This window comes from Pithys albifrons, chromosome 4, assembly GCF_047495875.1.
Source record: "Pithys albifrons albifrons isolate INPA30051 chromosome 4, PitAlb_v1, whole genome shotgun sequence".
Classification (NCBI taxonomy): domain Eukaryota; kingdom Metazoa; phylum Chordata; class Aves; order Passeriformes; family Thamnophilidae; genus Pithys; species Pithys albifrons.
The window spans coordinates 25,056,183-25,127,676 of NC_092461.1; the positions used below are offsets into that span (position 1 = coordinate 25,056,183).

Genomic DNA, 71,494 nt, shown 5'->3' on the forward strand with positions numbered 1-71,494 from the left:
TAAAAGCAAACTCTGGAAAGGAGGAACACCAAGTGTCCTGATTTCACCAAAACAATGAAGAAATAGGTAAGAATGGAAGGGTAAAAACATTGCAGTTGAATTTGTTATCTGGAATTTAACAAAATGTCAGTGAAATGGTGGTTAGAAAATCCATCTTAAGAAAAAAAGTTAAAGGAACTAAACAAAAGCTGTACATGTGTGAAACTATGTAAAGATTTCTATAGAGTTTTCTGGTAGCTGATCAGAGTTTATCATCCATACATTTCATGGAATAATCTTAAATTGAGGTAACAGGTTTTGCTTTCACAAATGAATTTTTTTCAGATACCAATGTTTTTACTGAACTTGAAAATTTGTCTGGTAATGCATTTCTTACCCCTTGAGTACTCAACCCTTTAACTTAGTTACAATGGTCATTTAAAAATTGTAAAATAAGTCATATTTTAAAACCTGTCACAACCTGAATATTAGTTTTCAGAGTTTCAGTTGATGTCAGCAGAAGCTGGGGTACTTTCATCCCCTCAAAGCAGTTCAAATATATCTCTCAGTAAAAGGAGAGGAGTACTTCCAGCTTCTCTAAGTCCATGACAAAGCATATAGTTCATGGTGGTATGTGACATTAAACAAAGTACAACATTTAACATATATCATAATCAAGGTAGAAAGACACCAGTGTCCCAGAGATCTCCTGTTTTTGAATCTGTGTATCACAGACTGCACAGTCCCCACATATTCCTCCTGTTGGTAACAGTGTGGTATTAAAGAGAAGGCAGCAGAAACTTAGAAGCAGGTTTTAAAATTACCAAAGAGACTTCCTCAGAGGAAACTGACAGAACTCACACAACAAACATATTGCAAACCAACTGTTCCCAAAGAAATACCTGTAATTCATGTTGGATATGTGCTATCCAGACTTTTTACAGCAGTCAGAAGGCACCGTGAAGGGTTTACAGCTTCTGTAAAATCCCCTTTGATGCTTACAACTACTGAAGAGGATACTTAACCTTCAATAGCCCTTTGTGTTCCCCACTGTTTTGTGCAAGTACTTCTAGAGTTTACAGTGTCCAAAGAACTGTCAACTGTCCTGACAGAAGTCCAAGTGAAAAAATTTATGAATGCATAAAACAAACTTGAGATTTTTATAGATCTATTTCTAAGTCAAGTTTTGAAAAAATAAAAGACAAAAAATAAGTAAATAGTTAAATATTTGCCCTTCCCATAGCTGAAATTTCAGCCTTTAAAGAATAATCAGCTTAAGAACTTCAGTATAATTTTATCCATACTTACATAACTAAATTCAAGACACGTGAATAGTAATGATGGTTTTTTAAATTAATAACTCCCTACTCTTTTCCCAGACTACAAATTGCCAGACACAGCACTATCTCAGTTATGATCTGAATACTTTTAATGGCTTTTTTTAAGAGCATTCACCTGTCAGAGGTAACATAAAGTAAAAGTTTATCTTCAATTTTTAAAATAAACACAAAGTCAATATTCATACACAATATTGGCAAACTGTTGAGTTCAGATAATGACCTCTATTCACTTTTCCAATAACCTCTCACAGTTATCTCTTTACATATATGCATTTTTCCACTCAAAGATTAAGCATGCTTCAAATTTTCTGATGATTGCATGAAAGTATAGAACATAATGTAGATACAACTGTCTTACACCTATTTTTCTGGAAACAGAAAGTATCTCTCACTGGCTGAGCTCATATCTCCAAAACAGTACTAGAAACTTTAATTTCTGGTTCTATCAAAGATTATCCTCAAGTATATTAAGAAAACAGCAGCTGCTCTTATAAAATTTGCATTCTTTAGAAGATACCATTATAAGCTTCCACCATGTCAGGGAAAAATCCTTAAAGTTCTTATTTTTCCCCTCATAGCAATGGCATCCATATTTTCTGCAGTTACTGTCTGTTCACTTTTTTAGGACTGAACATATTTCTTGAAAAAGTAGAAAATGTAACAACAAAAATTCAAAGAAATCTCATGTGGAAGCTGATACTTAAACTTCACCTCTTTGTAAGTTGCATCCATTGATTTTTCAGCAATATAAAAATCAGCAGCTCTCTCCAGTTGTTGTGCTTACATGACAATGTTAGACAGCAAAATCACCTTGCTGATATTGCTCTTAAGAAATAAAAATGTTTTATTTCCCTGTACCAAGACTGAAACATGAGAAGATAGACTGCAGGAATACTACTGATTTTAGAAATACATTTCCACTTACTGATTTCCTATACAAAGAAAAACTATCCAAAAAGAGTAACTTTTTGAAAACCTTCCAATAAAGACATTTATCAGTAGTTACAGGAAAAATATGAATCTGTAAACAAATCATCATTGTTTTTTCATGATGTTCAAACGCTCAGTGAGAAAGTCTTTGTCAGGATGAGCAAATTACATGAAAATAGATATGCTACAAACAGATTTATGTAGAACACTTAGTAACAAAAAGCAAGCACTACAGCACACAAGAACTGAGCTGCAAGATTTTCTTTCAAATTGTAACATTCTTGGTGTTATTCCATTTTTGTTTCCTTACCATCTCACTTGATGTGCACTCTGAAATTCTGTTGATTTACAAAGATACTTCATTGCTGCAATAACTGCAATTTGAAATCTGAATGCACTTTCCATTCTTTCAATTTTTACCTAAAACTCTTTTCTCTTTAGCATCTGGATTTATTAATTTTCAAATAACATCCCTCTTCACAAAGTAGCATGCTTTTGAGTATCATTCAATCATGGATTTTGAATTCAATTTGTGGGTAGGAATTGATGACTGATTGTTGAAAGTTTTCAAGTAAATTACATCAAATATGAAATACCTTGTTCACCTTCATCTGAACATAAGATACAAACTTGTGTAAATAACAAAAGAGGCACAATAGTTCCATCTACTGTCCAAGCATTCTTAAGTAAAATATATCACTTGTCTTAAAAAAGACTAGTTAGATATTTGTTAATATCTCAGTTTTGAAGGTGGACTAACAAAGATTTTTGCTTAATTACCACAAATTTTGTTTTCAGCTCTAAAACTGTAGTAGTTGAAGGTTTGTCAGGTTTTAGTTTGTCACCCCAAAGCATATTAAAAAAAATATTTCAAAAGGGAAAAAAAAATCCACATATTTAAAATGTAGTGGACTGCAGTAAGTATATGCACATGGTATTGAATGCTTTACTGAGTTATGCATTGCAAGAGACTATAAAATAAAACACATCACAATGAACTGCATATTGAGAAACTGTTAATTATGGTCCATATTTAAGTTTTTATATCAACTAAATCCTGTACACCATAAGATCAGGAAATCAAGGTATCCTTTCCAGTTTACATATATCACATAACTGGTAGTCAGAGCTATACAGATTTAGGGCATGATTCATAAGCAACACTTTGCTGGACAGCAATACATGTATTTGTCTCTCATTTAAGTCCACAAAAAAAAATATTTACTATTACAGATAAGAAAGTCTTAGTGTTGCCGGAAGTGTCTACAGGCAGAAAATGAAGAGGTTTGTCCTCATCCACCAATAGCATCTTTGAAACCTGGGAACTGGGGTGAGCAAGGAGAACCATGCCCAGTGTTGGCAGTGACCATTCCCTGCATTCCTCATGCACCATTTGGGTGGAGTACAGAGGAGTAGGTGTGGTGCAGGCAGGTCGGTGTGCAGCTGCAGTGGGAGATGCAGGGTAAGCTCTGGGGGCAGGAGCCCAAGGCAAGAGGCCATGACCTGCAGACCCTCTGCACAACAAAAGGCACAAGGGACCTGTGGCCCAGCCGGGGACCGAACACTCAGGGACACTCAGAGGCACAGTGGGAGCATACAGACTTTCCCACGCTTACACTATGAGGTTATAAAAGCCCAGAGTGTCCTTTCTTTGGGGGTCCCTCCTTGGAGGCATCAGCTCAAGCTGTTATTTTGTGATTCAGTTATTGCACCATGATTAACTTATTTCAAGGATCTGGACATCTGAGATTCTGCTATAGGAAAGTTGGGGTGGAGCCCAGAGGGAAACCTGGTCTGAGTGTGGGGGTGTAGCTGCAAGGGGGTCTTGGTCCCAGCTCAGGGGGTGCAAATGTGACTGCCAGAGTGGCTCCTAGGAGGTCACACAGGGAAGTTTCCTTAACATGAAGGAGGACAGTGGAGTAGTCAGAAGTTCCTTAGTAGGGAAATGCTGGAGCAAATCCTCCCTAGGACAGAGAAGTTTCCATATCACTTCTGTACCACGATGATGCATGGAAGGCCCCAGCTTGTTAAAAATATGGGGAACGTAAGGGACACGAGGTGAGAGAAGCTGGAGTTCCTGCTTAGTTTACTACTCTGGTGGCTCAGAAATTCCTTCATCATTGGTTAGGATGTTTCTGTAAAGCTGTCCTTCAGTACTAGTTACTGAGACATGGGACTCACCATTTGCTTGAGTTTCATTATATCCTGTTGGAGTAGTTTAAAGAATTCACAATAGCACAGCAGGATTCAGCATAGCTGCGTGTGATCATACTGATCCCCACCTGCACAAGTTGCCTGCAGCCTTGGTATTGAGATAGGCTTCAATTTCCATAGGCCAAGATCAAGGAACTGTTCGATCAGCCAAAAGCCAGCAAATATGAAACAGTAGTAGGGCCAGATCAATGACACCTCAGCAGAATTTATCACTAGGAAAAGATAATTAATATCTTGGCCCCCACCATTTAGATATATTGCAGGAGACAGAAAGTTAATTCTACTTTGTAAGTCACAAGAACACTGTCAACTGTTACTGTCTTGCCAACAGCAAGAAAAAGGCTCTGAATTCACCGTGACATTGCTAGTCCACTTCTGCAGCATGCACTTAAGAGAAGGCTGAACCTTCTCTTCACTTCTAGTTGTATTTGTAACTACATCTCATGTTTGGATTTGGCCTGCTGCCATGCACTTACCCAGGTTGTTTCGGAAAATACCAGGAGACAGCAATTAAAAGAATTTGATCCTTTCAGAAGAGGCAGACGCCCATGTGAAAACCCTTGTGTGAGCACCCAGGTTCTCCTAACTTGCTGAATGTGCACTGAACTGGAGCTTTCAGCTGTGTGGCATTTTTCTTTTTAATACAAAACAGAACAAATTTTCTTCCAAATAATTTTTATCAGCATAATCTGTACTCCTTCATGCAACAGATGGTGTAACAACTCTGTAATAAGGAAAACAACTTAAATCAAGAGATACACTTTTCTTCTCTATCACTTGCCAATAAACATTTTGAAAACAGCTAGCACAGAAGCTTCTTGCTCTTCAGAGAAGATTTAATGGTTTTCAATTCAGTTTGCCTTTTTATGATGTCCATTCAACTCCTGGCCTTAGCTTAAAAAGTGTATTGATTTTTAGTTATCTTATGGCTCTCACTGTACCAACCTGGCATGACAAAAGTAGTGCAGGCTGAACATCCAAGTGTTACTACAGCTGGATGACAACACCTAATTGGCAGTAACTACTGCTCTTCCTAGCACCTTTCCCTATTTTATGTAATTCTAGTAGTATTAATTACATGTACTAACCAAAGTAGTAGTCTTCATAAGGTGATACTGAGGAAAGTCTTTCAGCTTTGTGGCTGGGGAAAGGCTGTCACTGATATTTCATTTGGGGGTGCGGCGGGGAACCCAACCTAATAGTTCATGTTTCTATGTAGAAAGTGGTCTCAAGCAGCCTTTTCTGTATACCCATTCCAAATAGCTTTTTTCTTTTCTTTTTTTTTTGTGGCAAGACTGGTCTGATTTTGTGATCTCTTTTCATGATTCAGTGATGAGATGCAGAAACCAGCAATGCTCTTTGCTCACTTGTTCCTGCACTAACAAGCTTTGACTATGTTTACTTATCTAATAAACTATCTGATTGCCATGGTGGGGGTAGCATATTTGTTCATACATTACTCACTATGCATTTTCCTGCATATAGTAAAGAAAGTATTTTGTCTTGGGCTTGTTCATTTTTAGAAATTATGTCAAGTTTTTGCCTCTTATTTTAGTTAAACCAGACAAAGAAAATAATGTAGCAAGAGCCTATACATGATTTCAGCAGCCTGTTTTCCAAGTAGACTAATATAACATCCATCATTGCTGGGTTTGAGTTGGGTAAGCTGATCGCGTCTGAACCAGAAGATCAAGACAATAACTGTACTTAAAACTGATGCTTATGTCAGGGAAAAATGAGTTTGGGATTGCCAGGACAGAAAGTTATAGCAGCAAGAGCTGTTGACGAGTCACACCAAGAGAAAGCTTTTTCCTTGAATTTTGCATGCCATTTTGATGAAGGATAAAGTTCTTAAGGCTAAGGAAAATAGTTCTTCTCTCAGATCATCTCATTGGTACCCATGAACAAATATAGAAATAAAAATGAGAAACAGGAACATGTAGGCTTACTAACATAGGCTCTGACAGATCAGTTTCATTTATGTTTAGTGAAGTGTTCTCAGGGATTTGAGACACAGTCCACGCACAAAAGGAAAAAAAAGAAAGGGAAGCAAAACAATACAATATGAAGTTACAACACCTATGCTGGATTGAAGCCAGTTTATATTTAATAGTCACATAAAATCAGATTTAAGTTGTTTGAAGGTGGAACTTCTCTGTCACAAAAGAATGGAAAGCATGAAAACAGTGAACCAGATTGACTCATGCAAAAATAGACCCACATGTAGTACACAGCGTAAAGTCATACGCTTCAATAGAAATAATTTTTACTATTAAGTAGCATGTATAACCAATGACAGAAGGATCTAAATGCAGTTAAAAGCAGTAAGCATGAGACATCAAATATATTAAGTGCCAATAAAATGGTAAGACCAAGGAAACAAAAACAAAATCATAAATCTGGCAGAGACAACTAGTGCAGGTACTATGTCTTACAGACATAAGCAGTAAGAAAGTACTACATGGCCACAGGTGACCATCTGCCCTTTCTATCTTTGGCTCCATTAGTTGTGAAACCACACAGGTACTGCCACCCTGAGGAGCAGTCTTAAAAAATACATTCTTCCAGCTGTAGACACAGGCATGCAGCTGCAGACTTCATTTTAATCACAGCATGTACCAGAGATTACTTTTGTGGTCTTGAACAAATTAGCTCTTTGCTACAGTTTTTGCAGTTGTAGAGGGTGAAGATAATTCCAGCCAACCCTACAAAAGTGTTGCTAGATTTACTGTTCAGTAGCAGTTTGAAAATTAATACTATTGTATAAACATTACATTTTACTGCAGGGCTGAATGCAAACCAATAACTAGCATTCCCATTGCCATCTTCTATGCGTACTTTTGTTTGAAGTACATGCAAACAAATTCCCTAGAGTTAACAGGCACCACACATACTTACCAAAGGCAACCTAAATATCTGTTCAGTAACATTCAGTTTAACTGATTGCCAGAGTATTAGTATCAGAAGGTTACTCTTGTATTTTTATTATATCAATGTGTTGTGATATTTTTAGTGATATATAAAATAAATTATACTACCGTAAGAACCAAAATTTGATTTTTTTTTTACATTCCTGTGGGGTGATGGCCCTGCTAAGGTCTTGATGAGTTGAAGGAAACACCTCAGCCTCCCTGGAGGGATGCTTGCAGGAACCATTATCTCCCTGAAAGTGCTTATTCATGGGGTTACCAAGGATTGGAGTGTTACAGAAATGACATGGCCTTTCTTTGCTGCACCCTATGGCACCCTGCAGAGACCCAAGGAGCCACCCCTCAGGCATCTGTCTTATCACCCCCAAAATATTGACTATAGTCACTCAACCTACCTAAAGGAAAAAAAAAGAGTATAAAAAGAGATTAGGCATGAGAAAAAAACTGGTTGAGAAATCATCATCGTCTCTGCGGGGTTAGCTGAGTGCAGCTGCCCTGTCTCCTCCCACCTCTTTGGACAATGTAGGGGTAAGAAACCATGTGATCTCTATATATTTTACACCTTACACTTTACTCTCTTACAAAGCTTATTACTTTATACACTCTATCATATCTTATGCTTCTACTTCTACTTTACAGCTACTTTGATTCTTACTCTGTAAACACCTTATTTGCTAACTTTGTTTTGCTGCTTTAATACTAATAACAGTAACTTGCCTTACACTTTGGAACTTTCTAGTTATACACCTTATTAGTTGTTGTGTTCCTTTGCAGTGTGCAGTTCCTTTTCAACATGTGTGTTGATGAGAAGCAGCTCTGTTCTTTCCTTTTGCTTTGTGTTACATAGAAAGTGGTGTGCAAGCTATTTTAGTGCCCTGTGTTACTGAGGTGGGGTCTAGACTTGTGTTTTGGGTGGTTGTTTCTGGTTGGTAGTTTTCTGTTGTTAGTTTCTGTGTGTCATGGGAATGGGACACACTGCTGTATTGAAACTTAAGTTTGGTCTGTAGAATGTGTTTTATGCTAGTTTCTTTTGGGGTCTTTTGTCATCAATTAAATACAATCCTGCAGCTAAACGTTATCACTGGCAACACAAAACCCACAATAACTGTCACATACTTGTATTAATAAATGTTATTTTGGGAGCTGTTGTGGAGAAAGTTCTTTTCTTGCTGTTAAGTGTGGTCTCATTGCACAAGTTGGAAACCCTTCCAACCTGTGTGCTGTCCATGGGTCAACAGGCAGTGTTGGGTCCAAAGGCTCTGACTTTCTGGAGATGCTTATAGCTATTAACTTTATATTAATACAGGTGGGACTAGAAATCTTTGCATTTCTGCCCCTCTCCTTTTCACGTGACACATTCCCTAAAGAGGCAAGCGGACTAAGAAAGTCCTGCTACTCCAAGCCTCTATACCAGAACCAGCAGCAAAGCCCTTGAACTAACCTTAAGGCATAGGTAATTATACAAAGTGTTGGTGGAAAACCAAGATCTTCTTAGTTCTAGTCATGGTCCTGAAAAATGCCATCATGTTAAGACAGCGAGCTTCAGGAAGCCTTCAGCTCATCTCAGTGCCTTCAGAGACTATCAGGATTTCTCAGGCAGACCTTTGACTGAGACAGCTGAAGCTAAACTGAGCCTACTTACACCAAAACATAAGCTGAGCAGGTCTCACAGGCCCATGGACTAGCTTGAAAGTAATGTAGTCATTTGCACCAGCAGCTAAAAACCGAAGAATATATTCTGATGGATGAGGTTTGGGGGCTTTTTATTTTCTAGGGGGTTGGGGTGGTGTGTAGTGATCAGGGAGGATCTAACAACAATAAATGCAAAGTGAAGCTCAGTACTTTTGATTGGGGTATCTGCTGTGGAGCTTGAGCTCCAGTATCCTGGGTTTAATGCTGCTTGGACACCCTAACAAGCAAGGTGCATCATTCATAACCCTGGTACTTACAAGCTTGGACAGTGAATGACCTGCATATCCAACACCAGGAAGGCAACACTGTCTCACCATGGTAATAGAGGTTCTCAAAGCAAAGGAAACATCAGTGTATTGTGAATAGAAACAGAAGCAGACGTGTACTGCCAACATAGATTCTTCAATAGAAAGACTAATGAATGATAAGCTATATCTAGTTTTATGCCTGTGGAAATTTAAATTTCACCAGACCCAGACAAAGCCAGTACTATACAAAGGATCACTATTGATCAGATATCCTGAAAGGAATCAAAGGTATGCTTCAACATCTAATATGTTCTTTGTCCTTACACATACAAGTATCACTCAAGTGGAAAAATGTCCCCATTCAAATAATCTGATGTTCAGAATATCCCAAGGTACAGACAAGCATGAAGAAAACAGCTATAGACAAAATGTCATTACTCATCCAGCATCCAGGTTTCCTGTGTATGGGAAGTGCTTAGACTACCTAATTTTCATGCAGCAGACAATGCTGAGGAGAGGGCTATTGGATCAGTGTTTTTACTAGAATAAGCACACAACCTAATTAAGAGTGTATTTCCAGGAAACTCAGAAGCACTAAATTCTTCTAAGTAACTTAAACCATTTGTTAGGTCAGTACAGGTCTGACCTATGTTACACTTAAAGTTCTCTGATAAATAAGACCCAGTTGATGAAGCAACTTTTTTCATATTAGAAGCTGCTTCCCAATCTTTAATCTCTAAAGGTGATGAATGTAGTTTCCATTTTAATTCTGCAATGTTGTCACTCTAAAGGATTGGGGGTTTTTTTGGGGGGAGGGGAGGAAAAGGTAAAGAAATTATCTGAATTATTTATCTACAGAATAAACACTTCAGGAGGATCACTAGTTGTCTTAGCTCAGCCATTAATACTTTTCTACCAACATACTCTTTATCAGAGCAATAACTGTACTTAATAATTTAGATGAAACCTGAAGGCAGCCTCTGAAGGTAAGTGTTAGAAAAATAATTTCTTTTAAAGCACCACACGCAGTGCTGTTTTGGTACTAGTCTTTCATTCCCTGACTTTGATTGACACATCAGACTGCCCACTGAAATTAAAAGCATCCCAGTGGCAGGAGACTGCCTTCCCTGTCACTAAAAACGTATTTTCCCATGATGACCATTATTATTCCCATTCCTGCTCAAACTTTTTTTAGAATTGTTTCAGTGCTTGCTAATAAACTTAATTGGTATTGATCACACCCACAAAGCTTATTTATGTATTGAGCATAAAGGCATAAGTCTGTTTTCTGTGTACTGAAAAGAAGGAAGCAGCAATAAAATAAACATGAACCCAGATAATGAGGGTCCCTGTACGCAATTTAGAGAATGACCTACTGGGACATGTAAGTTATTTTGATTTGTGTACACTCTGAAAACATGAAAAAACAATGGGAAAGACAGGGGGGAAAAGTACACTTTCAGAAAGAGCTACATAATCTTAGGGGCGGGGGGAGAAAAAGAGAGACAGCATCAAACCTTACAAGCTGGAGTGACAGTGACAGAGAAGGTCCCTTAGATTATAGCTATAGCCCTCACCACTCACATTTTTCTCTTTCAGAACTTTGATTGATCTTTAAGTTTTTGTAATTTATTTTGTGTCTTCTCCTCACACTGACATTTTCAATCAAAAAAAAAATCAAGACTCAAGAGAGCATATGCAAAAGAGAGACATTTATGCCTCTCTGAACCAGAGCTCTGGCATGGACAGACACAGGCATTACAGCATTAAGGAGTTTCACAGACTCTGTTGGCTTTTTTGGCAGGTTTCAGCAGCAGTTCATCAAGTGTTTTGAAGATGTAAATTTAATGTTTAAGTAGTTCCTAAAAAAACTAATTAGGTTCTTATACCAGGGTATATATCATACATTACCTATTTCATATAAAATAATTACCTAAAAAGAATTATTAGAATGCAATGGGAATGTGCAGAACCACGCAACTGCTCTCACATAGCAAAATAGTAAGTTACACACTTACCAGAGGAGACAGAGGCTCATGCATTTGGACACTGCAGAGGTCCAAAGCTCAACAATCCAGGCAAGGAACAACAGAAAGAAGAAAAAAAAAAACCTACATCTTCTCACTTGATAAACTCATCTCCATTTAGTTAACATCTTATGTAAATCCTTATTTTTAGTTCAGGGATTCTCAAATGATTGTTTCAGACACATTAAATTTTTCCAATGGAAGAACACAACCATGGACAGCAAATATAAACCTACTGATAGTAGATCTGCCTTTTAAATTACTTTTTGTGGATTCCTCAGAAGATAGCCACAAACCTCATGTTGAAAGCCAGTAATCTACTGCCTGTGACCTTGCAAAGACCTTTTTGTGCCACAAGTTTTATATGGCCTTCAAAAACCTAATTTACTTTTAAAACCCACAACATATACAGTAAGCTAAAAAATATCCCTGTGCATTTACTGGTAAGCAGGTTTTATTTCATTTTTACCAATGCTAGCAGTTCAGTGAATTGGATCACAGTGATTGTTCCAAGTCTACAGACCAACCCGCAGAAAAAACAGTCATCTGACATTTCAACCAAAGCCTCCAATAGAAACTCCAATGTTATACGAAGAAAAAGAAGTCAGCAGAAATCCCACCTGAACAAATAACACAAATCCAAAGAACTACTGAAGGGATAAATGGCCTCTATTCATTTTCCAAGTGATGAAATATAATAAAAAAGTGAATTAGGTACTTAAAACTACTAAATAGTCAGAATTGTTGTTGACCAAAGCTATTTTTCAATCTAAATACCATTGTGGTGCCTGTGGGATTTTTCCATCCACTGGAAACAAAAGTCATGCTATGTCAGCATATGGACTGCTATATAAATCAAGAACATTAGTTAAATGCATGTTAAAAATGTTAGAGAGGAAAAGAATACTCCTTAACATATTTAGTCTTCCTGAAAGCTGTAGGAGAGGGGGACAAAAAACAACCAAATTTACAGGAAAAAAAATTAAGGAAATTAGATCTGATGAATTTATGAAGTCAAACAGTCAAATTTTAAAAATACTGTGAAAAATAAAAGGAAACAATTAAGAGGGAGAATTCAGAAACAAAGTGGAAAAAAATGGTAGTTATCCATGTGTAAGTCTCCCTCAGTAAAACATAGAAGGATGAACATAAAGATTATAGTGTAAAGAAAAAAGCTGCAGAATAAATATTTTCAATAATCAAACTCAAGGGTGATTCTTAAGTTAAACGTAGATGCCACCCTGTCTTATCAAGAATTCAAGAGATCTTCTTGTGGAAACATATATTACATCCAGAGAACAAGCTGGGGCTACATTTTAAAACCAGAGAACTGCAAACTTGTCAATTGTAGAAGAAAAATAATTGACTCAAAGCAGAATTTACTGGCATTAAATCTGATATTAGGCTGCTCTCTTCAACCATAGAACCATAGAACACCCTGAGTTGAAAGCAACCAACAAGGCTCAGGTCATCAGAGTCCAACTCTTGGCCCGGCACAGAACAACCCAGATTTGAACCATGAATTTGCAAGATTCATCTCCTTTGTTGAAAAATGCTTCAGTATTTTTAAACCATGGAAAGTGGAACCTCATACAAGAAGTAGGAGGCAATCTATCAATACCAATTGTAATGGTATCAGACATGAACCCATTAGTGAGTGAATGCTTGCCAAAGCCCACTCTTAGTATGGATTCTCCTATTCAATGAGAAATACACACAGATGATGTGCAAGTTTGTCAAACTCCTTTTGAAACAGATAAAACTGTCACACTTGGGCAGTTTTCCCTTTCCTCCATTCCTCTCACAGCTCAAACTATAAAAATAAAACAAAAATGTTGCCTCTACTCACTCCACCTTATAGATCTTAGAATGGTTTTATTGTGGCAAAGTTTTGAAGAACACACACATGAGAAAAACAGAGCTCAAGTCATTGAAAAAAACACGCATAATTCAGGAGATCTCTGTTGCCTTCTGAAGGGTGTCTGTTCTTCATGGAAGGTGAAAGACTTTCTCAAGGCATGGGCTGATTTGTGAAATGCGGTGCTTTATTTGAAAGTGGACTCTATATATTTTACCTGGCTACAGCTCATGAGTCAGAAAGAAGCAGCAGCTCAGAGACAGGATTGGAGCTGTAATAGATTAAGTGGCAGAATATAATCAGACCAGAGGATAAGCCCAGAACTTCAATACATCCTTTAATACAGAAATGCCTAAAAGTCATATGTGTACATTTCCCAAACAAAAGTGGACTCGCTTGGTTGACATTGCTGAGTGGCGGTAGTGAGCGTGCAGCATAATGAGCAAGCTGCTTATCAGATGGCTCTCCTGTAGACATTCCCCTCTCCCTTTCCCTAAAAAGCCAAATTATGCCAAATAGAAATGGAAACTACAAAATTAGAATTGAAGCATTCAGATTGGTAGAACTTATCTTGCATCACAAAAACTGTGTGGACATAATGTGTCTCCATGGAAAAGGGGGAGATAGGGAAGAATAAAGAAAAAATTTGGAAATCTGACTGATCTGTATTATTTACAAACAATCAGATTCTACAGTGTTCCAGGAAAGCTTTACTTATTCAATAATGTAACAACTTTTTTTGCTAAGATCTGGCAGGGCAAAAAAAGAATAAAACAAGTAACTCTCAAAACGCAAGTGATTCTACTAAAAGACAGTAAAAAAATAACCTATAGATTTTTCTGTGTATCTGAATTGGTATTGAGCAGCAAGTGTAGCTTGAAGATTTCCTCCTTTTGATTTCAGACCTACACTATAATTCGATTAAGGCATTTCCTGGTTTTCAGAAGAAACAAATTTGTACTCTGAAGTAGCATATCAACAAAATCATAATACGTTACCTCAGCAATCGGAAGTGTAACAACATAATAATCCATACAGTGATAACTTAAGGCACATTTAAGTATTTAATCTTGCAAACTATTAAGAGAACATAGTATATGATAGAAAAATACTGAAGCCAGTATGACAAGAAAATGATTTCCCAGTCCTCCTGTGTAAATTAGAGCAATTTTCTTGCCATGGAAACAGGAATTACAGCACATTTCCTTATGTCATAAGGAATTCCAAACCTTCAGATCACTGCTTATTTCAATGTTAGCCCCCAAAATCACCAGAGCAAGAAACAGCCCTCTGTTTTATTTTAAAACATTCATAAATCTCTCCTTGCCTTGAGAAGAGCACTTAGTCTTCTAAAGCTCAGACCATCAAATCATTAATTCTATTTCACCCTCCTCAACGAGTATTTCTGGGAGTGTAGGTGGTAAATAAGAAGTGCACATCCCAAAACCCTTATCACAGGCAGAAATGAGGAATTCAGTTTTACCTGTTAACAAGCAAACATTAATGCAATAGAAAAATATGTAGTCAAACACAGAATAAAAAGTAAACAGCTGCTTCATTCTCTACAAACTATCTTCAGTGAAAGTAAACTGTAGAAACTTGGGTCAAAGCACTGCACTGCAGATGAGTCACAATCTAATTGATCAAAATCTTTTGCCTTCTCTTCTGCTTTATAATCACTTGATGAAGGACTCTGTTTAATTAGCTAATTTACACTTTGTATGGTTTTTTTCTAATAGAAATAATTTCATGATTCCTTTGTCTAAGGTTCCAGTTTTATGGCCTTGGGATATTAAATTCAGCCATTTTAGATAAGCCATTCTAGCCCTGTCCTGTCACGGTGTAATAATTGTAACATTTAGATCATGGCAGAAAGAACTTAGTGCAGTTTTACAAGATTCTTTATGTAACATTGCAATGAAAGGCTGTAAAATTCTGCTTACCAGAAGCCAATGTTCTTCAGTACACAGTCACCACACTTACAGTTGTACCTTGCTATGCAAGGCTGAAATCACCTCTCCTTTGGAGAGTCAAGATACATTTGCCCTTTTTTTGATCCTGCTTTGTATGCACTATCAGGACAAAACCATGTCACTGCTCCATTTCAAATCCTCAGTGTAGATTTCTATTTTAAATTCTTCCTGTCCTCTTATACCAAAAACAAAAAGCCTGGAAATAGGTTTCACTATGGACTACACATCCTAAAGAATACCCAGCTTTTCTTCAAGCCTGATACTGTAGTCCAGCAAATTTGCTTTCCCGACACCTAATAAAATGTCATAGACTTTGTATTTACTTGAAATTGTATGGTCTCAGCACTTGGCCTGAGCCAACTTTAGTTGTGATAATGACTGCCTTGAAGTCAGCAGGCAATTGCCTAGCTTGTTTAACTTCATTCTGTGGTTATCATATGGATAAATGTCTGACAAACTTACGTTGTCACTCTTTAAACAAACAACTGGGGCCAGAGGAGGCTATGAACTCTGACTAATTATCACTGGGTGAAAACAGTAAAACTTTACTTGGGAACAAGAAAAAAAACAACAAAAAAACCACCAAAAAACCAAGTAAGCAGACTGTTACAAAACAGAAAAGTGCTGTAACTGTGGCAGAAAAGGAAAATGTCAGTGCAGTGACAGTATCCCATTGCAAACCAATATTGCAAAAGGACAGGAAGAACTTGCTTCACTTAAGAGGAAAAGCCACACAGCGATACCACAAGTTTCTGAGATTTCATCAGATGGAATAGAAAAGTAGAAGGCAAAAGAAATGTGATTGAAAACCTTCCTTCTCACCTCCTAAATTTAATGAGGTTCAATCAGCTTTAGCCAAGCCAGTCAGAATCAATAACTACCTGCAAGTATTCAAGTAAGTAACTCTCATTCATACCTATCGGAAGTTTCAAGACAGAGAAACGGTGACACTTCACTGACAAGTAAAGGACTTCTGAAACCCTGTCTAAATCAGAGAGGTTAGGAAAAATTGTGGCCATCTGCAAAGGGTTATACCAGTAAGAGTTCAGTAGAGCAGACTTCTGCAGTTTTGTTTCCACAAGACAAGTTAAATAAAAATTCATTAATATAATCAGAGGCTGCACTTTTGTTAATGAACAAACAACTTACTTGCTTTTTTTGTCATACTCAACTATTAAAAGTACACATTCATGGCTGAGGCGTGAACAATCGATATCATCATACTCTACCTGGATCAGTTTTGTGTATACAGCATACACAGTATACAGCATACTTGCCATAATGAAGACATTTGGGAACCAAAGCTCTTTTGAGAAGCCATTTACACACCACTTCCAACATCAAAAACAAACAGAGTCAGAAAAAATGAATATATTTAAGTTCACCAGTTTGAGCATTTTCACTTATACATGTATTTCCCTTAACAGTAGTGATGCATGCATTTTATGCCATTGTCCATATTTAAGTTTTCCACTTCTATAAAACTTTCTCATAATTTTTACTAGTTACATGTCATGGTTTCTGCTGGGTTAGAGTTAATTTTCTTCCTAGTAGCAGGTAGAATGCTGGCTTTCAGATCTAGGATGAAATAAAGCTGATAACACACCGATGTTTCTGATGATGATGAGCAGTGCCTGCCCCAAGCCAAGGACTTTTCAGTTTCCCATACTCTGGCAACAAGGAGGCATTCAAGAAGCCAGGAGGGTGCATGGCCAGAACAGTTGATCCGAACTGGAAAAGGGGATGTTCCATGCCATAGAACATCATGCCCAGTATCCAAACAGGGGGGAACCGGCACGGAGGGGCTGATCGCTACTCTGGGGTGGGCTGGGCACCAGTCAGTGGGTGGTGAGCAATGGTATCGTGCATCACTCATCTTTCTTGGGTTTCACTACTCTCTTTTTGTTGTCTTTCATTGCAATTATTATTACATTTATTTCAATTATTAAACTGTTCTTATCTCAACCCACAGGTATAACTTTTTTCCAATTTCCTTCCCATTACACTGGGGGAGTGTGTGGACTAGGGTGAGTGAACATCTGTGTGGTACTTCACTGCCAGATGGGGTTAAACCAGGACACAACATTAAGCCATTTAACTACATCTTTCAGTAACCTTTGTTTGCTTTCTAATAACCAGTGTACTTCAGATCTTTAAGTGAGCATATACATCTCCATATGCCAGGGCTCCATCCACATTAATCTCATCTTCAACAGGTAAAGTCAAAGCTAAAAAATTCAGTATAAAATGAGATATTTAGGATTCTATCTCTGGCGCAATTTCCAAGCTTTTTGTTTCACATCCTCTAGAATGTTTCAAATCATAGGCCCACACAGTGTCTATTCCCTCTCCCACAGTATGATCTGGAACCCAGCAGGGGAAAGGAAAGCGACAGGCAATGATTCTGGCATTACATTCAAGTTCTTCTTCCAGCTTCTTCTCCAACTGTGGCATCTGTTGAGTAACAATAAAAAGCTCTCAGAAGCAGCAAAAAAAGAGAAGCATTCTCTTTAGAATGTAATTTAAAAGTTCAAGAGAAGTCCAAGGTTTTTGAAAAATCTTGTGAAAGTATTCATAATATATATATTTTGGCTTTGATGCCTTGACAAAGAATATCTAAAACTAGAAAATGGCTATTGTGCCCCAACTGGTGACATCAAGGAAATCATTAACTCTAAGTTCTAAAAATTAAATTAAAAACTTATCCCTTAAACTAAAAAAAAAGCTAAGAAAAGACATCACGTGTTTCAATTCATGATTCTCTTCAGTGGGATTCTTTATAGAGAATGAAAGTTCAGCCCCCTAAATTTATGCTATTTCAGACACCCCTAGGTTTATGAGCTATTGTGTGGTACTCAAAGGTCACTACTGCTCATAATTTACAGTCTAGCCCCGAGAAAGATCCTGGGACACATCACACAGACAACAACCCAAAGCAAACATTCTGCTGTCACTGTGTGGCAAAGTACTGGTATGTTAAATGCTATTGAAATTGAGCTTTGTTGAATCCACAGCCTGCTAACACATCCATGTAAGTCCCTGCAGCAGCACTGCATGAAACAGAATGAAGAATCATAGAATGGTTTGGATTGGAAGGGACCTTTAAAGGTCACCTAGCTCAATCCCCCTGCCATGGGCTGGGACATCTTCAACTAGATGGGTTGCTCAGAGCCCCATCCTGCCTGAGTGTTTACAGTCAATGGGGAGTCTACCAGCTCTCTAGGCAATCTGTTCTAGTATTTCACCATGGTAAAAATTTTCTTACCTATACCTAGTCTGAATCCATTCTCTCCATTTAAAACCATTACCCCTTTTTCCGCTATTACAGGCACTACTAAGAAGTCTGTTCCCAACTCTTTTATATGCCCCCATAAAGTACTGAAAGGCTGCAACAAGGTCTCCCCAGAGTCAAGTCTTCTCCAGGCTGAACAACCTCAAGTCTCTCAGTCTGTCTTCACAGCAGAGGAGCTCCAGCCTTCTGATCATGTTTGTGGCCCCCCTGTACCTGCTCCAACAGGTTCACAACCTTCTTCTTGTGCTGAGGACCCCAGAGCTGGATGCAGCACTCCAGGTGGGGTCTCATGAGAGCAGAGCAGAGAGGCAGAATCCCGTTGCCTGCCCTGCCGGTCACTCTGCTTTTGATGTAGCCCAGGATACAACTGGCCTTCTGGGCTGCAAGTGCACATTGCCAGCCCATGTCCACCTTTTTATCCACCAGCACCCCCAAGTCCTTCTCAGCAGGGCTGCTCTCCATCTGTTCATCCCCCAGCCTATTGATACCAGGGTTGCCCTGGCCCAGGTGCAGCACTTTGCACTTGGACTTGTTGAACTGCATGAGATTCCCAAGGGCCCAGTTCTTGTCCATGTCCCTTTGGATGGCATTCCATCCTTCAGGCATGTCAGCTGCACAACTCAGCTGTGGTGTCATCAGCAAATTCTTCTAAGAGTGCACTCAGTACCACTGTCCATGTCATTAATGACGTTATTAGGCTGAACTGAGGGACAGCACCTGTGATTTCCATCTGGACACTGAGCCGTTGACCATTACCTACTGGATACAGCCATCCAGCCAATTCCTTGTCCACTGAATAGTCCATCCACCAAATACACCTCTCTGAAATCTAGAGAGCAGGACTTATGGGGGACTATGTCACATACCACTACGAAAGTCTCCTTGGCTGAACATCTGCAGTCTAGCTTTCCTCCATTCACAAAAATTGAGAGGATATGCCAGTCAAGGGAAATATTACTGCTTTTCTAGAAAACAGCAACACCCTGACTAGTCAGATACTCTCTTTGTAAATTCTGTTATGGATTAAGTGAGAAATTAATAAACACATCTAGACTTCAAGGAAATTTCTTTCCCATCACAAATAGTGATCAGGATGAAAACAAACAAACAAGCAAAAACAACAACAACAAGCTCCCCTCAAAAAACAAACAAAAAACTACACACAAAAAAAACAAACAAAAAGAAACAAACAAAAAGAAATTTAACAGCTTTAGCCATCTCTGTCCTTTGAAAAAGTTTGATGGGATTAGTGTGCTTAAGCAGATCCCAGTGCCCATCCACTTGGAGTTCCTCTTATTCTCACATACTGCATATGTCTGAATGAGTAATTGTAACAGCAAACTCTACAGGCTACTTCTACTGCATGTTAAACTCCAACTACTTAGATATAAGATGCAACATTTGACTATTAGAAGGTTAAAAGGACAGTAATTATTTACAAATATAATTTACCTTAAGACACAAAATACACAAAAATTTCACCCAAACTCCTCAAAACAAACAAAAAACAAAACAAACAAAAAACCAACAGAACATTATTAGAAAACAAGACTTATTGAAGAAAATGCAATTCCAAAGCTGCTGATAGTTTCCACTGTCACATACATGTTAAGGGTGTGCCTTTGATGTAATATCCTGTTATAGCTACATTTAAGCTTAGAATGGAGTATTGTTAGGAAAATTATAGCCATAGACCTAATAAAGAGTTGCCTCTGAATATTTTTAAGCATTCTATGCTCTGATTTCATCCACACTGCAAATGCTTTTGAACATTTTTGCTACCGCACCTTAAACAAACTAGAAAAATAAGCCCACTTTGGTACCTAAAACTGAGTTAAGGCAGCAGCAGAAGATCTAATTTGTTTCAGAAATTACAAATAGAGACACAGCCTAATTTTTAATGAGTAATTATGAAAATTAGTGACACTGCGTGCCTATCTTTGTTTAAATTAGAAAAAAATCATTAATAGTTCAGACACAATTGCATCCTTGAACCACTCAAACTAGTTTTTAAGCTAAATCTATCAGTTACTTCAGCTGTCACAATCATACCATATTTTATGTCAAGCAAAGATTGGGGGGTTTTTGGCATGTCTACATAGATACATAGTTTAGTAAACCCTTTGTACAGTATATAATCAGTTAAATACACAGAAGCTGTGAACATGAACATCTGGTAAGAATTCCCTCATCCAACTCTGAACAAGTAAAAGTATCTCTCTGCAATGACTCAGAAACAAAAACACCTTCCCACAGACGCTTGCAAGAACAAGAGAGGTCTTTAGTCTTCCTTGAAGATCAATAAATCCAACTTTTGTAAGCTAATCTTGGATATGATAAAAAAGCACTGTGTGGCAGCACCAAATCAGGCCAGCATTATTTAAAAAAGCTGAAGAGATCTATTGCCCTCAGTAAAAAAAAAATAAAAAATGTTTTAAAGTTTCTAGAAAATTAATTCAGTCATGCAGGAGGCTAAGCATTCACAACTTTCAAAGTAAATTTAAACGGGATCATAAGCAAACGAATGCTCAGGAAACACAGAGGTTTGTATGTTTGCATCTGTTGCATTTATGACAGCACTTCTACTGAAAGAATTTAGCCTAGTTTTTACTGGATTTACAGAAGTTATTCTGAGTCCTACAGTTACAGTTTCTATCGCAGCTGTTATTAATTTAACCCACATTAGTAAATTTAAAGTTAAATCAGTATTTCTGCTGGGTTTATTCGTATTTTCCTAGGGCATTTGTTTATTTCGAGTTTACCGAAGCTTCTTTCTCCACCCGGGCTTTCCCTCCCGGTGCAGTGGCCGAATTCCCGACTGCAAATCCAAACGTTCGTCCTGCCCCCTGGCGGAACTCAGGGAGGAGAGCACTGCAACTCAGTCTCTGTACCAGTTTTGAAGAATGCATTTTACCCACGGACACACCGAACATAGTCCACAAAGCAGCTAAAACCCACACAGTGACACATGGACAAGGGGTTATTTCAATATACCAGCTTCTGGCTTACTTGAGGTGATCTGGTTTTTGGAGAACATAAGCAAATTTCAACACTCTCCTCTAACAAGGCTCCCAAAAATCAGCTGTAGTGAATTTCCCACTCCATCTTCTCCCTGCAAATTCCTTTCTTTGGAAAGAAAACCTGAAATTTTCAAGGGCCAATCTATCAGCTTCCCTCCAAGCAACTTCAACACAGCAGCTTTCAGGATAACAGGACCAGGGCAGTGATCCTTCCCCTGTACTCTGCATTGGTGAGGCCACACCTTGAGTACTGTGTTCAGTTCTGGGCCCCTCAGTTCAGAAAGGATATTGAGGTGCTGGAGCGAGTCCAGAGAAGAGCAACAAGGCTGGTGAAGGGACCGGAGGACAAGTCCTATTGGGAGAGGCTGAGGGAGCTGGGGTTGTTTAGCCTGGAGAAGAGGAGGCTTAGAGGTGACCTCATCACTGTCTAAGAACTACCTGAAGGAAGTTCTAGCCAGGTGGGGGTTGGTCTCTCCTCCCAGGCACTCAGCAATAGAACAAGGGGGCATGGGCTTAAGCTCTGCCAGGGGAAATTGAAGTTGGATATCAGAAAAAAATTCTTTCCAGAGAGAGTAATCAGGCATTGGAATGGCCTGCCTAGAGAGGGGGTGGATTCACCACCCCTGGAGGTTTTTAAACTGAGATTGGATGTGGCACTGAGTGCCATGATCTAGTAATGGACTGGAGCTGGACCAAGGGTTGGACTTGATGATCTTGGAGGTCTTTTCCAACCCAATCAATTCTATGATTTGATTCTAAACTAATGGACAAAAAATGCTTCCCAAAAATACACATATTTTCAAAGCTCCAGTCTGCATACTGTCACAAGTTTAACCAGGCTTTATCATGGACATCAAGAAGAAACAATGAAATATCAAAATAATATTCTTTGGGATCAAGAGCACCCTCGGCAGGTTCGCTGACAACACCAGGCTGTGTGGCAGTTGACATGCTGGAGGGACCTTGACTGGCTTAAGAAATGGGCTGATGCAAACCTTGGTTAAGTTCAACAAATCAAAGTGCAAGGTCCTACACCTGGGTCACAGAAAGCCCACACAGCAACAGGTTGGGTGAAGAAGTAGCTGAGAGCAGCCCTGTGGAGAAAAGACTTGAGGGTGATGGTTGATGAAAAATGCAATGTGAGCTGGCAGTTTGCGCTCCCAGGACAGAAACCCAACCCATGTCCTGGGCTGCATCAAAAGGAACATGGTGAACAGGTTGAAGGAAGTGTTTCTCCCACTCTGCGCTAGTGAGACCCCACCTGGAGTACTGCCTACAGTTCTGGTGTCCCCAGTAAAAGAAGGACATGGAACTGTTGGAGCAAGTCCAGAGGAGGGCCATGAAGTTCTAAGATGGCTGAAGCACCTTGCCTATAAAGACAGGCTGTGCAAGTTGGGGCTGTTCAGCCTGGAGAAGGGAAAGTTGCATGGAGACCTCACGGTAACCTTCCAGTATGTGAGGGGGACCTACAGGGAAGCCAGACAGGGATTCTTTGTCAGGAAGTGCCACTCTAGGACAAAGAGTATTGAGGGCAAATTCAAAGGGGGAAAAATTAGGTTAGATATTAGGAAGACGTTTTTTTCCTGTGGGGGTGGTTAAGACACCTGAACAGGTTGCCTAGGCAGCTGTGGATGCCCCAGCCCTGGCAGTGTTCCAGCCCAGGCTGGATAAAGCCTTGAGCAACATGGTCTGGTGGAAGGCACCCCTGCCCATGGCAGGGGCGTTGGAACCAGATGATCTTTAAGGTCCCCTCCAACCCTTAACATTCTATGATTATTACTGACTACCTTTGACCTACTGCAGTTGGTTCATTTTGCATATAATGTACTAACACAGAATGGCTTGGTAATAAAATAATTAACAATGCAAAAATAGTAAACTTACCATTTGAGGTACACCAAAAACAACAATATTTCTATAATGGGAAAAAGAAACCTAAAATAAAAATTGAGAACAAGCCTTAATGAAAAAGGCATTTATATTTGGAGAAGTTCTCACCATTCTTTTGTCCCAATCCCTCTAGCTGCCCTTCTGTCAACAGGGATTTAGACCAAAAATATGAAAGGAGATCCCCTATCAACTTTTCATCACACAAATTTCCAGATAAAGAAAACTTTATCTTGCTGAACAGCAAAAACCTTCTACTGTCTGGCCAAGAATATGGCACCAATTCTAGTAGCACAAGAAGCATTAATTTAGAAAATACCTACATGATTTTATTCATATCTAATTTTGGAGTTTTTCACAGTTCCTGTAAATATGAAAACCATGTATGGTTTAAGATGTTAAATGTTAGCTAGCTATGAAAACCTTCCAGGCATTCTAATGCCTGGGTTCTTCCAGTCAGTGCCATGGAGTTTTCCTATGCTTCTCTCTGGAAAAAAAAGCAAACTCACCAAGAAACCCCATGTAATTCATCAGACACAAGACAGCTTGAGGAGCCTTTACTGATAAAGGACAGCAGTTTAAGAAGGCACAGAACCAGCAGAACAGTGTATTAAGCCCATAGTAATGTGACTTCCAGCAAAAGTACTTACTCAAAGCACAATATAGCACCTTGTGGCCAATCAGCATTCCAGTTCCTTCAAGACAGTATTTCCAAACTATAAAAATGTCTCAATCATCCAGATTCCTACTTAGATATTTCACTACCTACCTTCCATAAGTCTGAAATATAAAATCTGGTATTCTGATGTACTCCATCTCTCCAGGCTCGGTATCTGGAGTACCAAACTAGCCAGGGATTTAATTCATAACCAACAGCTTTGAATCCCATTTTTGCAGCTGCTATCACCTATAAGGAAGAAAATAAATCTTCATTTAGAAACATAAAAGCCCATTAATCTAAACAGGAGCACATAGCTTTATTTAAAATATGAATCAAGAGAAAGCATTTGTGTAATTCACTCAGGTTTAGTATAGTGAATAAAACTCAAATATTATGACTAGTTAAATGAAAATTAATGTATTCAGACAAACAAAATGAACATAAACATTCACAGGGCAAAACTCTGAGCTTGCAGTACATCTATGACTTACATAAAAGTTTAATACATTCACGACACTATCTTGGAATTAAAGAGGACCAAAATTGACCATGGAGAGAACAGTGAAACACTCACAAGCAAAAATGCTCAAAATTAGGCCACTATTTTGGAAAGCAGTGAGGGACAGGCACTTTAGCAACCTTTGAATCAGAACCAAAATGACATGCCAATAGCAAGAGTCTGAAAGTTATCTGTTGATCTATATTAAAAAAAATACAAAAAGACACCAGTTTCTAGAGTAAAGGTTTAGACACAATTTAAAAGGTTACTGATAAGCTTTAATCAGGAAACATCTGACCAACGATGAATTACAAAAGAGGCAAGGTGAAATCAGAAAGAAGTATGCATTTCTTAACAGAACTTTTCCATCAGTAATACCTGGGCAGTGTATTTCACACTGTTAAAATACTGCATCTTTCATCACAGAAAGAGCACTGGAAAATTCCTTTAAAGAATTCGACATTTTTACCATGCTTGGAAACAAAAATACTATCGTGTTTATCCACTGATTACATCTGACTAGGTGTTAAATATTTAAAACCATCTGAACTGACTTTTTTCAGGACAGATGCATTAAAGAAGCACCGAGCATTCCGTTTTAAGCACCTGGCTTTACAAAGTCTCCATTCAGACACCTATACAACCAGAATTCAACACTCAGAACCCAGTCAAATTAGATGCCTCAGATGAGTTAACGGCCAGAATAAAGAACAGAGAGAGCATCAGAAACTGCAGTTCTCTTGCACCTATGCATTTTTTTTTCTGTTTCCTGCTTGGGCACAATTCAAGCCACCTTCACAGATTTGGGGTTTCAAACCAAATTTTTTTTGTGTGGACAAATGGTTGACTCATTTACATGAAATATGGACCAGGGTAGCATTGAAGAACTTACTTAATTCTATTAAAAACACACTTAGTGCACTATCCTGTTGCTAAAGCTGACTTGAAGCAAGTGGTTATGAAAAGGTACACAAAACTTGGCAACTATCAAAAAAAAAATCCCACACTATTCTCCACTATACCCTCCCCACATTTCACAAATTGAGGTACAATCAATGTCCTGGAAGCACAGTATTACTTCAACTTTTGTGATTCTCACCATTTCTCTTGGTGATTATTCTAGCTTAACCACATGGATTTTAAAGTGGGAAAGCCAGCACTGCACAAAGGTGTGAAAACTACAATACCATGATTTTCATTCTTGTAATCCATGAATCATTTTGCATTCTCTTTTGCTTTTCTGTCACCTTTATACATTAAGCATGGAACTGCACCTCCAAGAGCAGGGTGCTATTTAACGTCACAGCCTCCCTCGCTGCAGCTACACACCTATGTGGTACTTTGATCACATCTATTCACATGAATGCAGTGCACTTCTCTCCAGTCAGCACAATGAAACTCTCACTTTGTACACTGCCTTGATCAAGCTGCAAGTAAGACTGGAGAAAAAACTATTACTTTCCTGAACTTAATGTAAACCTTTCTCAGCTCTGATCCTCTGTGTATGTATGGCCAGACCACGAACAAAGATTTGGGCAGGGCTCTCCCCACATGGGTGTGCCCTTCCAGCCTGCACAGTGGATTTTTCAGGTGAGGCACAGTGTGCGCAGAACTGGCCCCACCGTTTCAGTCTTGAGGTCCATCTGCCACGGCCGAGCGAGCCTGGACAGCGACACTGAAGTCCTCGGGACTGTCACAGCACCCGATACTAACCGGGGCTGACCCTGCTGAGCATCCGAGATGTGACGGGATGGGATGACAGGGAGGCATTGAACTGCCAGGGGACGGTCCCCACTGAGACTCGAACTCAGGTCCTTGGGATTCGAAGTCCAGAGTGCTCTCCATTACACCACGGGACCGCCCTGATCCTCTGTGTAAGACTCAAACAAAACCCCACTGGATGTCAAAGACAAGACTTCAATAAGTATGAGAAAACAGCAGCCACAGGTACAGCATTTTTTTGAATCATACAATCAATTGCATTGGAAAAGACCTCCAAGGTCATCAAGTCCAACCCTCGGTCCAACTCCAGTCCATTTACTAGATCATGGCACTCAGTGCCACGTCCAATCTCAGTTTAAAAACCTCCAGAGATGGTGAATCCACCACCTCTCTCGGCAGGCCGTTCCAATGCCTGATTACTCTCTGGAAAGAATTTTATTCTGATATCCAACTTCAATTTCCCCTGGCAGAGCTTGAGCCCGTGCCCCCTTGTCCTATTGCTGAGTGCCTGGGAGAAGGCAGCAACGTGCACAACTTACAATGCGGCCATCCCCACTACCAATGTCAACCAGGGGGCCACTTCTGTTTTCCAGCATCTTCAGCACGTTCTGGATCTGGGCGGCAGTGGCAGGAACGAAGGGCAGGCACACCTTCCTCAGGGCGGGGGCCACAAAGGGGGTGGCCACAGCATAGAGGGCCACCAAGGAGCTGCCGACAGCAGCGGTGACCAGCAGTCCCCAACGGTTCCTGCCCTCGCCATCCCGCTGCGGGCTCTCCCTCGCCCCCGCCTCGGACATCGCGCCCAGGGGCAGGCAGGGACCGTCTGCACCAACAGCTTTATTAAATGCTCACTGCGGAGAAAGCAGGATGTTGTTATCAGAGGACATTAGAAACAAAAAACAACCACATAAAAAAACAATCAAAAACCCCCCTTATATTCCTTGAGCCGACCCCCAGCCCCGGGGACACGCCGCCACTGCCGAGGCGGAGCAGGCGGTCGCTGTTCGGGACAGGGTGTTCCCATGGCTCCCGCAGCCCGGGCCGGCAGGGACCTCCCCGCCACGGCCCGCCCGGCAGCCGCGCCCAGGGAAACGGGCCGGAGGAGCCCTTGGTTGTTGCTCCCAGGAGGAGCTGCTCCCCAGGGCACAGCTGTACCCACCCTGGCAACACGCACACCGCCCGAAACCCACACACGGCCACTCTCAGCCAGCCGCATTTATAGGGCCGGGCAGTACCACTTCGCCACGCGGGGTGGGGCGGGGGACCGAAACCTTTCTGAAGGCGCACCGGAGGAGAGTGCCGCGCGCGCTTTTCCCGCCGTGTGTCTGTCTTCACTCCACCGCTCTCACGCCAGCCGGTTCGACCCGCTGCCGTCACGCTCGGCGCCCGTGTTCCACCGCATGGAGCAGGCGCGTCCTCCCTCCCCGCCGCCGGGAGCTGGGCGATGCCGCCTCCCCCCGCGCCGGACGCTTCCAGAAGCGTCCTCCGGGGGCGCCACAAAAATCCCGACCGCGAAATATGTCCCGCAGGTGCCGACTGCGCAGGCGCATGCCCGTTTCCGGGCGTCACGGCGGGCGCGGCGGCTTCCGGGCGGTGCGCGCGAGCGGCGGCGGCAGCAGCAGGAGCCATGTCGGCCATGGGGACTCTGGCGTTTGACGAGTATGGGCGCCCCTTCCTCATCCTCAAGGACCAGGAGCGCAAGACGCGCCTCATGGGGCTCGAGGCGCTCAAGGTGAGCGGGGCGGGCCAGCCTCTGGTCCGCCCGCGGGCTTGCGCTGGGTGGGCCGCGCCAGGCCACGCTGTGCCATGCTATGATGTGCCGTGCCGCGCCGTGCCGCGCCGTGCCGCGCCGTGCCGCGCCGTGCCGCGCCGCTGAGGGGGCGGGAGGATGGAGCCCGTGGGGACCAGTCGGTGCCGCACTTGTCGCCAGCCCCGCCCCAGGTGCAGGGCGGATGGAGCCCGGCCCAGGCCCGCAAGCATGGGAGGGATGGAGGGAGAGGGAAGGCATCGCCCCCGGGGCTGGGAATCCGCGTCGCGGGGCCCGTGGGGTCTCCGTGCTGTGAATCCGCCCCGGAGTGGCGGCGCTTTGGGTGCAGCGCGCCCCTCTCCGCTGTTCCTGAGCAGCTCCCGCAGCCGCTCCCTGGGACCGCCGCCCCCCGGAGCGGCCGCTGCGGGGAGGCCGGGGCTGAGCGAGTCGGCTCCGCGTGTGAGTGCGGGTGGTGCAAATACTGACGGAGGAGTAGAGTGAGCACTGACACAGGTTGTCCAGGGAGGTTGTGGATGTCACATCCCCGACAGTGTCCAAGGCCAGGCTGGATGGAGCTCGGAGCAATGTGGTCTAGTGGAAAGTATCCTTGGCCATGGCAGGTGGTTGAAACTTGATGATCTTCAAGGTCCCTTCCAAGCCAAATCATTCTCTGATGAGTGAAATTGCCCTGGCTTCTCCTTGTAGTGTTGCCTGTTCCTGTTGCTCCCCTGCTTTAAACCTCGGGGCTGTGGCTCTGGCTGCTCTGCTCGTGCATCCTTTAACAGAGCCAGCACAAGCAACAATAGAAAAGCCACCGGAAATGTTTCTGGCATTAAGGCAATACACATATACTGATTTTTTTTTCAGTCATAATCAGCTGTTGACAGTTCAATTACAGTATTTGCCATACTTACTGTATTTTTCTTAGCTTATTGTTATGATTTTGGAATCCATGGTAATGATTTACCTTCCTTCTCCTTTGTTTTTTAGTCTCACATAATGGCAGCAAAGGCTGTAGCAAGTACTCTGAGAACATCCCTTGGGCCCAATGGTAATAATAAAACACAGTTAATGGTTTTCTCTTAGTAATTGTCTTTGGGGATTTTCTAGATTTTCCTTCATGCTTTGAACGTGTATTTTTAGGCTTGGATAAAATGATGGTGGACAAGGATGGTGAGGTGACTGTGACAAATGATGGCGCCACCATCCTGAATATGATGGATGTGGATCACCAGATAGCCAAACTTATGGTGGAGTTGGCTAAATCTCAAGATGATGAGATTGGGGATGGAACTACTGGAGTTGTTGGTAAGTAAATTCAACTGAGGTTTTCCAGCATTAAAATCAAGCTTCTTCAGCTATTTTGAGAAATTCTTGTGAAGTAACAATGGCTTTTCTGTGGCACTTCTTTTGAGTATTTATTGCTGCAGTATTCTTGTAGGTTCTTGTATTAGAAGTCTTTTAATTAGACGTTTTTGTGTCTTTTCTAGGTATGGTTACATTTTAAGGTAGTGCTGAGAGCCCTCTTTGTACTTTAAACATTTTTCTTTCTAATTTTCTTCCATAATCTGCTACCTGTCCTGCCTTCATGTCTATGATTTGTTTTGGTCTTAACATAATGCAGTTTTTTTTCCAGCATAGCAAGTAATGGTTGTTTAGAGTTATTTAAAATATTGCAGAAAAAAATCAGAAGCATGCTATTTAATCTGTTGATAATGCATTTAAAATGATGCTCCAATCAAGGGTAAAACTTACTTTAATTTTTTTTTCCTAGTTCTGGCTGGAGCATTGTTGGAACAGGCTGAGCAATTATTAGATCGAGGTATTCACCCCATCAGGATAGCAGATGGTTATGAGCAGGCAGCCCGCATTGCTATCGAGCATCTAGACAAAATCAGTGACAGCTTCCCAGTTGATCCACAGAACATTGAGCCTCTGATCCAAACAGCAAAGACAACTCTGGGCTCTAAAGTGTAAGTCACAAAAACTTCAGAATATTTAAACTTCCCTTGAAAGCCCTTTGGGTGGAAAGGAGAAATCCTGGTATTTTTATGGCTTATTAAATTGTTTGCATTGTTGGAGTGTCACTGAAGGCTCTCATATGTTTCATTTTGGCGAAGTTCTCAGTGGACTCATGTTTCAGGATAAGAGATTGTGAATCTTTTGTCTCTAAGGAGTCAATTCCTTGAAGTTAAACAGCTGCAGAATCAACTTCATTCTGGTGTGTTAATTGCAGATTTCTGCATCATATTAAATTCCAAGAGTAATGTAAATATCTTAAAAATAATTATGTGTTATATTTCAGAGGTTTTGTTTGTGGGCTTTTTTTATTCTAAAAATTTTTAACTTGGGATAGTTCCCTAAGTTCATTTTCCTGTATGATTTTTGTGCGTAGTTCAGACATTGGAAGGGCTTCCTTTGCAGAGCTGTCTTGTCTGTTTCTGTCACTTGAGTGTTTATTAGTGGTTAGTTCTCCTCGCTTGTTTCAGATGTGCATCAAAACCATGTCCACAAACGTTGCTTACACCAACCATAGTGTATGTTCTGTCTTCTGTCATATCCAGCTCCTTTTATTTCTGTGAAAAAACAAACAGGACCCTTTATTTTAATGTAGCTGCTGAAGTTTTTAGCTATAGTGATACTTTCTGCTGTTTGAGATTGATAGAATCACTTTTTTCTTCCAAACTGAGAAAATGTAATGCAATTAATTGTATTTTTTGGAACACAGAGTCAACCGTTGTCACAGACAAATGGCAGAAATTGCTGTGAATGCTGTACTGACAGTAGCAGACATGGAACGTAAAGATGTTGATTTTGAGCTGATCAAAGTACAAGGCAAAGTGGGAGGTAGACTGGAAGATACACAGTTGGTTAAAGGAGTGATTGTGGATAAAGATTTCAGTCATCCACAGATGCCTAAAGTAAGTGATATCCCTCTGTGTGTCTGTCCCATGTAATGGCTTAAACAAGATTGTCTTCAAATGCTGTCCTAGTATTTAAATATTTAAACAATCTGGTGGTTTGACCTGGCTTTTCACCCATGTATCAACAGAGGAAGGGGAGAGGAGCATGAAATTTTGTGTTGGAAGAGACCAAGTTAGAATTTACAACAATATTGAGATATTATGGCACGGGCAGGAATTGGTAAGTGAGGACAGGTGCAGAATTCTGTGTTAAAGCAGAAATGATGATCCACAGTGTGTGATAGGCTTATTATGCTTAATGAAAATCAGTGTCAAGAAATGCTTCTTAACCTGTGAGTTTTCATGTTGTCCTGTTGGGAGCACCTCAGGAGCTGTCCTTGTATTATAGTTACTGTAGGTAAGGCCTGCAAGTCTTCAGGCAGTGTACCTCAAGAAAAATGGAGGCAGTTTAAAATTTCTACTATTAAATATTTTTCTAGCTGATGATGGTGTTTATTGTGTAAAAAGGAAGGCTGGTGAAAAATATCAGTCATGTAGTACTTCTGAAGTTTCTATAAAGATGATTAGTATTTTCAGTGGTCACAGTGGATAGAGTGAATAATGGTTTCATTGGATTTTTTTCTGGTTTTTAAACATTAAGCTACAAAAAGGCATCACTGTTTAAGGGCTTAAACAGCATCTAGAAGCTGTGGAATTTGTTGTGAGTGGGTTACAGAGATTGTTGACACATTTAGTTACAGTTAGTTCCACTTGAGAGTAAGTTAGATGAACTTCACGTTTCCTCCTATGCCTGTGTGTATAAAGATATGTCTGTAAGTTTTGAAAATACAAGAAAGAGGTGCTAATGAGGTCAAAACTCAACTTTGTTTTGGGTTTGTTTGTTGTTTTTTAATTTTATAGGAGCTAAAAGATGTTAAAATTGCAATCCTTACTTGTCCATTTGAACCACCTAAGCCTAAAACCAAACATAAGCTCGATGTCACGTCTGTGGATGATTACAAGGCACTGCAGAAATACGAAAAAGAGAAGTTTGAAGAGATGGTGAAGCAGGTAGTCTTTGGAAATATATCTGTTTTCTTCATCTTTCATAGTCTTACACAAAATAGCATAGTGCATTAATGTATTCATGGAAATGACGTAATAATTCTTATAGGAGGTGACATACAAGCAGTTGTAATGCTATGAGTAACAGTTCAGTTTATGTAAGAAAGAGATACCACACTGGTTTAAAATATATTTTGATACAGAGGGCTCTTCCTCAGAAGTCTGTTTTGAGAAAACTGGGAGAATTAAAACTGTGAAGAGATTGTTTTCAATTCCTGTGTTAGTTCTAATCAGAAGATTGATTTGTGTTGCTTTCAGATAAAAGACACTGGTGCAAACCTTGCTATTTGCCAGTGGGGTTTTGATGATGAGGCAAATCACTTGCTGCTCCAGAATGAGCTGCCTGCTGTTCGTTGGGTTGGTGGACCTGAAATAGAAGTAAGTAAAACTGGGCTTTGTACCAGTTGTCAAACGTGCATTAATAATAGGCTGTACCAGCTAAAAGTTGAGGCTTTCTGAGTAGAACCACATAATTGTGTGCATGGGCAGGTATTGGAGAGAAATCACTGGGGATCTGTGGAGGAACGTACAATGAATGGGGTTATGGTTTGTAACTGGGTTGTGTTTATATTAGTTTAGGTGTTTAGGAACGTTTCTGCTTTAGTCTTGCAGTTTGCAGAAACAAAGCATCCCCTGAAATACTTCCAGGTGATGGGGGAGATAACCTTTTAGAGAAGGCATTTGACAGATTCTTCTCCACTGGTTTTATATTTTGAAAAACACAATGGAAAAATGTTCTTAAAATAATTGGTGGTTGTTTAACTTCAGTTAATCGCCATTGCGACTGGAGGGCGCATCGTTCCTCGCTTCTGTGAACTCACAGCAGAGAAACTGGGCTTTGCGGGTGTTGTCCGAGAGATCTCCTTTGGAACAACCAAGGACAGAATGCTTCTCATTGAACAGTGTCAGAATTCCAGAGCTGTGACCATTTTCATTAGAGGAGGAAATAAAATGGTGAGGTGCTTGGTTTGTTACAAAAGTTCAATAGATAAGTTGCAGAATGTGTAGTTCTTTTCTAAAGCATATTAATAAGCCCTACTTGATTTTTTGTCTACATTGTCCTAGCAGTGTGGACAAGTAGAAGGGAGAAACGGTTGTAGACAGTCACGACTACGTGTCAGAAGTCACTTGTTAGATTCACATCCTATGTTATTAAATGAAAACTTTGTTTTCTTACTATTAGATTGTATAGTTCATAAGTATAGAAATAATTTTACTTTTGGATGCTCTTGTTTTTTTCTCATGGGTCACTCTCATGAGTAAATACTAGCATCTTTGAAAGGTTTGGTTTTATTGCAGACCTAGTTGTAACACTTCTAATTTAGTCCAGTTAAAAAAATTAAAAATAAAAAACCCAAACCAAGACATACCCTACAAGCTCCCCGCCCTCCCACAAGAAGACCATTTTAAATGCTTACGTACTTAACCTGGAGTTTGGTTCTACTGTTAGTGGTAAATTATATTTACTGTAGGTCAAATCCTTTTTTCCTTAGAGTGAAAAACCTTAGGAAGAAGGAATATATCCTGAAAAGTTCTTTAAGGAAGCAAAAATACTGTTTTAAAGGCTGGCATAACTTGTTAAATCCTTCTACATCTGTTGAAGTTGTGAGCTGACAGAAATTGCAGTCTGAAAATAATAGTGGCTTTTAAATTTTAGTGGGTTTTATCTTGTAAATATGCAAGATTGAAAACTTTGCTATGTAAGGCTTTGTCCTTTCAAATTACAGATTCAACAAATAGCATTGAAATTATATGTATATTTTTATTCTTTCTTTGCCATTTAGATGTCTAACATTCTATATTTTGCTGTAATATAATATAGTAGCACTGAAGCTGCACTAGAGCCGCAAGAGATCCTGCAGTTTATTTGCTGTTTTCATTTCTGTATTAGGGAATACTTCTTCATAGCCTTCAGATGTGTATCTTGTGAAACACGTGCTGTTGTATAATTCCAGATTATTGAAGAAGCAAAGCGATCTCTTCATGATGCATTGTGTGTAATCCGGAATCTCGTTCGTGATAACCGTATTGTGTATGGCGGTGGTGCAGCTGAAATTTCTTGTGCCTTGGCAGTCAGTGAAGCAGCAGATAAGGTGAGAAGGGAACAGTTAAAACTCTCTTTAATTTATGAATGATTAAGTCTGGCTTTAGAGATTCCAAAAAACCACCAAAGATCTTCCAAAACATGGATATTGTGGAACTTTCTGACATTCACTGATAACCCAGCTTTAACATTTTTCCTTCCCTTCTCTGTAAAAGTCATTACTAGTACTATTTTTCATTTTCTGATAAGGGCAGTTCAAGGGTTTTTTCTAATTTGCAAGTATTTACCATCCAGAGGTATTCGTTATTATATGCCTATTAAAATCTGCATGTCACGTGTATGTATTGTATAGTGAGTATGAAAACATAGCTTATAAGTTTACATTTCTTTTCCTCTAGTGCCCATCTTTGGAACAGTATGCTGTGAGAGCTTTTGCAGATGCCCTGGAGGTAATTCCCATGGCACTCTCGGAGAACAGTGGGATGAATCCAATACAGACTATGACGGAAGTGCGGGCTAGGCAAGTGAAAGAAAATAATCCAGCCCTCGGCATTGATTGTTTGCAGAAAGGAACAAATGGTAAGAACTGCAGAGAAGGAGCAGCATAAAAGGCTTTTCTTTCTAAGATGAAAAGGCTTACTGTGTTCTTCTAAAAACCTGTGCATCACTTCAGTTATTCAAACTCTTGCACCTTGTCATAATAAATGGGAATGTAGGTGAAAAAATACATGCATGTCTACTAGGAAGAAAATACATAATTGCTTGAAAAGCTTCATTTGGTGGCAAGATTTGTTGAAGATGTTGGCTGACATTGTGAGACAGGAAGAAAAGCTACTCATTATGAGACAAGAGCAGGCTGTGTTTTAAATTATTTCAGTTTTAGTGATTCAGTTTAGGCTGCAGCCTTGAAAACAGTTGTTTTAAGAAACAATAAGTAAACAAAAGTCTGAAAATATTTTTATATAGTGCTACTCTAAGCCTGCATATATAGACCTGTAACAAGCATTTGAAGACTTACTTTCATCTGGATGTACAGTTCTCAAAAAAAAACATGGTAAATTGAAGAATTTGTAAATTCATAACATTTCTTTGATGAGGTTGTTCCAGTTGTATGGCATTTGAACTTGCACTTCTTTAGTGGTTGCTCAGCCCTTAGGGTGCTTTTATTTTATGTATATGGAAACTGTGCTTTCCAAAAAGTTATGCAGAATAGTGAAAAACTACAATTGGGAAGACCTAGTCAGGAAAATAGTTGCACCCTATTGTCCCAGCATCTTTGGTAAGAACCCAGACATAAAACTAGAGTTTGTACAAATGATGGTCGTAAACTAGTGGCCAAGAGTTAAAATTTTAAAACATACCTTAAAATTTCATGGAAATTACTATTTCAGGTAAATACAATACCTAGATTTGAGGAGAGTGTCTTAATTCTTCCACTTCCTTTTGGCAGATATGAAGCAGCAGCATGTTATAGAAACCTTGATTGGTAAGAAGCAGCAGATTTCTCTGGCAACTCAGGTTGTTAGAATGATCCTGAAGATTGATGACATCCGTAGGCCTGGAGAATCTGAAGAGTGAAGGTTGAAAAGGAAGAAACATTAAGGGGCCACAAGGGTAGCGAAGACGGTAGTATTCTGATGCTTCATCTTCAGCTATTTATTTTGGACGCTTTTTGTTTCACATACTGTAATGGCTAATTGTTGGAAATAAAACACAATTTAGCACTGGTGATTTCAAGACTTGTTTCAGAAGTATTGTTGCATTTTTCTTAGACAGGTGTGAATATTCATAGAAAACACTTTGTGAATGTGTAAAGAAAACACATGAGTAATGCAGCAATAAAATTCCATTGCTCCTGCAGCTGACTCTGTTAGATGCTAATGAGCAAAGTCCACATATTCTCATTTTAAGAGGTCTGTCACTCTTCAGTGAAGCAAGCAGAAATTATTAAAATTAATTTTCCTGTCATTATTTATTAACTAATTATTTTAGCCTTCAGTAATTCTCATATGTTAAATATATCAAGTATGAAGCTTCAATCTGAAGATTTAAAGAAACTATATTTCATGATTCCAGTTCCTTCCACTTTTTTCACTTGTTAGTACCCTGTTCCAGATTTATGTATGAGGAGGGATTTTTTTCAGGGATATGCACAATTAGCCAAGTGGGTTTTTTCCCAGAACCATGTCTATAGAGTACCACAATTGACTGCAGTTCCCCAATATGATCTTAGAATGGTAAAGTAAAATTTATTAGTAATGGGCCTTGCTTGTGAGACTATCAGCAAGAAACAAGTGGGTAGACCAGAACCTAGTGTATAATTTTTTTTGCAGATTTTAAAAGTGAGAGAAGTATTGTAAATATCAATCCAACATTACTGACATTACATTTCACATGCATAGTTTTAAATTTTCAGCATAGTGTAGGACAGAGAAGCTTTACTGGCCCATCAGTGCCTGGGCTCACACAGTCATCTCTTGCTTTGTTCACCAACGCAAAAAGAAAACAGCTCTAGTTAAAGCTTACAAGGAAGTAAGGTAGTTGTACCTATGTACCCCTTTCATCTCATAGTGAACTTGTACATGTACATCTCCTGTACTTGTGGTTTATCCCCAGCTGGCATATGACTCACAGAGTCGCTCGCTCACTCCTTCCTGGGTACAGTGAGGGAGAAAATCAGAGAAATAAAACAGACAAAAACTCATGGGGTGAGATAAAGACACTTTAATATGGGAAGTAAAAGCCAGGCACAAGCAAAGCAAAATAAGGAATTCATTCATCACTTCTCAGGGTTAGGCAGGTGTTCATCCATCTCCAGGAAAACAGGGCCCTGGGGCTAGTTCAGGTCATCTCTCTGGTTGTGACCCCTCCTAACCTCTTCCTGCAGGGCATGGACAGTGCAAGAAGCAGAGGCTGCCTTGATGCTGTGCAAGCACTGTTTACCAGTAAGGAAAACAAGGGTTTGTTTCCAGCAGTCACAAATCTAAAGCACAGTTCCATACCAGCTACTTCATCCCACCCAGAGCCAGCATACCTGCCTCCAGTGTGGTGAATCCTGTTACTAAATTATTTCAGTTTTACCTAACAACTCTTAGTTACTTTCCTTTGCCATAGCTTAGATGCTGTGACTCCTCTGAAGCATGAGGTGCCAGGAAGAAATGGCCTGTACTGCACACCATTTTTGGATGTCCTGACTAGATGTAGAGGGAGGGGGCCATGGAGGTGATGCTGCAACTGGCCAGGTGGAAAGCTCTGCAGATGGTACAGGGGTTGGGTCTTGGAGCTGACAGTAACTTGGGATAGATTTTCATCAGGATGTGCTGGTAATTTCTAAGGATGTGAGACCTGGCCAGAATTTGGTTGTGGTGTGTTGGTTTGGGGTGGGTTTTTTTCTTTCCAGGGCAAGTTTTCACTAAGCACTGCTTAATTCAGAAGCCTCTAAGAACACAGGACAGTTTATTTTGAAAACTAAAATTGTCGCTTTGCTGGTCTGACTTAGAGAAATAAAAATTTTGTGCTCTGTATATAAATATTTTTTAATATTCAGCTAGATCTTATGGGAAGTCTGAACCTTGGTAACGGAACTTTGATAAAATTGTAAGAAATGGAAATGGTTAATTTTTCAGAGGTTTGTACTTCAACATAACAAATAGCATTAGCACTGTCAGGTTTTGCTGCATGGAGGCTGATGGAAGACAAATGGCTTTGATCACAGCATGCAACTGATGTTCAAATTAATAATGGTGTGTTTGTAATCACTGGGAAATAACAGCCTTGTCCAGTCCTGTGTTTGGAGCTGTGGGCCCCACAGTCCCTTCAAGTACTACTCACTTGCTCCATGGAAAAGTGAGATTCACCACAGGAGGGCAACATATGCCCATCAGTGCCATATCAAACTGCATCCAGGTTTTTTAAAGGCAAGCTGAGGCAGCCAGCAGGTCTTCTCCAACATCACTGACATGGCACACCTATGTCATCAGCAAGACCTGAATCTGAATTCCACTCGGGCTCAGTGACAAGCTAATTTCGACTGGCCCTGTGTCCTCTCTCACATCCAAGTTCTCACGAATGCCTAGGACCCTTACCCAGCCCTGCCTCTATATCCTGCTTTTTCTAGATCGCCTGTTATCTGCCAGCTTTTTCCAGCCTCATTTCTTACTCTCTTGTTCCCCAGCCTGGGTTTCTTTCCTCCTACAAACTGTCACACCTCTATGCTGACACAGTGCTCATCTTTGTAGGCACACAGGGCAAGGTTGCCAGGAGCACAGCGCACAGCAGTGTGTAGATTCTCCTCCATCCCTCCCACTCACACCCAGCCTGCAGCAGCTCTTTGGTGCCATGCTTCTGTGCTTAGGGCTGAGCTTCTGTCTTTGAGTGTGCCACAGTGATTCAGAGAAATCAGATCTGAGTGCATTGTTTTTTCAGGAATAGGGTTAAGCAGATCTGTGAAACAACATTCTTGTTTCTTTTCAGACACCTCCTAATACAAACACATTTTTCCTTTGTTTAGGGAAAAAACCTGCTGTTTGATCATTTCTGTATACTGCATGAGGAAGGATGCCTCATAATGTGAGCAGTTCCTGTCTGAACAATCCAACCTGACAAGCTTATAGATGGGGTCTTTAATGGAGCAAGTCAAGCAGTCTTGCTAACATTCTGCTAGCTCTCTAACATCTGAATACCTGAATATAAGGATATCTAGACCCAGACCTACCTAAACTAAGCTGAGTGGCTCCAGAAGCTGCCCAGGCTCTATGACTTTATGCTGAGTCTCTACAGAAAGGAGGGCACTGTGGGAGCTGCTCTCTTCTGTGGCAGGATGGCATGACAGTCCCTTGCATTGCTAAAAATTACTGTCACATTGGCCATGGGGGTGGTTATTACACCCTCTGGTCTTGGTTCACCATCATCCAAAGAGGAATGGTTCAGTTGTGAGGTTTGGGTCTGGGAGACTAGCCTTGTTTGTCCTCCCTGCATAGAAAGACCTCTCCATTTCACATCTTGGAGTGTTTCCCAGGAACTCTGCCAGGGAACATTTCTCACCATGTTAAAGAGCCAATTAAATGGACTGACAGTGTTTGGTTTGTAAACAACTCATCTCTGTGATACAAGAGAGACAGTTCGCTAAACTCAAATGACTGGAGTAAACCTTTAGCACATTGCCTGAAGATGCAGACACTGTGATACCTGCCTGGTGTACATGCACTTGAATCCACATCCTTGTGAGATTCCTCCCTGAGCTATCTGGGACGTGTTTGTGTTGTGTTGAGGAGAGGCTCCTGCCTCATAGCACTGACCAGCAGCAGCACAGGCACCAAGAGAAACAGGTCTCTGCCAGCTCTCTGGTGCCTGGGTGCTCACTGAACGTGGGACAGGGTCTGAGTGTGCTCCCCTGGCTCCCCCCACCAGGGCATTGGCTACTTGTCCCCTTAATCAGACTGCTGGGGAAAATGCTGGGAGTGAAAGAGAAATGGGGAGAAGCTCTCCCTCTTCTGCTCCAGAGCTGCATTTAAGCTCAGACCATGCCCTTGCACCTTGCCTGAACTGTGTCTCAGCTATGCCTATGCTTTGCTGCTACTGATGCTGGATTGACTTCTGGCTTGTCCTTAGCCTTGCCTTGTGAAGTCGGACTTGCCTGGTGATCTTGATTTTTCTCTGACACTGGTCAATGTGGCTGGACCTGCTCCGCTTTTCTTGCTTGGGTACATTGTTGTCAAGGAGCTCTGGAAGAGAACAGTGGCCAGAAGTGGTCTGGAAAGAGAATCCCAGGAGGCCATTGAAGGAGTCCTTACTCTTTGTCATGGGCAGCTCTGCTGCAGTGTACAAGCAAGGTCTGTGCCAGCAGAGGTGGTGTGAGCAAAGAAAAGCTGGGGAATCTCTAGGAAATCAGCACAGTCTGAGCACTTGATCATGGTGAATGGTGGGCACTTGGAGCTTTAGTCAGGCAAAGAACAAAATATTAGAATTAGGAAAATAAATATCAGTATAATACTATCATGGATTGCTGAAGACATCATCTCTGCAGGATGGGGTACTACCACAAGCTCTTTCTCTCTCAGAAAAGTTGAGCAGATGATTAACACAGGATTATAAATGCTTGCTGTGTATTCTAACTCCTTTTCTGTTTCCAGTAGGGCCCATAATGGGATACAGTGTTTTCTGCCAAAAAAAAAAGAAAATATCATTACTTCTTCATCTTCATAAGTGTCCCAATTCAGTGGCTAAAGACGGAGCAACAATGAATAACTTAAAAATGCTAGACTTGGTTACTGTTTCATCCCAATCCTTCATGGAAGGGAGCACCCAAGATTCATAGATGTCCATGGTCTAAAGGAATGGAAAAGGCCAAGAGAGTCCAGAAAAGAAAGCTCAAAAATTTTATTAGCAAAACACAGTCAGCATGGAAATTGATTAATGTTTTGCCCCTACTTTCTAAGAGTAAGAGAAATAAAAGTATAAAGAGAAAGAGGGAAGAAGGGGAGAGTGAAAGAGATATCAGAAAAGTGAGGAAAGATCACCAATCAATCCAGCCGACAGTGTCCATGGTCCTGGACCAAGCTTTGTGGCAGTGCCTTCTTACAGGTAAGTTTTCTCCACCCAGAGACTGGGTTTCTCACTCTTCATGTAGACGAGTGAGCACATGCAGTCCATTCTTCTGCACCTTTCTGGAAATAGGCCAGGGGTCTTTGAGGGTCTTTTGGTGGTCTTGATGCCCCTCTACTGGTTTTGCCCACTCCTTGAACCCACTTCTGCATTTGCGCTGTGTTGTGGAGTCTCCATGGACTAGAACAGAGAAGTTGGCCCCAGAAGGGCGCTGACCTCCCTCTGTACCTTCAGGCATACCCTGTTCTAACTCTGCTTGAATGGTCATCACTGTTTGAGGCATAGCAACCCATTAATTCCTTACTGCCCAGTTACTCATCAGTACTGTGGTCATGCCTCACAGGGGTTCCCATTCTATTTAGCTTCACTTCTCTGCCTCCACCCTTTGGTCTAATGTGGAAGTATAACTATGTTGAGACAAGCTCTTCAAACTCTGTGCTATAGATAAAACTAGCTGATTAAACAAGGAGTAACTGGTCAATACTAGTGAACTGGCAGATTGATTCTGATTCTCATAAGGCAATTGTCAAAATTATGTAGCTGTCTAAGATTTTTAAAGAGGCCTTTAAATATACTTCTTTTTTTGGAACATAATCCAAAGTACAGGAAGAGTACATTCTTCCCATGCCCTAATTTCTGGCAGAAAACAAATAAAATTGTTTTGTACTTGTGTAAATATTGTACCAGTTCAATAAGTAAAAAAGTTTAGCTTATTAAAATTTACAGAGATGCCACTGAAACAGCATCACTTTCCCTCTTAAATCTTTTTATTAGTTGGATATTAAATGAACAGCCTTGAAAAGGCTTCCTTGAATTCATATTTAATTTGAAACTGTTTTTAAAAGAAAAAGAAATATAACCCAAATATTTTAAAAACTGTTTTGAATTTAAAGATTTTGTGATTTCTGATAAAGTACAGTGCCTTTTTAAACCATGTGAAGAAAATTGTTTCTCTAAAACTCCTAAGTAACCAAGCTGATTCCTAAAACATGTCATTTATTTTTTTACTCCAGATCAGGAAGGAGTGATTTCCCTGCTGGCACAGACAGAGCCCATGTACACAGGGGACTATCTAGTGTCACCTCAGCTGCTCTGATCTCAGGGCATCAGGGCCTCCGACTATCTCAGTTTCAAGAAGTTGCTTTGATTTATGTGCCTTATGGCACCTACTTCTTAGAGCATCATAAAAAAACTGCCCAACATTAAAATTGCTGAGTTCCCACTCTCTAACTGAACTGTCTCATGATGAAATTCTCTACCAGCTGCTCATATTCATCACTCACTGACCGTTCTCATCATCCAGCTCACAAGTGAAAAGTCCTCTGCAATCTCCTGACCTTTCTCCCACGCGTACAGCACTGACTCCTCAGCTGCCTGCTGCCAGGTGTGTGTACCCGCTACCCACTGGCAGGAGCTGATAGTCCCCACACCCAGATGGGTCATACAGTGAACATAACACTTCTCCAAGGAGCCTTGAACCATCTCTCCCTGCTCTCTGCTGCTCTTGAGTCTTGCTCTGAGCTGACATTAGCAGGTTTCTTTTTATCACATCCAGCTACTGTGCTGGCTGGCATTTTGCAAGTGCCCTGACTAGACCTGACTAGACACTTAGATATGAGGTCTTCTCATTAACACGTCTGTTGCACTTGGAAGAAGGCCAAAGGCTGGGAAAGGCATTTTTCCAGCATTGCCTTTGATTTAAGGGCAGTACTAATAGTTAAGGTTGAGTGCACATGCTAGTTACTGGGAATGAGCACAGAGAGACAGAAGGTAATGTATGGTGAGCACTGGGGAAGGAGAGACTGAAATGACAGAAAATCCACTTAGGAAACAGAAACACCCTTAGCTGAGTAACTTTGGCACAACGTTGCAATGGCTCACCCTCTCAATACTTTCTATGTTGCCTTGCTTTTCAGCTATGTTGACTCACTGCCTAAGAAAAGCTACAGCTACAAATCCCATGGGAACTCCATTTCTGACTCCTTGGGATCTGGGTCAAGCTCTCTCTCTTGCTATTTCACACTGGGATCGTGCAAATGCCCTGGAGATGGACAGATCAGCACAGCCTTGCCTTCTCTTCCTTGACAAAAGAAGTTTGCAGCAATTTCTTCTCTTTTCCTAATATAAAAAGTGCTTACCTCCAGCTCCTGATTGTTTAAGAACAGCAGAGAACATAAAATTTATCTATTCCAAAACCAAGCACTGAATATTAATGCATTTGAGTAGAAGTGCAGAAGCCAGTGGCTGTTCAGAAGTAATTTCATTCCTTGGCTGAAACTAAGCATGGGAGAAGACGAAACTCAAGTTCTGGAGGGAGCAGTTTAGAGGTGGTGGAAAAGAGGTCATGTTACTAAGTTCCAGGCAAATCTGGATTCCTGAGGCAGGGATTATAGTGGGTATGGGTGTTTGAATCCTTGGCACACTCCCAGCAGTGGAAGCTTCAGCTACTGCAACACAGCAGTGTGAGCATCCAAGGGACTAAGATGTGGCAGTGAGAATCCCTGAAGTGAAACAGTCTCTTTAAAGCAATGCAAAAACCAGTTCCCACTTTGCTTCAAGGGACAGGACAACATAGCAGCAGTTGTGAGTGTGGGATTACAATCCTTACCTCCAAACTTGTGCTGTAGGCTCTGCTCCGGGTCATCAAAGGAAGACAGGTGAGCTCCTATGAGGGTTTAAGTAGTGCCACAGATTACATAGCACAGGTCTTGTTCAGCACACAGGGAAGGCAATTCAGTGGCTCTGGTGTCCTGATCGTTCACAACAGAGACCTGGTCCAGTTGGCTTCTGCTCTATGTGCCAGGATTTCTCTGAAAGTCGGGACCTGAGTGACCGGTAACAGTGCACACACAGGCTGTGTTCCATCATGGAGGAGAAATACAGAAAGGGTGTGCTGGAGATAACTCAGAATATTCTGTGAAACCTGTGAAGCTTGTGAAATCACTTATACATATCCCAGGTTTCATACTACTAGAGTTTACCAGCCCCTAATCTAAGCATGTTAAATTTATCTAATGTTCCATTTACTCACCTACAGAAAACATGTACATTTATCCTCTCTGCACAGTAACATAACTAAATCTCAGGGTGAAACTATAGGCCTGAAAAAATGAGATGGTTCCAGAAGGATATAAAGCCCTTTCTCAGGAACTATTCTCAGCTATTCTCTAATCATTATATAGCCTAGTGACAGCACTATAAGGAAAGAAAATGTGCGGATGTGAAGACAATCTATAAATTCCTCATCTCTGAGGCTGTGAAGTCTGTCTGAAGACATGTATTGGCTGATTTTCTGTTCTTAAATACTTCTTTTCAGCCCCAGGACACAAGCAAGAAATTATCTGCTTTAGTGACTGCTCAGATATCACTGGTGTGCTAGTGCATGCCTGACAAGCTATATTATAAGGGTGAGTTTTAGTCCTCTAATCTAAGCAATATATGTCTACATGATCTCTTTCCTTGTCTGCAGGCTGATAGGTAGTACCCCTTTGTTCACAATTGCAACAAAATGATCTGTCAATGAAACGGTGAGATTTATTTCTGAAGTAAAAAAATACATATTAGAATCACAAATACAATGAAGCTAAGGCTAATGAGGGAAATTTGTAAAGCAACATCTTTGTGAACAGCATGGAAATGTTTTTCAGCACTCTGTGAGATCCCAGAATAAAGGGAAGAGCCAGAAAAAAGAGCTGAACACTATCCATCCTAAGTGACCATTGCAAATGGTCTGATTTTGCTCTTAGCAAGGAAAGGTTCCTCACCTCTAGCAAAGAGTTTCTCATTTCTCTTTCTTTTCCTTTACCATCATCTAATTAGGATTACAAATGGGAAAATAGCAGCTCTCCCATGCCATTTTCCTCAAACCTTAAGAACAATGAATGTTTAGAAGCAGAGATGTGAAATCCAACCTAATCAAACCTTAGCATCGGTCCTGACCAGCTACTCTCCCCTGAATAATTCTGACACATGGGTGCTACCCAGCCATCCTCTGCTAGCAAGAAGAAAACAGTCCCATGAGCCACTGAAGAACAACAAAATTTGTATCAGAGCTTGGCAGAATGAGCAGCCATGTCAAAAAACAGGAACACAGGAACAAGGATCCAGATCCATATAGGCATTATTGCCCCTGCTTTCTCTAACATGAGGTGAGAAGGGAAGGAGTGGAAAGGAAAATGAGAAGTCAGGGTTAGGATTTGCAATTCTTTGCCTAACTCTGGGAGAACAGTGATAAGGAGACCTGAAGTCAGGATTACTGAGTAATGCTCCCAGCCCCAGCTTGCTGGGTGACCTGAGTTACAACTCAGGACTTTGCTTTGTGTTCAAATTTCTCATCAGTGAGATTTCCACCCACTGAACTACACCAATTTTTGGTGGTGGGCAGCAAGTTCCCCTCTTGAGGTCACATCATTCCTTTGGCCAGTGCCACTTGGCAGCCCCCACATACCACGTGCCATAAACTCATCTCATCTTCTGTCATGGAAAGAAAGGAAAGGACAGGGGCATCCTGTTACAGACAGGTCTTTGCCAGCCTTATCCCATTCCTGACATGCCCTTGTGCAGCCAGGAACCAGTGGGAGGGGTAGAATTGCTGCCTATCATGGCTCCCACTTCGTCCCCAGATTTCCATTAGGGAGCAGGACAGAAGACACCAATCAGTTCAACAGTTCCTGGGGCAGCCCAGCAACAGTAAACTCATAGACTGGCAATGGGTACCTTCACAGACATGCAGAGAATCACCAGGAGGTCCAGCTTACCTTTGCCTTAACCTCCTCCAGCACTGGGAATAGAAGCTGCCTAACCTGCCTGCTGAAGACCCCTTCTATCCTGTCCCCTGCAGTATCCAAATAGCAGCTGCCCTTCGTACAAGTGTTCTCTTACGTTTCTAGCTGAGTGATAAACAGACCTGTTGGGATAAAGGCATTGCAGTCTTTCTCTGAAGTACTAGGAGCAGTATGGGTATGAGGGAGGGGAACCTGAGGACAGAAGTGCATGCTGCTTCTTGCTACAGCTCCCCAGATCAGCAGTGCAAGTAAATGAACTGATCCAAATGAGTAGCACCTTTCCCAGATGGGAAAAAGGAGCCATTAAAGTGTACACTGAGCATCCTGTATTGCTTCTTGAGAGTGTAAAGTCTTACAGAGTTTTGTATCAAGGGATACTTCTTCTGCAGTAGGATAACCTCATCAAAGTGAGACAGTGGATAGACAAGTAATGCAAAAACAGGGCTGAAGGAGTGAGATAGACTGAGCAAAGAGCAAGAAAGGGAGAGAAAATAAACTAGCACAAAAGGAAAATCCCTGAAAGCTACTCAGAACTGAAGAAAGAAAGAAGTCTCTGGTAGGTTCCTTTTTTCACCATAAGGGATGTTAGTCCATAGCAGCATGAGCACTGTAATATTACCAAAGCCTCATATACATGGAGCAGCTCTCACCATCCACCTGGGTTAATCCCTTTGAGCATAGCACAACTATCACTGTCATGCCTCAGTGATACATGTGTCTGTATGCAACAATGTTATGAGTCCTGGACTAGGACTGGCTTGTGTCTGTCTGTAGTCAGATCCATCACATAAATATGGTGTATTGTGAAATTCCTGCACTCAGTCTGTACTGATCAGTTCAAAGGTATGGAGGTCTACCATCTGCTCTTCTTGCTCAGTTTCAGGGCTTTTGACTAGCAAGCACATCCACTGCTCAGGGAATTGACTTGTAGGTGACAAAGGGCTTAGGGTACCAAAAGGGTAGAAGCAATTAAGCATGTTTTGGTTCGTTCCAAGAGGGCTGAGCATCCAGAATTTATGCAGCAGCTGCAGAGGGGATGGAGGGGGAGGCGGGGGAGGAGGGGGGGGCAAGGTAAAGCAGAGAGGGGCCCTCTTGAAGGAATTGTCAGGAGTTAAGCCTGTTCAGGATGCCCTTGGGGAAAACAATTATGAGTTAGCTCTGCATTTGGCAATCTCTGCAAGATTTACTGTCCTGAAGAGGAAAATGAAATATTGCCTCAAGGAAAAGTGTCAGTTGCAACTGTTAATGGCAGAACAAGGGGATGTGAAAGCTGTCACTTTTTCCCTACCTGGCTTTGGAGACAGCAGATTCAGCAGGTGTCAGCCAACATCTGCACATTTCTGTACGCTCCACCAGTGGAAGAAGAAGGTGGCCAGCTAAGCCAGGACAAGGGACTGTTCAAGTGGTGTTGTGCAGACATCTGCAAAACCTCTAATCATGGTAACATGATTGCTTTGCCTGAAGCCAGATCTATAGAGCTAGATGTCAGATACAAACTAGTTTTGTCACTCTAAGCCAGATTTTCTTCTAAGCACCTTACTTAAATAAATCCTTACAGTCACAGGTGGTCTTTCTCACTACCCCCAAGAAATACGTCAGCAAAGCTCAGGTGGAAGCTGCACTCAGCACACAGAAGGTGGTTGCCAGGGCCAAGAGTCAGAGCTGGAGCCTTCTGTGACTCCACCCTGAGACAGAACTCAGCCAGAGACATGAGTCCTTGGTGGGGGGCAGCTTGTAAACAGCAAAGAGGTTAGAAGTGCAATTAGTCTGTGTGACAACCGTGACCACCTTCTGTCACCACCCTGGGCCAGGCCAAATCCTCCTTCCTCCCTCTCTTGCACAAAGATGAGCCAAGGCCCAGGGCATAAACATGCCCAGCTGCCTGTCAAACCAGGGGGAAAAAAAAAACAAATGCACCCACAGCAACAGACCTGTATATGGGCAAGGCCAGCCTATTGGCTGGTGTGTCCGGCTGTCAGACCTTGGTGGATCCTAAGCAGAAAGTCTAGGATGCTGACTGATACTAGATGCTAAGAGATTTAGTAAGTGGTCAGTCCTCTTCAGATAGCCCAGCAGAGCATAAGGAGAACTAAAATTACAGTATGAGTAGCAAAGTACTGTGGAACCCAAGCTACAGAATGTGAAAAGGATCAAGGCAGTTCCTTTCATTTCTCTGTGTAAGACATTTCCCTCTGGTTTGTACATCTCCACTGAGGGATGCAAGATAGAGGTAAAAAACAGGTTAACAGCTGAAATTCCATGAGCCACTGCATGCTTCCCAGCCAGGGACCAGGTATCTTCTGATCCAGTCACTTTTAGTTCTGCAACTCTTTGGCATGACATGGCATTTTGTGACTTCTCATGGCTTCTCAGCAACAGAAGACATCAGCTGGGTTGCAGTTGTTACCAGTATGTCCCCACATAAGTAAGAATGAAAGGTAACAAAATCCCACCATCTTTATTCCCCAGCTATTTTCTCTTTCCCTCCCTGTGCTCAGAAGGAGAGTTGCTAGGAAGAGGGTCATATTTTATGTTTTTTATCAAAGTTCTGGCCTGCTTTGTCTTTGAAGTGAAAATAAAACTCAAGAACAAGGAGTGTGGGAAGAGGCAGGCACAGACATCAGGCAGTGCTGCATCTATCATATTTCCTGGCCTGAGATGCTTTCCCCCACTCATTCTTGGTAACCGGTGCTCAGTCCTTTTGCAGTCCCAAGATGTGATATCTGTGTGCAGGGTGGGCAAGGTCACACAGGATGATCAGCATGTGGTCTTGTTCAGAAGACAAGGCTACCACGGAATGCTGTGGAATACTGCTCTTCCTAAAAAACTTCAGTCACAGTCCTAGTAATAATACTTAAGGGGGCTTAATTGAGAAGGAATGAAAGTAACACAGTGTTAGAATTGACATGGCAGAAGGAAAATTTTATAGTGCAAGCTTCTAGTAATTACACCAGAAGCCTAACTGGTGAAGTCTTGAAGCCTGGGACTCTGCTCTGCCTTTGGTCATGGGTCAACGTCCAATAGAATGACTTCCATTATTCTTCCCACAGAAAGAGGAGATGACATCAATCCCACTATCCAACCTGATCTTATCCTGCCTTTTATGTCCTGAATCCAGCCAACATCACCACATGGTCTATATGTTGGGGGCACTGCTGACCTGTGGTTAGCCCAAAAATTTTGCCTACAGGATCTCTTTAACAATATTTTATTTCTGAGATGACTCAGTGGGACACTGTTTAACCACTATCACAACTTGGGGCATCACTTTCAAATCTGCCTGAATTTTCACAACTCCGTTCAGCAAACAACTTCCACTTTCTCTTCTTCCTACCAACACTTCCTAACTGGGAGAAGAAGCACAGTCAAGGTATCTGTCCAGTTAAGAGATCCAGGCTCAATCCATTGCCCCTCCCCTGCAATACCAAAGTGCTGGCCCACACCTTCCTGCACCCTGTATTTTGATCTGCACCACACTCCCCAGGCTGCTGGTGAGTGTAACTACTGAGAAGCCACATGGACTGCTCAGTGCAGAAGAGGGAGCAGAATCTGAAGTGAGGTGCACAAGGGCATCCAGAAATACAGACCACACATCCCACCCAAAGCTATGGGGTCCATGCTCCCAGCTTGCACGTGCAGTTCATTGCAGGCACCACAGCACAAGGGCCTGGATTCTCACTTCTTGGAGTCACTGTAGCCAGAGAGCACACAGTGCACTGAGCTCTGTAATTGGCCAATTTATCTCTTAATTCCATCCCAGAGAGGAGGAAAGTACCCTATCTTTCCCTCCCCTTTGGAGCCACCTAATGCCTCTTTGGGGATGACACCAGATCCACCCCAAACCCTATGCCTCCATTAGCTGACATGTTGCCCTTTATGGTGCTGGGCACCTGGCCAGCCCTCCTGCAGCCAGTGACTGTGCGTGCAAAGGCCCGGCATGTTTGCACGCAGCTCCCTTCCATTCATCCTCTCCCAACAGCTGCTCCGCGGGTGATGGGGACAAGCTGATACTTTTTCAGACCCCTTGGGGATAGTCTTTGCCAAGTCTGTTTATTCACTGATTCAAGAAATTCAGCTGCAATTATGATCAAGCTACCGAGAAAAGGAGCCCAGGCTAGGGACCTGGCTCAGGTCAGGGCTTTTTGCCACTGCGCTCGAATCTGTGCTTACTTCATTGTAGCCCTTTCTACACAGCCATCGCATCCAGGGGATGCAGTCATAGTGGTAATTTCATCACTTTGCTGTGCATCACACGAAGTCTCAAAGCTCTGTGACAAAGGAGACAGATAAACAATCCTGATAATTGCCACTCCTCACTGCCATTAGCCTCTGCCCCATCATCTTTGTCAGGCAATACTGAATCCCTGATGTTTATTGACATAATTGGCTCCTGCAAAAACACAGCCTTGGTCCTGATGGCATTGGGCAGGTTTGATCTGTTTCCCCAAGATGTCAGGGTTCCATCAGTTCAGTGGAATAAACACTAAAATCTTGCTAATTCTTTCTTGTCAAACCAGTTTATCATCTTATGTCCAGCTCCCCCAATTTATACTAGCTCATGAAAGTATAAAGAAGTACAAGATCCACCCTGACCCTTCTCTGTAGGCTGAACACTCCCCATTCTCTCAGCCTCTCCTTATATGATGGTTTCTTTTAGTAGGCAAGAACCCTCACTGCTGCTGTGTTGAGGCTTCATTGAATGTGTCTGGCTTCACCCTATCATTGTTGGTCTTGGACCTTTCTCAGATTAAAACAGGTCATTAGTAGGTGGTATTTTTCTTCCCAGTATTCTATGCCATACCCAAATCACCTTCCAGTCTTCCTATTTTTGATAGTTTAGCTCATTACTGTCTTTAGGACTTTTTTACAGCCTTAAACTGTAGTCCCACCGTAGTTCTTTCCTGAGCTGTCTCCAGTTTTCCAGCTTGCCCTGGGATTTCTCCATAAGACATCAAATACTGACCACTCACTCCTACTTCCCACACTCATATTTAGGCCAGCAGGACTGTTAGCTTGACCACTCTGATTATCTGCCCCTCTTTAGCTGTGCCAAAAGCCCATTAGCTTTTTTTGACAGCACAACACAATGAAAAGTCATGAAATCTTGTGTATCCTGTGACTTGCCAAGTTTTAGGGACCTTTCTGTAAGGACGGCTTTTATCCCTTTGTGTTCCTACCTGAATGTGTTTTTTCTGTCTATAAGAAAATGTATTTTCTTTCAATATACCCAACTCACCAAGTTATCTGGATTTCTTTGAGTGGTCTGTTCCTCCTGATGTTTTACCTGCAGTGGTTGGTATTTTCGTTAAAATCATGATTGGAAATCTTAAATGGTTTTCATTCAACAACTGATCCCTGCAGAAAACAACCAAAATAACCAAAGAGCATTCCAAACTGACAATTATTTCTATTGTCCATTGAAAGTTCTCAATCCACTTCATCTATGTTTTATGGACCTTGCATAGTGCATCTTCTGAATCAGTACAGCATACCTTAATTCTCTTTATAACAACAGGTCATGCCTTACAAAAATTGTGTACCATAACCCTATGAATTTATCAAATACAACTTTATTATAAAAATGAATCCTGAGTGTCACATTCCAAAAAGGCTCATTACTGTTCTATAATTCTCTATTAGCAAGCATCTGTATCAGATTTTCCATTATTTTTCACTGGATAGTTACCAGCTACCTGGCCTGTAGATTGATTGGTCTTAGGGCTTCTCCACTTCAGAATACAGTTGGCACCTTAACAGTCCTCTGCTATTCCTACAGTAATCAAAGGGTAATTAAAGCCAAATCTCGGCAGGTCAGAGTTGAGCAGCATTTATTATGATTTGGGGTAACGAAAGATTCTAAGAGATGGAAGTAAGAAGAAAACTGTCTGCCTTGAGGAGGGTGAGCATGATGCTGGTTGGTAAGGTAGGCTGGGGAGCTGGAAGGAAGGCACAAGGCGTAAGTGATATAGGGAGCAGAAACAGTACAAAATAGGAGTATAGAGGTGATGTTGCTGAGAAAGGAATGAGCAAAAGGTGTCTATCAGGTGATGGGTAGTAGAAAAGGAATGGTAGCAGAGAAGTTAAGTAATGATAAAATGCCAGTGGGTGAGAAGAAGCTGTAAAAAAAAAGAGCTGGAGGTTGGCAAACCACAGAAGTAAAAGTGTGTGCGGGAATAGGGCCTGAGGTGAAAGAAAAGCTGGGATGCTAGAAAGTATAGTGCTGAAACTCTGCATTTTTAGAAGTTATGAAACCCCTGAGAGTAGAAACTGAGCTGGGGATGTTGCCAGCAAAAGGATAAGATTAAGAGCTGGAAGGGATTACCAAGAGCATAATCCTGGGGACTGGAGAGAGGTAGAAAAATAAGAAGGGCTACTAACCTCTAATTCTCTCTTTGTTACCCCTTTCCAATATTAAAACATGCACCTAGGAAGACATTGGGGCATTAGGACAGGGGAAAGGTCGTAGTAGTGATTGTAGTAGTGATAGGAAATGGTTGTAGTAGTGATAGGAAATGGGAGAAGGAAGGTATTCTCAAGCGTAACCAAGCATCTCAAAGGGCATGAAGGACATTTTCTTAGGACCTGAACACAGTACAGGGGAGGAGATATACTTAGGCTGACATTAGATAACCTGAATGCCAGAACTGTTCCCCAGCTACCACCCACAGCCATATGCTGGGGGCTCTCCAGCACCTCCACCCCACCGGCCTGAAGCCTCCTTTCAAGGGTCCTGGTGGAGGCCCAGGCAGCATTCAGGGATGGCCCCCACCTTGGACACTTTGCCTGAGATAGCTGCAAGCTCTGTCATGCTCCCTACTCCTCAATAGCAAGTGGGTCCCAACAGGCATTTATTATGAGGAAAAAAGAGCCACATACAGAAACACAAAAGTACATACTTTGCTCTATTTTGAGAAAAGGCAGGTAGTGCAGCCTAGAAAACTCCCTGGAGTTCCTGTGATTATGCAATGGGTGTATGCTTCACACATGGAGAGCCATTTCCAAGAGAAGGGAGATGTTTTCAATTCCCAAGGAAGCACAAGGAGGTGGCACTGGGCAGCACTGAGTCATGGGGTGAGGATCACCAGCTGGTGAAGGGGCTTGACTCTGCAGCAGCACTGCAGAGAAGTTGCTCTCTGGGTCACCATGGCCTCTCACACCCAGGCCATTATGGTGCCCCAAAGCCCCTTGCAGGGTGAGACCCTCCTTCCCTCCTGCCACTGGGAGCAGGCTCTAGGACTTCACAGCAGCCTCCCCACTGTGCCCATCCTCCAGCCTCCAAGGGCAGTCAATGTAGCGCAGCACCCCGCTGACAGGGCCACGCTTGGCAGGATCTAGTGCCAGCAGGCTCCGCAGCATCAGGGCAGCCTCGGCTGTCAGGCGCTTCCAGTGGCGGGGCACGTCCTTCTCCAGACCTGTCTCTTGCCACAGCATGAAGTCCTCAAAGAAAGGGTCATCTGGCAGGCTCTGCTCCCAGGGGAAGTAGCCTGTCAGCAGGCAGAAAAGCAGCACACCAAAGGCCCAGGCATCCATGCTGGTGTCAATGGGCACCCCCTGGGCATCAGTGGTGTTGCTCAGCTCAGGGGCGGTGTAAGGGATCACCCCAGCCACCAGCTTGAGCTTGGTACCCTTGGGCCGCGTGAGGCCGAAGTCAGTCAGTTTGATGAGCCGACAGTCAGGGTCGAAGAGCAGCACGTTTTCAGGCTTGATGTCGCGGTACACAAGCCCCCGGCTGTGGATGAACTCCAGCGCACTCACAAGCTGCTTGGCACACTGCTTTGCGGCCGGCTCAGGGATCCCATCCTGCACAGGGAGAGACACATGTGGTATGGCACATGTCAGGCACCTTGGCAGCCCTGCCAGCTGGGCACTCACCAGGATACTCTGCACTGGGAAAGACCTTTACACTTCTTATCTTGCAAGCCCAAGGCTGCTTCAGCACTGCAGACCCCAGGAGACCCACAGCTCACTGCCTTTATTTCCCTTCCTCTGACCCAACCAGCCTGCAGAGTGGCCAAATGCTACAAAGCCAGTCCCCTTGTAGCAACACTCACGCGGGGCTTGATGATAGAGATGAGGTCCTTGTGCAGTGCTGGTTCATACAGGAACCCATAGTACTGGCTGGACTCAATGGCAATTCCAAACATGCCGATGATGGCAGGGTGGGTGGCGAGGGAGAGTGCCACACAATACTCATAGAGGAAGGTGTGCAGCTTGGTACTGGCTTTGGGTAGCAGCTTGAGAGCCATAAGAGTCCCTGGGGATTGGGAAAGTGAGTTAGACTCCTCAGAAAAAGACAAGACAGAGAGGCCACTGAGCAGTCATGGGTCTGAGCACTCACAGCCACAGGAAGGTCTCTGATCCAAAGCTCTCTGTGAGTATACCCTGTGTATACTATGTCTGGGAGCAGCACTGCCACTAGTTTTGAGCCAGTCAGGGCATGTACAGGAGCACTGGGCAGAGCAAGGGCCGCTCAGGATATACAGAATCATAGAATCGATTGGGTTGGAAAAGACTTCTGAGATCATCAAGTCCAACCCTTGGTCCAACTCCAGTCCGTTTACCAGATCATGGCACTCAGTGCCATGTTCAATCTCAGTTTAAAAACCTCCAGGGATGGTGAAAACCTCCAGGGATGAGCCCATCAGTCTGAGCTCAGACTACGGGGGCAGAGCAATGTTACGGCTCTGTGGACACTCATATGGTGAACCCAGGACCTTCCTTCACATCCTCTGTCCATGGGCCTTAGGGCATCACTTCAACTCAGGCTTCACTCCCCGCCTAAGCGCTGTGGTAGGACTGCTGGTTTCCAGCTGTATCACATCCATGCTGGTGTCCAGCTGCGAACAGTATTGATCCTGATTTGCGCATTGACTTCCCAGCTTGATCTTGGGCCTGCCTCATCATTATAACTTTGCCTGATATTCTGGGCTGCCCCCTGGCATCACCTGCTGGGTGTAATGAGATGGGTCCTGGCTGGGGATGTCCCTGTCCTGCTGGTCTCCCTGGGGATCCCCTCTGCCATGTCTGGAGCCTGGCCCCAAGGAGCCACCAGCCTAACCAGCGCCCTCATGAGTGGAGAGGAGACAAGGCACAGTCGTTCACAGGGTGCAGTCAGTTCCTTACCTCTCTGCCTGTGGGTCACTAGCATCACGTGGCCATACTTGCCCCTGCCCAGCTCCCGAATAACCTCATAGTGCTCAGCCACCTCGGTGCGCACCAGGCTCTGAGCGGTGATCTCCAGCAGCTCATGCAGCATGGTTGGAGCCGCTATCCCTGATACTGCTGCAGTCGCAGCTGAGCTCTCGGCCATTGCTGAGTGCTGCAGAAACACCACAGCCAGAGTCAGGAACATCACAACATGCACAGAGAAAACCAAATTGGACATGCGACACAAACCATGCCATGGCAGGGGAGACTCTGCCTCTTGGAGCCTGAGCACTCCCACAGCTGTGCTAGAGTTGAACTTGTACTTTTATACAACACACCTCTGGGCAAAGACGCTCATCATATAAAAGGTCCCTGTATTGAAGGGAAGCTCTTTCAGCCCTCTAATTCTTTTGCCTAATGTTAGTCACAAGGCAAAACAGTCCCAGATTTTCAAGTGTGACCCAGTCACCCCTCACTCTGCTTAGCCTACTGCAGCAAGACCTTGTCTCTCCACTCACTCACCCCTACTGCTTAGTGAAGGGAGTCCTTGAGGCAGCAGCAGAGGCAGACCTGCCTCTTTGGCAGAGGCACAGTGTGCACATGACAAAAAAGGGATTATAGTCAGAAGCAGTGTGCTACAAGGAAGCCAAAGGGAGTTCAGTACCTTACATGCCTGCTGACATTCCTGAACTAAAGTCACTCATCTGTGTTGCCAAGAAACATAGGCAGGAAGTAAGCTTGGACATCAATGGCATTTTGAGCTATACCAAGCTGCTTCAGATCCATTTCAGAGAAATGCTTTTTCAGTACCCTTAGCCAGCTACGAGGCAGCCCTCTCTCCCTGTCCACCTCCCTGACCTCTGAACACAGACACCTTGGGCCTGGGAGTCCATCCTGGCTTTCAAGCAAGGGCACAGAACAAGAGTCACAGGATGGTCAAAACCAAAAGGTACTTCTGGAGATCATCTAGTGCAAACTCCTGCTCAGAGGACGATAAACTAGAGCAGCTTGCCCAGGGCTGTGTCCCTTCCACTTTTAAATATCTACAAGGATGGAGACTCCATAACTGCTATGGGTAACCTGTATTTTACCTTTATGGTAAAAAAGATTTTTCTTATGCTTAAATAGAAATTCAGTTTCAGGCCCACTGCCTCTTGTCTTGTCACTCAGTATCACCTGATACTGTGATACACCTGGCTGTGTATTTTTGCAGGTATTCATACACTTTGATAAGATGATCCCCTCAAGTGTACTCCTCTCTTAGCCTCTCCTATGAAAGATGCTCCAATATCTTAGCTGTCTTCACACACTGGATTTGTTCCAACATGTCCACACCTCTTTCCTGCTGAGGAGCCCCACTGCTGCTAAATCCAGACATTTTTAAGAATAAAGAAATTGAGAAAAAGAATTATTTAAACCTAGAAAAGGGCTGGATTTGCATAGAAGACTGGGACTATTTGTGGAAAAGTTCCCCTTCTTTTCCCTTCCCTTCCCTTCTGTCCTAGACTGCATTACTAAGTCTTATGCAATTCAGAAGTACCCAGTAATTGGCTCTACTTTTCTGCAAAGGCTTTCGTTTGGTGTGAGAGCCAATAGCAGTCCAAGATAGCACAGTCTGTAGGGAGTACAACAATGAACAAGTGTTTGCATGGGAGGGGATGAAGGCTGGGCAGAACTCACAGGGAAAGACAGTCTGGAAAATATTTTAGAGATTTTGCTTTGATGTCCTCCTGTTTGCTTCACAGCCAACATGGCTTGTGAAATTGCACACAGCAAGGGCATCACAGAACCTGCAAGTGGACCCACCTGCTAACAACATTTCCAAACTACCATTTCCACATTTAGGTGTTACACAGAGAAAAATTTAGGTGGGATACAGAGAAAAAACTTAAAATGTGATAGCCCTAGGAAAGGCACAGACTTTCCTTTGACATTAGATAGGCTAAAGCCACATTAAATAGGGGGTGGAACAACAGGAGAGATGTCTGCTTTGTCATGTGCAGAACACATTAGATTTATAATTGTGAAAAAACCATCAGAAGATATTTTCTGTGACACAGTGTTCCTCCTATATCAAATTCATGGTCATACACAAGTTCTTGTCAGCAAATGGTTCATGATCTTCTCAGATAACTTCTCAAACTTGAGTTAGATAAAATTTCTTCCCTTGCATGCTGGCCACCTGTTAGTGTTATCTAGCCCAAAGGTTAGAATCTTCTCTCTGCATCCACTTAAAGTATTCTTCAGTAGTTACATACTTTTCAAATATCTATCAATTATTATGCGTTTATTTACACTGAATTATTTATAACATGATTCATCAATTTCATATGATTCATTAATTCTCTCCTATTTACTATGTGAAAATTTGCTTTTGTGAATGGAAGGATATGCTTTTCTGTGTATTCGTGGTTCTCACTTCAGCTCTGGAGTCAAAACATTTCAGTCCATAAGCTTTTACCATTTAAAAAATAAATGCAAAAACTCCCGTATCCTTCCATCAGTTCAAGTCAACTGCAATATGGGTGACACAGATCCATTCCTGGCCTATCTGGCATGGGAGGGCAAATTGTCTGGGTACAGAGTAGAGCATTAAAGTGAAACAGTCAGTTTGGAAAAACAGATCAGCCAAAGGATATGGGTAGAGTTTCTTGAGGGCCCGTGACCTGCATCAGTCACTCCCTAACAGTTTGCAGACTTTGGTCCTGGCTGCCTTGAAGACATTAATTACAAGACACAGTCCATACTTCAGAAAATAGCCAAAGTTGTCAGGCATTTCTCTGAGATGCCACTGCCATTAGCTAGGAAGAAAAGTGAGGGCCAAATTTGAGCCACAACTGAGCAGAATGTGCCTGGGTGCTCTGCACCTACCTCTGATACCTTCTGAAATGCCATTTGCCCTTTGCAGAGTGACAGGCACTGAGGAGGAGGTTCACCAGGGCTCTGGCCAAGACGCACTCCTCATTTGGCTCTGCTATATTGAAGGCAGCAGGCAGAGCCCTATTCAAAACTGTTCTTTCCTCCCCGATCCTTTCTGTGCTTCATCCTTGCTGGAGGTCCTGTTTCCAGGCTGCTGACTGTGAGAAACCACAATTCCTCAAAAGAATCTCTAATTACAGCAGCAAAAACACTCATACCCTTTACACAATCATGGGATGTTTCTGAACTATCTGAGAAGCTGAGGAGAAGCTAGCCTGTGGAGATACAGCATCCTGGTTTAGGTAATGTTTCTGGTTCTTCAACCAAAATTATTAATATACTCTAGTGCAGAAAAACACTGCATACATGTCACAGTGCTATGATGACAGAATCACAGGCTGGAGGGGACCTCTCAAGATCTTCTAATCCAATTTTCCTGCTCAAACATCAGCAGTTGAAGCGGGTTGCGTAGGAAGGTGTTCAGGCAGATTTTCAGTATCTCCACAGATACTGAATTTTCAGTACTCCTGTCAGTAATCACTACTAGGAAGAGTCTGGCTCTCTTTTCTTCATTTCCTCTCATCAGGTATTTATATATAAAGATACGATCCCCTCTGAGCATTCTCTTTTTCAAGCTGAAGAGTTTCAGCTGGTTTAGCCTCTCATATCAAAGATGCTCTATTAAAAAGGGCCTTGAGCATGTGGCATGTAGGGTCCACTTTCTTGTGTGACCTTCTAAGAACTTTAACTCAACCCAAACAACAAACAGCATTTGGGGCATCTCTTACAAAAAGTCATTCAGGCTTGTTCCAAAGATAATTCACCAATTATAAATGCCAGTGTGAACATTGTTGTTCTTACATATTTACAAGATACCCTAATCTGAATTTACCTAACCCATAGCTGAAGTTTCTCAGATAGAAAAAAGAGGGGTTTAATACCTATTAAATTTCTCTGTACTCTTGCAGGGTTTACTTGCACTGTGATCAGAGGTATGATTACCTATGAGAATGTATTTTTGATTAATTACATTGAGTAAAACTGTTAGGGTATATAATGAAATTCAGGTTATATATTAAACCAACACTTTACTTAAGCTTCACAAACCATCTGGTACCCTGTGTTTTTGCAGTGCCCCTATCAGTTAGTTTAAAAACAGGTATGAGGCTTCCAGAAAATGTGGTCACATTTTAAATTGAGAATAAACATTGCTATGCTCTATGATCAAGATGCCTTTATGTCTTCTTATTGGTTCAATGCCTTCAAATAACCTTCTGTCTAATTGTCAAACCAAACACTTGGATTGCTCAGCAAAATTGTCCAGATCTCAGATCTACTTTATGGCTCTTTTCTAATGCCTCACTATTTTTTATGCCCTCCACCCCCCACCATGTTAAAACACTGTCTGAGGGGGAAGGCCTCCTGTCACACATTCAGCTAGAATTACCCTCTGCCTCATGCTGTGGCCTTGAGAACTCTTTCTGCAGGAACACCACACAAGCTGCACTACCATATACATCTATTATGACTCCAGAGTTTTTCCAAGTTAGTGGGCGGCATTGGGAGAAAAAAAACCTTCTTCTTCATGTCGCTTTATGGTTGTTGCCTACCTTGTTTCTACCTGAATATTTCTGACTCACCTTTAATAAAGCACATTCTGCTCAAATGGACTTAGTGTACCAAGTAATTCAGATCACATAGTGTCTTAGTTGGTATGAAACCACCACAGCCATTCTTGCTTAGGGCTGGTAAGGACCCCACCTGTAGGCACTTCCCACCAACCTCTAAATTGTTGGTGGGAGTTTTCGAAGCAGTTCTCATCCCAGTATGGGTTCAGACAGCACCTGCCAGAAACATTCCATTCACTGGTTGTTCCCTGAAAGTTATGTGCACAAATTCATCCTGGCATTGGCCAAAATCAATGGCTCACATGTTTTTAAATAATTGAAAAATAAAGCCTCTATAGGGGAAAATATCATATTCTATTGGTGTTCTCTCCCTACCCAAATAATTTTGTTAAGTTCTGACTCTGTCATAATACTTTTACCTTTGTCAATGTTCTAGAAGAAAACACTGCAATCTTCCAGAAAATGTTTGTAAATGGCACAAAAAGGGTTTGGGTAGACAATGCATTGATTGATAAAACTAGTGTATACACATATAAAAGTGTTTCAATTGACCACAGAAGTAAGGATTTTAGTCTGGCATTGGGTGGGTGGCAGAAGGAAAAAAAAAAAGAAAGAAAAAGAAAAAAAAAAGTCCTACTAATCAGACACATCTAGGTTCTTCATGTGGCTTAATGGGTGCTACGTAAATCCAGAAATGTAGATCTGGCATACCCTCTTCCTTTCCAGGCCTTAAGACATTAGATGATACAGAATTTAACTAGAAATAATCTACAGTGATATAGGTAAACATCTCAATGACAGAGATTCAAGTCTGACAGGAAAACAGTACAGGGGTTACTGATCTTGCAGATTCTACTTTTGCTTAAGAGAATGCCCAAAAAGCATCAGATGCAGGAAACATCTGCAGTGAGAGGCAAACTATCATTTCCTAGATGCTAAATTAAGAAAGTAAGCTTCACTGTAAACAAACAAACAAAAAAATAAATACAGCTGTTAAGTTCTGCATAGGCAAAGATAGATTGTAACAAAAGAAGAAATCTGTTCTGAGACGATGTGCCTCTTACAGTGAACTCCAGTTTCTGCAGCAGTTCCTGCATACAGATGCCATGAGACAGTCTGAAATTTAATCTCTGATAATCAGCTGAGTTAGGAAAGCTGTATTTCTGAAGAGCTGGCACTCGCTAACAGCTTCTGCACTACAATTGGGAATATTACACACCACTGAAATTTGTATTTTTATTATAAATTTATTTTCTCCATTTGCCCTGCTTTGTACTCTTCTTTATCTAATTTTTCATGATGCTTCTTGAAATGTTAAAAATATACTGACGTGAAGAAAGCCCGGCTAAATTTCCTGGACTCTTCTGGAGGCAGCTGATAGGTCAACAGAACTAGCCACTGGATTTTTCTAATGATATCAGCAAGCCCATAGTTCAGCAAGCTAGCGCTGGTGTCCCCCATTTGACAGAAAAAGGACCAGAGAAGAACCGTAAGAATGACAACAGGGCTGGAAATTAGTGGGAAATTTCCAGGGGAACAATCTTTATAGCTTATCAAACAGAGAGTGAAAAAGTTACTCTATCAACTGTACATAGCTTTCTGGGTACTAGAATTTCACTAAAAAGAGCTCTCTCAATTAGGTAAAAACAATGTAATAAAACCAATAGATGAAGCTGATGTTAGGCCATTTCAGACCTCAGTTGTAGTGCAGATTTTGTGAAGGATATTTACCCCTAGAAATCTCATCAAACAGGGTAGAATAATAACCTTCCATCTCTGCAAATTTTAGCTAAAGAATTACACATTTTTTCTCCCCCTAAAAAGTCCACTCTAGTGCAAACCACGTTTAATACAGCAAGGAATCAGAAAATATTATTTCAGTGTTTGCTTCTGGCCTTGCTGCTGGTAGATTTATGAGCTTCTTTCTAAAACTTGTCAGCAGGCTAGTGCATAATCTCACTGCGGAGAACTGCACGACTGTCCCCGTGGCAGAACCCCGTGTGGCTCTCCTAGGGCACAGACACCCAGCAGCCTCCCCGGAGAGCCCCGTAAGCCTCTGCCCCGCAAGCAGCACACCACAACCTCCACACGGCCGCCTCTCCGGACAGAAATCAGCAGCAATCTCACTGGGACCAAGCCACATCACACCCTCCTCCCAACTCACCAGCCAGTAGTGCGGCACCATCCCACCGCACACAAGAAGACCCAAAGCAACCTTTCAGGGTAAAGGCACCAGCGAGCTCACCATCAACCCGAGGTGGGAAATGGGTGCACTCCTCACTGTGCCGGCATGCTACACCCAAGTCTCCAAAACCAGTTTGGGAGGGGTGGGTGACCTCTTCCATGCCTTTCCAGCCTGCTTCATCCTGCCACAGCTGTAACTTGTCTTCCCGTACTCCTTTCCCATCTGTCCTAAGCCTCTCACCTTCTCCAGCAGCGCAGAACAGCCAGCCAGCCGTGCACTGCCTCTCCCTCCGGCTGCAGCCTCCGGGCTGGGCTCGGTCTGCGCTGAGCAGCCGGAGGGGCTGCCAGGCGGGACAGGGCTCGGCGTGACGCTCCGCCCCTAACCCATGTCCCTGGGCCTGGGGGCACGCTGCCTCCCTGCTGAAGGTGACCTCTCGGAGGGAAGAAAAGAGGGGGAAGGGGGAGGAGGAAGAGGGCTCTCCATCTAACCTCTCTATGGAGTTGTTTCTGCTCTAGCCATACCACCATAAAGCCCTCAGGGACCCTTTGGCAGGCCCATCCTGTTCAGTCCTTTGCTCCAGCTTGGGCTCTTGTTACACCTGGGGGAGCAAAGCAGCTCCCTGGGCTGGTGCCTGGCCCTTGCTCTGGGACTGTGCCTGATGGCAGGGCTTAGAATGACTGTGGACTGCCAGTGCTTGCCTTGGCTACCAAAGGTGTTCCTGTGAGTGAGCATCAGACATTAGGCACAAACTGTAACTGGTTCAAGAACTTTTTATCGGCTCCAATGGGTCAGGGTCCTCACACACACCAGTACTACAGAGCATTGCAATGAAGCTGAAATTATTAATGGTTACTATAATGACTTGCAAGCTATTCACCTTTTCTCAGTATCTTCCCTCAGACTGTGCCAAGGTCCTCTTTCTTCCATTTGAGCATGGAGTTGAAAGCAGCTTCTGAGTGCATAGACGCCATGAAGGTCCTAGGTCTTGGGTCTTAAGCACTGCTTTTTCTCTCTCAAGGAAGTGGATCGGTTTGTGTATCTGAAGCAGCAATGCACACAGCTGTGACATAGGTCACAGCACTGGCCCTCCTGTTCCCTAGAGCCAGGGCTGAGGAGAAGGGCCTGTAGTGCTCCCTCTGGGGGAACAGAATTGTGAGGAAGTCTGGGAGAAGTGAAAGACAGTCTAACCGAAGAGAGCAGAGCTGCCCCCATACACATTAGTGCTCATAAGGACTGAACCTTCTCGTCTGATCTCTGAAGGGAGGGTAATTATTCCAAGGGCTTGTCACTTGGTGCTTTGCCCCACATAGGGGCAATAAGCTGAGATAAAGTGGACTGACAGCACAGACCTGTCAAAAGCCAGCCTGCTGCTACTCAGTCTGCAAATAAGATGGCAAGAGGAGTAGCACAGTCAGGCTCCCAGCTGTCCCTTCTCTGTGCTTCTGAGTAAGAGGTGGGAAGTCAGATTATGTTGCTGGTGACCTAAAGGTCTTGTGCCATTCAAGGCTGCCCCTTCATACCCATTCTTGAAGGATGCTCCAGTAATTGGGAAGGGCCTTCAGTGTGCAAAGACTCTACAAGCAGGAACGTTACAGCTGGGGGTGGTGTGAGTGTATAGAAGAAAGCTGTCCAATATCCAAGAACTCAGCACTGGGATAAATGGTATAGAGTAACCATTGCTCTCCCAGAACAAGGACCCTGTATTATCTAGTCTCCTGGTGGACAGAAAGTTTGAGACTGTTGCCTCTGCTTGTGACACAAGTCAGAAGTGGAACTGAGATGTGTCCCTGGGGACTTGCTATAAGTTACAGTTACAAGGCAATACTGGGAAGGGAGCCCAGGTTCCCTGACACTCCCAGTCCCTCTCTCCTTCTGTCCAATCACTATCTTAAACCTGCTTCCAGATCTAGGAACAAAATACAGTAGTCTTCCTGATTTTCCAGTTAAATTTTTAAGAGACAGATTCCCTGTTTACCATTCCTGTTGAGGTTGGGACCTCTTCCACAGCCTTACCTGCAGTGCACCAACGAGTAGCAATTTCACTGAGGGTTTGTACCCAATCTGTCATTCATCTGACACTACATCTGCAGGGCTTGTCCTGCATTCCTCATGAACAGTAAACATGTCACGTACTGTGTATCACATGTGTGTGAGAATCGCTGCTCTCTGTTCCCTGAGCACTGGGCACAGGGCAGCTGTTGGAGCTCCTAGGGCCTGCTGCACTATTAATGAAGTCTGCATTGGTGCATTTCTGAGCCTCTGTAATTGAACACCTACACTTATCTCACCCATGCTGCACTCATTTTTTCCAGCTGGCAACAAAGATTTTGGTCAAAGTCAACACTGGTAGAATATGGAAATATGATGTAACCAAAATTGCCTTAGTCTCTTGCAAAGTTGGTCTTGGGCTGTGGATGTGATGACACACTGTCTCCAGCCACGCAGATCAATTTGCCTTTAGTGGCATAAGCAGATCAACAACAAATCTTGCAGTAAGACAAGGTCGATTGAGGATCTGTACACATCCTTCATGCAGACTCTGTAGCCAACCATTGATGTGAACAGAAGAGGAAAGGTGGAAGAGCAGAGGAATTATAAGTGGGTATTAATAGCCCTTCTGTTCACTTTTGTCTGCTGCAAAGACTCATTGAAGATGCATATTTATGCTTTGTGACACACACAAGCATTAGGGATGGCCTATGATATATCACAATACCGTATCAAAATGCATCCTTTTCCTGCTTTGAATTATTGATGGTTTAGCATGATTAATATCCTGTCTCTTCCAAGTTTGGCTCAGAACCGGCACCACACAGAAAAATAATAGAATGTGAAGATTTACAAGAGGACATCCAGTGTCACAAAGTCACAGCAGTGACAACTGCATGAGGAACAGCTGGACTAAAGTAGCTACAGTGAAGGGACTTTGTCAAGAAAGATTCTTCCTTTAGTTCTTCCTCTTTCCTTATTCCTCTTCCTTGGCATACACACAGCAGCCCATTTCACTCCCATCAGAACAGCAGCAGTTCTTCAAGTACACACCATACACAATTCTGAAGTATCAGGGTTGATCTCCTATTAATGAGTGTTCAAAAGACAGATGCTGACAAATATATGGTTGCAAATCAAACACTGCCCCTTCAGAGAGAAATCCACCAGACTCCAGCAAGTACCGTAAGAACCACTGACAGAACTGGGTGTTCCACCACACTTCCAGCAGGACACACAGTTTCTCATGTGCTGGCCTTAGAGTGAACCCTTTTCACAGTATCTGTTCTTTTAATATTTAGTCTATGGCAATACTCAGTTTGTCTGTATGTTTTCAAACTTACCATAAGCATTTACCCAGCACATACCTGACAGCAGCTTTTAAAAGCAGTCACTATCCCTTCATTTCCAGCACTAAATTTTGCCCAGCCTTTTTCAGAACCAGTTTTGTGCCTGATGTTGGGATGGGAGTCACTCTGACTTTCCCCATTGTCTTCCTACTTCTTCTGTTAATAATTCTGTGAGCTGCCAACACTTTCCTCCCCTCCAGCCTCAGCAGGAAGGCAGGCAAGACAATCTGCAGGCTACTACAAGGTATGGGCTGCCTCCTGGGAAGCGAGCTAGGGCCCTGAGCTCTGCTCAGCGCAGGCTGGGTGCTCAGAGGAGTCCACCAGCTGCACAGACCATTTGTGCTCTGAGGTCATTCAGCGCTATCCCATCACTGAGGAATCTGCTGGCCGCCTTCCTGACAGTGCCATACAATGTCCCACCTCACTTTCCAGCTAACAAAACAGTCATGCTGAGCCCAGGCACTGCTCCCTAGAACTGCTTCCCAACCATGTTTCCCATCTTTGGCAAGTCTCCTCACACGTGAAACCTCTGGTCACCCACCAACCACCATATCTGCTTCAAAACACTCTGCTCAGTCCCACTTCAACCCACTCCCTTTGCATTGCTGTTAGGCGCACTGGGTGCAGAATGATTGCAAGAGGCAGTGCTAATCCAATGGCATCCATGAGCACTAATCCCAGTGCCTCAGAGCAATGCTGGGACAGTGTCCTTCCACCTCAGCACAGGGACAGGGATTCACAATACCTGTATTTTTAACATTTTGGTGTGATCTTTCCCAGCTTGTCCTCTGGGGCTTACAAAAATATCCAATATCCAGTAACCAGGATGCACATCCGTCTTATCCCTGAAACTTAATGACTTATTTGTCACCACAGGTACAGCTAGGGATTGTTCAGGAGGCAACTCAGCTTGCAGCTCCCACTCTAGCCTGATGAGATGATGCCATGGCAGGAGGCTTAACTGGCTAGGACTCTGGATGGCTTGGAGACAGATACTGGGAAGGGAAGAGTCACGGTGAGTTCTTGCAGGTTAAAAGACTGGACTTGGAGAAAAAGAGTGGGACTTGGATGGTAGGGAAGGAAGAAAATGTCTTGCTGGGAAAGCTTTCTTCTGTCAGGGCAGAGATATGGGCCAGCTGCTCCTAAGCAACAGTGATCCAGGAGGCAAAGGAGATAACAAGGTTGGCAGGAAAAGGTCTCTCCAGCTGTCTTATTCCATAGTTTCACACAAGGTGAGAGCAGATACACCCAGGCATGGACTCAGGTTCAACTGAAAGTCCATATCATCACATGAGGTTGTGGTGGCTAAGGAGATTCAAGGTCTAGCTGAGAAGCTGGTTTGCAGGTCACGGTCAGTCACAGTGCAGTGATTGCCATGCAGGTATGAGGTCAAGCCAGGAAGCCTGTCCATGTGCCTGGGTCCAGACAAACAGTGTCTATGACCAGGCATAACTGTGAAAGTAGTAGAGAGAGACCACAACACAGCTCAGGCAGGGTCTAAAAGCCCAGGGTTGCCATGGGCAAAGGTTGCACATAAAGACCCAGGACAAGATGGCCAGGGCCATAAAGACCTATCAGTGCCCTTAAGGTGAGGCAAAATGATGGCTCCTGCCTACCTTTCAATTTTTCAGCATCTTCTTGTCTGACTCTAGCAATGGTCTGGAAGTCAAAGGATGGTCCCACTCCCTGAGGAAGGCTGCTCCCTCCTGTGCTACCTCACCTCAATTCTACAGCTTCATCTTCACAGGCCAGCAGGCCAGTAACCTGCAAAACATCTTCCACCAACCAGCCCCTACAGACCACTGCTGCTGGGACACTATCCCCAGTGTCAAGGCATTGCATGGGTCTTTTCTGGGGCTCTCCACAATATTGTGAGGGAGGGAGAAGTCCTCAGGGTGTCCCCAGGGCTGCCTCAGCAAAGGAAAATGTTTTGTCTGATTTTATGTGAAAGACATCCAGTCACGTGGTCTTCTGGCTGCCTGCAACACTGCCTTCTTCTCTAAAGAACAGCTGACAGAGGAGAGAAGTTGTAATAGCTAAAATATGATAAAACCTTGATGGGAACAAACTAGTTGAAAATAAATTACTGCTCACTCTCTCTTCGAAAGGTAAGACAAAAGAACTAGAAACATGTCCAAAACAAACAGAAGGCTTCCTCAACCAGAATGGCTTCTTTGCTACATTCTTCCTTGCTCTTATACCTTCCACAAGGAATTTGCCACTGAACCATATTACAGCCAGGATACAGCATTAAAGGGTGTTTTTTTCTGATCTGTTTAAGATGTTTTCATTCATTCCACTAATGAAATGCTGTGGTGGCACAAGTGTGCTGCAGCACTCCTTCGGCAAAGCGAGGAAGGCACTAAGTTCCATGGCCCTGCTCTGCAACCATTTCTTGCAGAAGAACCCCATACTTGCTGTTTAAATACCTGGTGCATGATTGCCTGGCCTGACTCACTTGTTACCTTTCCAGTCTCCCTCTGCCAGGGTAACAGCTTTCAGATGGGTCAAGCAGGTAAGGTGGGAGGGAGTTTGGCTTGTGGGTGGAACAGAGACCTCACAGGATAGAGGGTTTCCAGAAAAGGAGTGAACACCAGCCCTAAGCAGTAGCATCTTAGATTATTTGTCCTTTCTCTTAAAGTGCCACCTATGAAAGTGTCCTCTGTCTGTGGGATGGTATCAGAGGACTGGGCAGAGAGTCAGTCCTTTAGAAAATAATTTTAAAACTGAGGGAAGTTCTTAACATCATGTTGCGGATTTTGGTGATAAACAGAACTCTTTTCATCTTATCCAACCACCTCCAAGATTTCATAAACTTCCTGTCTTCAAAGTGAAGAACCTTTTCTGTAGTTCCTCATAAAACAGCTATTCCATCCCTTTGGCTACTGTAGTTACCCTTCCCTGCACTTACTCTAACTCCACTGTGTCTTTCTTGAAATATGGAGAACAGAACAGCCCCCACTGTTCAAGATCAGGATGTATGGAGGCTTGATATAGCGCTAAAATTATATCCTCTGTTAAACTAAATAACTTTGCCAGTGATGCCCCACATTTACTTTGGCTGCTGCATAAGTTCATTTATAAGGTAATAAATTACAAGTCCAGGATCTTCTTCCTGATTTTCAACTGCTGAGTTCAGCATCATGTAGAAGCGCACTTGATTGTTTTCCCAAAATGTATTACCTTATATGTATCTATGTTGAAGCTCCTGTGACACCTTTCTGCCCAACTGCTAAGTTTCAGGAGATCCTTCTGAAGTTCCTTGCTAGCCAAACAGTATTCAACCATCCAAGTTAAGTCTGTCACATCCTCAAACTTGGAGATTTCACACTTCAGTTAGTTCTCTAGGTCATCCATGAAGATGCTGAATAAAACTAGTCCCAGTAAAACCTCTCCTCTCCTCTCCTCTCCTCTCCTCTCCTCTCCTCTCCTCTCCTCTCCTCTCCTCTCCTCTCCTCTCCTCTCCTCTCCTCTCCTCTCCTCTCCTCTCCTCTCCTCTCCTCTCCTCTCCTCTCCTCTCCTCTCCTCTCCTCTCCTCTCCTCTCCTCTCCTCTCCTCTCCTCTCCTCTCCTCTCCTCTCCTCTCCTCTCCTCTCCTCTCCTCTCCTCTCCTCTCCTCTCCCCTCCCCTCCCCTCCTCTCCCCTCCCCTTTTCTTCTCCTTCTCTTCTTCTTCTCCTTCTCTTCTTCTTCTCTTCTTCTTCTCCTTCTCTTCTTCTTCTCTTCTCTTTGCTTATTCATCTCCACCCTGAGAAGTGTGCTGTGCTCCCTACCTTTTACTTCTTGTCCTTTACCCAGCTTTCATTCCACAAAAGGACCTTTCTCCAACCCTTTAGTAACTTAGTTCCCTTAGAACTTATGGTGATGAATCTGTCAATGGCTTTTTCCAAGTCCAAATTAATTATGTCTCCTGGATCCTTATGGAGTCTCCCTCACTGGAGATACTCAAGAACCCTCTGGATGCAATTCTGTACATTGTGCTTTAGAATGACCCTGCATGAGCAGGGAGGCTGGACCAGCTGACCCACTGTGCTCCATTCCAACTTTACTCATTCTGAGATTCTGTGATTCCCTCTCCTGTGTTTATTGAGACTCTCACAGAAACCAGCAAGGCAGTGATGAAGGATTTCCATTTACAGAAGCCACACGACTCTTGCTCACCAGACTGTTACTTACGTACTCATCAGTCTCACTCTTTATATAATAGACACCTCTCTATTACTGTGGGTGGAAGGCAAACTGACCAGTCATTTTTTATAGTGTAGGGGTTACACCAGCAATACGTCAGGGCTCAGGCACAGAGACATTGACAGACAGGTTATACAGCCTGGCTGGCAGTTCACAGTTTCACATTTTAATTCCTTCAGGACTTTAAGGCAAATGTCATGGAGTCCCAGTGACTTACTAACATTCAAAGTATCTGTCTGGTCTCACTTCAAGCTAAGCTGTTGTCTCTGACCAATCTACTGCAAATACGGCACCAGGAGTGAAAATATTCCCACCAAACATCACACTCTTCCGCTGGAAGGTAGAATAAGCAACTGTATCCCTGTCTGTATGTAACACTATGTTTTAGAAAGATATACAAGAAAGGAGTTTCAAAACTTTCCTAATGTCCTGGGATAAACATTTCAAGTCTGACTTCTTGGCAAATTCACATCTCCAGCTGAATTTTTCTGACACTTTTCCAGGAGCATGGCTGCTGGTGTGTCTGTTGCTACATTTGCAAGGTGATACTATTGAGGGGGAGAGGTAAGAAATCAAGACTGGTCTGGAAAAATACAGTATGTGAAAACTGGACCCACATAACACTAGGGGGTGACACTAAACTAAGAAAAATTGCATTAATTGTATAGATTTATGTAGCCACTTTGAAATCCAGTTCCATAGAAATGATCTGTTACATCCAAGACCTTCAAGACTTCATTTTTCTGAACTGGAAACCTTCAAGAATCTGAGCTTTCCTTGCCACTGTGGTCCAGTGATCAACCACTGCTATGGGCAGATGTGCAGATACGCAGGCAGAATCAAAAGAGGCAAAAAAATATCCTTAACTTAATGAGATGCTATTGGATGGACATGTGTGGTGGGGGTAGGGATTTCAGCTTCAACATCCCTGCAACCATGATTCTTCTCCACAGAAAAAAAGGAGGCATGACAGCTGTGGCTGATTTGAGGAAGACCCTTGTTCCTGCTACCTTGAGTTCACCTTCATACTATCCTGCCCTGTAAGAGCTGTAGTATCTGTCTCCTGCTTTGAGCTCTGCAATTTTTCAGTTTGCCCAGCCCATCCAGGGAACTGCCCTCTGAGGAAAGATCTGTAGGCATGACATAAGCTATAGGATGTCCAGCTGCACTTCATCCCTATGGAAGCTTAGACACAGTTTAAGTCTTCCAAAGAAATTTCATGTGCTTCAGTGATCACATGAAAACAGGTTTCAGTCATGGGAGACTGAGAGTCCTCCCTCATCAGAGAGCTGTAGAGAACCACTGTGGAGATGTAACATGTGGAGACATCAGCAAGGATCCTTCGAGAGATGAAAGGAGCTTGTCCAAGAGGTTTTGACCTTGATCATATCTTGCTATTTATTAACTCCATCAATCCATACTAACTCCACCAACCACAACAGAATTGCTTCAACTTGAACCATATTTTTACTCAAATTGTACTTATATTCCAAAGGAGATAAGTTCTGAATTATTCCAATAAAATTATGTGTAATATGAAAAGAAGCTTGACCTAGAATTAAAAAAAAAAAGCCAAAGCAAACACAATCAACCAAGAAACCAACAACCAAATAACAAGACCTCAAATCCACTGTTCATTTTTAAAAGGATTTTATTTCCCAGACAATTCTAAAGACATTTTTTTTTTAAATTTGAAGTGATGGCACAGGGAGGTGAGTGATACAGTGTCCTCAGACTTTCTAAAACCACAGACACCAGTAATTTCTGGAGGAACACAGAGCACCCAAAGTGACTGTGTATCATTGCCCAACCATCTAGTTTCCTGAGGTATTGCTGCTCTCTACCATTGTGCACATTTAGTTCAGTACCAGCTCACTTCTGCTGAAAAACCTTACAGCACAGATGAGCTAGCAGAGATCACAGGCTTGCACTATAGGAATCTGATCTTCCCATGTGTGCACATCCATATAAATTCATGTAAGTCATCACTACCAGCATCAGTCTTCTGCTCAGAAGAAATTCAAAGTGTTTCGCTGCACAGCCACTGACAGACTTGTGATCATGGCCAGCTGTCAGTGATAAACCAGAATATTAAATGAATCATTTCCTCCACTCGGAAAGATACAGATCAAAGCCTCTTCCATAATGATCATACAAACTCTTTAAAAAACTGTTTCTTGGGGTCCCTGCACTACACACTGCTATTCCTTCAGAGGAGGAAGTGGCTGGGGTATTTGTGATCATCTGGCTGAAGCATGGGTGAAGTGCCTGTGTAATGTTTAGTGGCTGTCCGCCACAGCTTGGAAAGCTGAACACTCTCCAGCTAATGCATTATTTTATTTCAGTGATCTCATGTTTAAAGCATCATTTCCTTAGTCTTAGGCTCTCCCATGGGGTCAGTAAATTTCACATTCAAAGAAGATTTTAATTCCTTGGTGAGTGACAAGCTGGAATGTCAATTTGAGCTCTAATCCCTCTCTTGAGTGGTGAATGAAGAATCTTGTCATTAGTACATCAGACAGATGCAATCAGAGATATCACAGGAATAGCAAACACCAGCAGTCTGAGCCAGCTGGAAAGCAATAAGGCTTGGGATGACACCCTCTCCAGCCCA

The 71,494-nt window shown here is 42.5% G+C and overlaps 3 protein-coding genes and 1 non-coding gene across 7 annotated transcripts; 1 reads left to right on the forward strand and 3 right to left on the reverse strand.

Annotated features, from left to right (window-relative positions):
* Positions 1-16,547: 16,547 nt before the first annotated feature.
* ATPSCKMT (ATP synthase c subunit lysine N-methyltransferase) lies at positions 16,548-27,727 on the reverse strand. Of its 4 annotated transcripts, none has more exons than XM_071553678.1 (5): positions 27,560-27,727; positions 26,812-27,123; positions 24,160-24,297; positions 23,388-23,438; positions 16,548-17,645 (listed from the first exon to the last, which is right to left on the reverse strand). In XM_071553678.1, the coding sequence occupies exons 2-5, from the start codon at positions 27,067-27,069 to the stop codon at positions 17,448-17,450; spliced, it is 645 nt and encodes a 214-aa protein (XP_071409779.1). In that variant the 5' UTR covers positions 27,070-27,123; positions 27,560-27,727; the 3' UTR covers positions 16,548-17,447. The 4 variants fall into 4 exon arrangements, with proteins under 4 accessions (XP_071409779.1, XP_071409781.1, XP_071409780.1 ...); XM_071553680.1 differs by having other exon boundaries at positions 27,544-27,727; XM_071553679.1 differs by lacking the exon at positions 27,560-27,727 and adding an exon at positions 27,432-27,495.
* Positions 26,336-26,409, reverse strand: TRNAR-UCG (transfer RNA arginine (anticodon UCG)). Its single transcript has one exon. It is a non-coding gene; the product is annotated as a tRNA-Arg (tRNA).
* Positions 27,728-27,850: 123 nt separating the features above from the next.
* Positions 27,851-35,828, forward strand: CCT5 (chaperonin containing TCP1 subunit 5). Its single transcript, XM_071553682.1, has 11 exons — positions 27,851-28,004; positions 29,010-29,070; positions 29,163-29,327; positions 29,794-29,992; positions 30,748-30,940; positions 31,844-31,993; positions 32,306-32,425; positions 32,816-33,001; positions 34,003-34,140; positions 34,490-34,670; positions 35,542-35,828. The coding sequence occupies exons 1-11, from the start codon at positions 27,900-27,902 to the stop codon at positions 35,667-35,669; spliced, it is 1,626 nt and encodes a 541-aa protein (XP_071409783.1). The 5' UTR covers positions 27,851-27,899; the 3' UTR covers positions 35,670-35,828.
* Positions 35,829-52,708: 16,880 nt separating this feature from the next.
* On the reverse strand, positions 52,709-61,744 carry LOC139670866 (serine/threonine-protein kinase SBK2-like). The gene is given in 5 exon segments (XM_071553012.1): positions 52,709-53,278; positions 53,530-53,732; positions 54,602-54,790; positions 61,598-61,699; positions 61,702-61,744. Coding segments are annotated over 5 exon segments (1,107 nt in total).
* Positions 61,745-71,494: the final 9,750 nt, after the last annotated feature.

Excerpts from the sequence above, each read along its gene's own strand:
- ATPSCKMT (XM_071553678.1), bottom strand. The coding sequence starts at position 27,069 with ATGTCCGAGGCGGGGGCGAGGGAGAGCCCGCAGCGGGATGGCGAGGGC. Across the intron at positions 24,298-26,811 it reads GTAGTGGGGATGGCCGCATT|GTGATAGCAGCTGCAAAAAT; the intron begins GTAAGTTGTGCA and ends TCTTCCTTATAG. Across the intron at positions 23,439-24,159 it reads ATATTTCAGACTTATGGAAG|GTTTCTTTTTCCCATTATAG; the intron begins GTAGGTAGTGAA and ends TTTTTATTTTAG.
- CCT5 (XM_071553682.1), top strand. The coding sequence starts at position 27,900 with ATGTCGGCCATGGGGACTCTGGCGTTTGACGAGTATGGGCGCCCCTTC. Across the intron at positions 28,005-29,009 it reads TGGGGCTCGAGGCGCTCAAG|TCTCACATAATGGCAGCAAA; the intron begins GTGAGCGGGGCG and ends TTTGTTTTTTAG. Across the intron at positions 32,426-32,815 it reads TTGGTGGACCTGAAATAGAA|TTAATCGCCATTGCGACTGG; the intron begins GTAAGTAAAACT and ends GTTTAACTTCAG.